This window comes from Hordeum vulgare, chromosome 3H (genome assembly GCF_904849725.1).
Source record: "Hordeum vulgare subsp. vulgare chromosome 3H, MorexV3_pseudomolecules_assembly, whole genome shotgun sequence".
NCBI classification, from domain to species: domain Eukaryota; kingdom Viridiplantae; phylum Streptophyta; class Magnoliopsida; order Poales; family Poaceae; genus Hordeum; species Hordeum vulgare.
Window position 1 is genome coordinate 472,475,315 of NC_058520.1, and position 72,089 is coordinate 472,547,403.

General features: G+C 43.1%; 2 protein-coding genes across 2 annotated transcripts; one reads left to right on the forward strand and one right to left on the reverse strand.

Annotated features, from left to right (window-relative positions):
- Window positions 1-24,401: 24,401 nt before the first annotated feature.
- On the forward strand, window positions 24,402-27,101 carry LOC123444338. Its single transcript, XM_045121025.1, has 9 exons — window positions 24,402-24,983; window positions 25,091-25,219; window positions 25,316-25,442; window positions 25,544-25,664; window positions 25,837-25,918; window positions 26,032-26,082; window positions 26,315-26,353; window positions 26,496-26,589; window positions 26,691-27,101. Exons 1-9 carry the CDS (start codon window positions 24,546-24,548, stop codon window positions 26,816-26,818), a joined length of 1,209 nt encoding a protein of 402 aa, XP_044976960.1. The 5' UTR covers window positions 24,402-24,545; the 3' UTR covers window positions 26,819-27,101.
- A 145-nt stretch (window positions 27,102-27,246) lies between these two features.
- LOC123444339 lies at window positions 27,247-27,861 on the reverse strand. Its single transcript, XM_045121026.1, has one exon. It carries the CDS (start codon window positions 27,711-27,713, stop codon window positions 27,357-27,359), a length of 357 nt encoding a protein of 118 aa, XP_044976961.1. The 5' UTR covers window positions 27,714-27,861; the 3' UTR covers window positions 27,247-27,356.
- Between the last annotated feature and the right edge of the window lie 44,228 nt (window positions 27,862-72,089).

Sequence of the window (72,089 nt, forward strand, 5' to 3'; positions counted from 1 at the left end):
AGGTACCTCAGGTTGAGGAGCAACTCCTCATGCTTCCGTTCGTGGTGAAGATGCCCCGAACAAACTCCTCAAAGGAAGAGTTTCCATAGTGACAAGTGATAATAAATTTCAGCACAGTATATAAATGTTTCCTTACCAATTTCCACTTACCAAAGGCGCTTCACTCCCCGACAACAGCGCCAGAAAAGAGTCTTGATGACCCACAAGTATAGGGGATCAATCGTAGTCCTTTCGATAAGTAAGAGTGTCGAACCCAACGAGGAGCAGAAGGTTGTGATAAACGGATTTCAGCAAGGTAATAAATGCAAGCACTAAAAGTAGCGGTAACAAGTGATTGTGTAGTGAGGTGAAACGTAGCAAGCAAAGAGTAACAAGTAACAAGTAGTAGCAACGTTGCAGAAAATGTCCCAATCCCTTTTGTAGCAAGGGACAATCCTGAACAAAGTCTTATAGGAGGAAAAAACGCTCCCGAGGACACACGGGAATTTCTGTCATGCTAGTTTCATCATGTTCATATGATTCGCGTTTGTTACTTTGATAGGTTGATATGTGGGTGGACCGGCGCTTGGGTACTACCCTTACTTGGACAAGCATCCCACTTATTATTAACCTCTCTCGCAAGCATCCGCAACTAAAAAAGAAGAATTAAGACAAAGTCTAACCATAGCATTAAACTAGTGGATCCAAATCAGCCCCTCACGAAGCAATGCATAGACTGGGGTTTAAGCTTCTGTCACTCCAGCAACCTATCATCTACTTACTACTTCCCAATTCCTTCCTCTAGGCCCAAATATGGTGAAGTGTTATGTAGTCGACGTTCACATAACACCACTAGAGGAAAAACAACATACATCATATCAAAATACCAAACGAATATCAAATTCACATGACTATTATCAGCATGACTTATCCCATGTCCTTAGGAACAAAAGTAACTACTCGCAAGACATAATCATGATCATGACCAGAGGTGTAATGAATAGCATCAAGGATCTGAACATAAACTCTTCCACCAAATAATCCAACTAGCATCAACTACAAAGAGTAATCAACACTACTAGCAACCTTACAAGTACCAATCGGAGTTGCGAGACGAAGATTGGTTACAAGAGATGAACTAGGGATTGGAGAGGAGATGGTGCTGATGAAGATATTGATGAAGATGCCTCCCATCGACGAGAGGAGTGTTGGTGATGACGATGGCGACGATTCCCCCCCCCCCCGGGGGAGGGAAATTTCCCCGACAGGATCGTCCTGCCGGAGCTCTAGATTGGATCTGCTCAAGTTCCGCCTCGTGGCGGTGGCGAAACCATGAAAAAGCTCCCTATTGATTTTTTTTCCAGACCAGGACACTTCATATAGCAAAAGAGGGGGGCTAGTGGGCCTTCAAGCAGCCCACAAGCTTGCCCACCGCCACTAGGGGTGGTGGCGGAGTGGGGGCTTGTGGGGCCCTGGTGGCCCCCCTCCGGTAGATCTTTCGCCCAGTATTTTTAATATATTCCAGAAAAAATCCACGTAAATTTTCAGGGCATTTGGAGATGTGCAGAATAGTGGACTAGGATTTGCTCCTTTTCTAGTCTAGAATTCCAACTGCCTGAATTCTCCCTCTTCAAATAATCCTTGCAAAATAAGAGAGAAAAGGCATAAATATGGTACCACAAGTAATATAACAGCCCAAAAAGCAATAAATATCAACATGAAAGCATGATGCGAAATGGACGTATCATGGATACACTCGGATCTACGGGTTCAGGCCCCACTCGGAAGTGGTAACATCCCTACGTCTGGAGCCCTGAGGCTGATGTTTTATTATAGAGTATGAAAGATTACAAGGTGCTGAACTGTTGAGCTGGAGTCCGGGAGTGTCTTATATAGTTGTTGCCACAACCGACCGAGCTTCATTACAAGGTAATTAATGCTAATAAACAAGGAAGTTACTAGAAACGGTAGCTATAACTCTCGGCGTTACTAGTAACGCGGGCCTTGACTTCACATCATGTGATAGATTAAGTCCTTAGCCGTTGCAGCCTCTTCGGTGCCTTCACCTTGTTGTGGTCCTAGTGCCAGGATGCATCCGACTGACACAAGGTGATCCGAGTGACTCCGGGCGGTCCGAGTGACGGTTGTTGGACCGAGTGAGGTCGAGGCTACAATCGGTGACTTTAAGGACACTGATGTCTATAAGGGGTCCTAGGTGGGCCTAGGGAAGAAGGTCCGTAGGCCCACCCCTCATGTACAACCCCATCACTAGGTCGTTCATTCATAAGAAAAACAAAAGTATCTAATTTAGGCAGCACCATATGTCCATGAACATTAGAAGGATTTCGAAGAACCGAAAGTACCTGGTAATTCAATTGGCGTGCGCGAGCTCTAGTAAGTGGTCGAGTTGGTATATAAGGTGTAAAATGGTATCGATGTCCTCATCACTTATCCTCTTGAATAAAATGTTGCAGATTCTATATTAGTCCATGCCACTCTTGCACTATTATTATTTTCGTATCGTTCGGCCGTGCAAGTGAAAGACAATAATGACGATATTTGATGAAGTGACTATGGCAAACAGAAGCGGGTGTGAACTCAACTTGTTTTTGTTTTCGTAAATATGTTTAGACCAGTATCCATGATTCAGCGTATTATGATCAAACATGTTTGCAATGCTAATTAGAGATTATAGTTGGTCATGCCATGCTTAAATAGCCAGGATTGGATAATGATTTATCTTGGACATCGACATGCATTAAGATGGTTGTGATGTAGTATGATGATATGGTATCCTCCTCTGAATGTTTGAGTGGTTTGACTTGGTACATGTTCACGCAAGTAGTTGAATCAAAACCAACATAGCCTCCACGATATTTATGTTCATGGTGTTTATATCCTACTCATGCTAGTATGCAACGATGATTATTCATAAAGCATGTTCCTGACTGTCTTCGCTCTCTAGCTGGTCGCTTCCCAACCTATTTGCTAGCCTTCACCTGTACTAAGCGGGGATACTGCTTGTGCATCAAAATCCTTGAAACAAAGTTATTACAAATGAGTCCACCATACCTACCTATATGTGGTATTCCCCTGCCGTTCCAAGTAAATTTTCATGTGCCACCTCAAATATTTCTAATGAACTTCTATTTTGTGTGCCTGGACCGCTCATGGAGCGACAGAGGACGGTCTGTATCTTCCATGCTAAGTGGATTATTCTCATGATGAGTGTTTATTCACTCGTCCTTGCACGAGAGGGGCTGGTAAAAAGGGAATCCCAATCCGGAATCATAAATTGCAAATAATTAAACAAAACTCCCCCTAGATTGTTGTTGGAATGGACGACACCCATGGATTCGGTTAGCCGTGGAGTGTTTTCGATTGGTCGAGGGGGAGTAAACCTTTGCTTTTATCACTTGGGAACCACCGCTAATTTGTTTAGCATGGAAGATATCGATAACTCTTGGTCGTGACATTGTTACGAAGGATGCACCTCCCAAATATAATTTATCTCTTACTTTCACTATGACCTCTGGCACCTCTCCAAATCCCTACTTCCCTCTATGAAGGGACTTTCTATTTACTTTCATGTTATTTTATTTTTACTTTGAGTAATCGCCATCTCAAATAAGCACCAGACATGAGAGAACAGTTGTCATCCTCATGCGTTGTGTCTAGTAATCGATGTTTGCAACATGGTTGGATCTCTTTTACCATGAATTACAATGTCTAGTCGCTGCTTGAACTTTGGAGGTGCTTTGCATTTATCTTTTGCGGTCTCAAAAAGGGATAGCGAGATACCATTGTTGTCATAGTATATCATGATTGTTTTGACCAGGTGTTGATGTTTGAGTTATCTTATTATTGCTCGCTAGTTGATTATGACATTGATATAAGCTTATATAGTTTCTAAGGGTTATTGTCGATATGACTAGTTATGATTTATACTGAAAACACGGGTGCTCTCTAAGCATGTATATGTAAACAAGAACGGAAGAGTTTGTAAAAGTTTTTCTTTATCACTTTTAGTTTGACAACTGAATTGCTTGAGGGCAAGCAATGGGTTAAGCTTGGGGAGTTGATACATCTCCATCGTATGTACTTTTACTAACGCTTTTGCTCTTGTTTTGAACTCTAATTTGCATGATTTAAACGAAACCGACCCAGATTGACGTTGTTCTCAGTAGAACTACAATGGTGTTGTCTTTGTGCAGGAATAAAAGTTCTCGAAATGGAACGAAACTTTTTGGAGATTTTTTCTGTAATATATAAAAAATAATGGAACCAAGATACACCGGAGGGGAGGCCGAGCAGCCCACTAGACATCAAGGCGCACCAGGACCCCTTGGCGCGGCCTGGTGTCTAGTGGGCCCCACGTGGCTTCGCTGACCCTAATTCCAGTGCTATAAATTCCTATTTTGAGAGGAAAAAATCACATAGAAAGTTTCATCCCGATTCACGATAGGAGCCGCCGCCACCTCCATTTGGGGCTCCGGAGAGGGGAATCTTCAGTCTTCGTCATCGTCAACCCTCCTCCATCTCCAATTCCATGATTCTCTCCACTAGGAGTGAGTAATCCCTTTGTAGGCTTGCTGGTCGGTGAAGAACTGGATGAGATTCATCATGTAATCGAGTTAGTTTTGTTAGGTCTTGACCCCTAGTATCCACTATGTTCGAAGATTGATGTTGCTATGACTTTACTATGCTTAATGCTTGTCATTACGGCCCGAGTGCCATGATTTCAGATTTGAACCGTTTATGTTTTCACCATTATATATGTGTTCCTGATCCGATCTTGCAAGTTCTATGGACCTCCTACGTGTTAGGATCCGCATGCCCAAGTGATAATAATTGGGATACTTTTAGGTGATTACCGTAGTTTTAGGAGTTCATGTATGCACTATGTGTTAATGCTTTGTTCCAGTTCTCTATTAAAAGGAGGCCTTAATATCCCTGAGTTTCCTTATGGACTCCGCTGCCACGGGAGGGTAGGACAAAAGATGTAATGCAAGTTCTTTTCCATAAGCACGTATGACTATTTACGAAATACATGCCTACATTGTATCAATGAACGCGAGCTAGTTCTGTGTTGCCCTATGTTGTAACTGTTATATGATGAATAGTATCCAGCAATATCACTGATCCTGTGCCTACGAGTTTTCCACATATTGTGCTTGCTAAGTTACTATTGTTGCTAATGTTGTTACAACTGCTACAAAACTGCTGCTACTGTTATCGTTACTTCTTCTACTATGCACAACTATCAAAACTAACATATTACTGATCACCATGCTAAAGATACTAAACCTCAAAGTGTGGCTGAATTGACAAATCAACTTCTAATACCTGCAAATATTCTTTGGCTCCCCTTGTGTCGAATCTATAAATTTGGGTTGAATACTCTACCCTCGAAAACTATGGTGATCCCATATACTTGTGAGTTATCACATGCGACCACCCCCCCTGGATGTGCCATGTTAGCTTGCGAGAGCCTCGGGCATCGTGCGGTGTTGATTCATCATCCAAAATTCACATATATTCCAAAAAAATCTCCGTAAATTTTTATCGCATTTGGACTCCGTTTGATATGGATTTTCTATGAAACAAAACACACACAAAAAGCACGAACTGACAGTGGGCACTAGATAAGTAAGTTAGTCCCAAAAAACAATATAAAATGTTGCTAAAAGTATATGAAAGTTGTAGAATATTGGCATGAATACTTCATAAATTATCGATACGTTGAAGGCGTATCACCATCCTAAAGATTCATTCCTGTTCATCGTCGAGTAGGTAAATGATAAAAGAAATAATTTATGAAGTGTGAATGCTAGCATAGTATATAAGTTTGACCAATGTTACTCCAATCACTTCCCCTAGAATCATAAAACATCAACTGTTTTCACATACAACTTTTCATGATCAAGTAACAAGCTAATCACATGTTAAAGTATAGACAATAAACTTTCTTGAAAACTAGCAAACTATGTTTTCATTCATCAAGCAATTACAATTTGTCTTATTTTTAGGAAGGGTCTATGTAAGAGATTAGATTTAGAAAATTCCACGTACTCAACTATCATTTAGAACAAGAATTACATAGTAAAAGCTTACTTTCCCTTATAATAAAGGGATTATTATTCCTATATCCCTCGTTCCTTAACCTTACTCAGCCATCCCCACGTTCTAAAATTTAGCTCAGTTTTCCCCCACTCGCTTGTTCGAAACCCTCACAAAAGCCTAAATTGGTCGTTTGTCGTGGAGTCAAGCTTTTACCATTAACTCTGACGAGTGGGGCCAGTCGTTGGACCTGACAGGTGCGGTCGCGTTAAAGGGTGCTTCTTTTGACCGTTGGCCGGCCGTTGGAGCTCACATGTGGGGTCACATCGAAGGGTACTTCTTTGACCGTTGTTTTTTTTACGGTTGCTTACTATCTGTGGGCTTGGATCTGCAACTGAAACTAGATCGAGCCGCTCCGCCACTGTCATGCCTCCTCAGCAGCCGTCGTGCCGCCTCCACCACCGTCGTGACGCCTCCGCCGTTGTCGTGCGCTGCACCTACCCTAGTCCATCCCCGCCGCTGTCATGCCCTCCGCGACATTTACCCCCACTCCTCATCTGGATGGATATAGGAGAGGATTGGGTGGAATTGGCGACGGATAATTCATGGATTACCCCTGGGTAAGCATCGTTTCCTCTTTAATCGATGCGTTGATTCGTTTGTTAGGTCGTATTTGGCCGATGGTCGCGTGAATTTTTCCAATTTTGTTGGCCTAACTCGCACCTTTATTTGCTAATCCAATAGGATTGATCCTGCACTTGCTTTCAGGCTGGCAGTTATAATGGAAGTTAGTGAAAAGCGCATTTGATTACTAGATTTATCTATCCGAAGGTGGTAGAAACCAACATTTCTTTCAAAGCTTTGCGGGATGCAATCAGTTCTCCTCCATATGGGTGGACTGAAGCCGATGTTGTTGAACTCAAATATTTCAATAGCGTCGAGCAAAAAATTGTCCCACTAACTTGCGACGAGCATCTAGGATTGCTGTTCACTTTGAATGCTCAAAGATGCTTTGGTAAAATTCTTGTCGATTTGCTTCAACCACGGGGCAATGCCCGGGACAGTGGGAAGGGTGTTGGGAAATCTTGTGTATCTACTAATAACGAGCGCCGCGACACTCCTGGTAGGTCGAAACCAAGCAAAGCTAGTGGTTCTGAAAGTAACAATATGACTGCTGCCTCTTCTTGTGCCAATTCTCCTGTTGTCGCTTATGCGGTCAATGTGGAACAAGATGCAGAGCGAGATGAGGAAGTGCCTCGGCTTGATGATGAGGATGAGAAGATGTACCCTAAACTTGTAGATAAAGTCATCCAACAAGTAATGGAGGATGAATATCAGGAGGAACCTATCACCGGTGCTAGATTTGATGACACCAACGATGAAGAGAGGGAGGAGAACATTGACAGCTTAGTAAATGAATATGATGGTAATGACATGCCAACAATTGAGTGGAACAAGGAAGATCCTCAGCTTGCTATCGGCACAGTATTCCAGTTGATGGTGGACTATCGTAATGCAGTGACAACATTCTGCATTCTGACTGAAAATGATTATGTGGTTATTAGGAGTGAACCAAAAAGGTTTACTGTTAAATTCCCATACACCAGGTGTAGATGGAAGTTGCATATATCAAATATGTTGAGGAGCAAGGTTATTCAGGTTTGTGTGATTCTATTTTTAGATAATTATGTTTGACATCATTTTTCAATTGGGCTCCCTTTTTAATTTGTTTGAGATAAAAAGGAATGAACACCAACACACTTGTCCACCTGGTGGGGGAGAGGGAAAGGCTAAAACAAAGCTAGCAAAGACTAGGTGGGTGGCAGATGCAATCTTGGATTGGTTGAGACAAACACCAACACTTGGTCCAACAACACTCCATGGAAAGCTATTTGAGAAGTACAAGATTGATATTCCTTACATGAGGATTTTTTATGCTAGGGAAATAGCTCTTGACGGGATTAATGGTTCATGGAATGAGATCTTTGAGTTGCTTTATACATATAAAGCTGAAGTGGAAGCTGCTAGTCCAGGGAGTGTTGTAGAGATTGACAAGCATACGGTTAAATATAAAATAAAAGGAAAGTCATTTGAGAAGGAGTGCTTCATAAGGGCTTTTGTTTGTTTCAAGGCTTGTTGGCAGGGGTTTCTGTATGGTTGTAGGCCCTATTTGGCCATTGATGCAACTGCTTTGAATGGAAGATGGAGACGGCAGCTAGTGGCAGCTTCTGCAGTTGATGGACACAACTGGCTATTCCTAGTTGCATTTGGTGTGGTTGAGGCAGAGTCGGAGGAAAGTTGGGTCTGGTTTCTGCAACAGATGCTCAGCATTATAGGTACACCCCAGGTTTAGCTATACACATAGATGCTTGCAAGGGTTTGGAGAGTGCAGTAGAAATCATATTTCCTGGAGTTGAGCATAGGGAATGTATGCGACACCTTGCTCAGAATTTCAAAGGTAAAATTTATGATGAGAATCCATGGTCAGCATCATACACATGTAGTGAGAGGAAGCATCAGCACCATTTGAGAGTTTTGTATGCTTACAATCCTTTGGTGAAGGAGTACATGGATGCACATCATGGAAAGTTGTGGTCTAGAAGCAAATTCAATGAAATCAGCAAAGTAGACTATGTGACCAATAACTTGGCAGAGTGCTTCAATGCAAAGATCAAGTCACTGAAAGGACTTATGTTGTGGAAAGCATTTGATAAGATTAGGCAGATGATCATGATAAAAATGTCTCTTCACAAAAGAATTGCAGAAACACAATATGTTGGCCATTTGATGCTGCCATCTCTTGTTAAGGCATTGCATGCCAAGGCAAGAGGACTCAGAATGAAATGCATTTGATCTTCCACATACGAGGCATATGTAACATATATTGACAGTAAAGATAGGGAATGGAGATATCCAGTGAGCCTAGCAACTAGGGAATGCAGTTGTAGGCAATGAAAGATCCGTGGGAAGCCACACATGCATGCCCTACATATCATGACTATTATCGGGGGTGAAGAAGGTGAAGTAGATCAGTAGATATCTGAATATTTCTCTCTTGCCAAGTTTAGGGCTGCTTATGCTTCCAATGTGCTTGCACGCTTGGGAAAAGACCAATGGAACATAGTAGATCCAGGGTTCAAGCTCAATTCTCCTGTACTGACTAGACCACCAGGAAGACCAAGGAAAACAGGTACAAAGCAGGTGAAGAGGGTCGTGTTCCAAAACAGCGTAAGTGCAAAAAATGTGGAACCCTAGGGCACATTGCTAGGACTTGTACCAATGTAGTGGATGCATCATTTGGAGCAGAGGAGAGATGGGCAGCAGCAAATGCAGAGGAAAATGCAGCAGGAGAGGAGATTGCAACAATTGCAGAGGAGAATGCAGTTAAAACATTATCTGAATTTGAAGCCAGGGCTTATGAAGGTTTTGAAGCCTTACGGGATGAGGAAGAAGCTCTGATTCCTTTCAGGATTGTTGGGCGTGCGGATGACCGACAAATGGTCATCACTTGCTCGGGCAGTGCTCCATCATCATGTCCAACACCACCACCCTGAGTGAAGAGGAACAAGAAGCTAATTCAGCACCCTATCCCATTTAGGGAAACCAGGAGAAAGACGATGAAGCCATCCGGGCATACAAGAAGCAAGTCAAAATTTGGATTTGAATTTGAATTTTGAATGCTAGTCATAAACTTTGAATGTGTAATAATGTTGTGTTGTCAATTTGTACTTGACTGTGTAATATTGCTATTTGTACGATGATGTGTAACAATGCTATTTTGAATGTGTAATAATGCTATTTTGAATGTCTAATAATGATATTTGTATCATGATGTGAAATTTCTCAATTTTGAATGCTAGTCAGGCAAAATTTGTGGTGTGTGGTTGCTATGTTTTATTTATCAAAATTTGAGGTAAAGTTTCTTTTGTGTAGTGAACTCGTAGCAATGACAAATGTGTTAGAAATGAGCTCTAAAGCCAGGGTAAACAACCCCATTTGTAATTAAAAAAAATGAGCTTGTATAAATGAGTCAAATATTTTTTTAGTAAGAGTTATTCAATCTATAGAGTGTTAATTCGAAGTCCCAATATTTACTAAATTAAACTTCATATTTTTAAATTTTTATGTTTAAAAAGATGCTTTAATAGAAAACCATAAGAAAAACAGTTAAAATTTTGGAAAATGAAAAACTAAGTTCATATCCTTCTTATTCGCTCGATGATGAAACTTTGCTGATTTTTTTGATTTTTTTGAATTTTTTGTAAACCTAAACTTCTCTCCCTCTCATCCTCGAACTACATACATCGTCGTACGTGATACCTCATTTTGTGAAGGGTTTTTTACTCAATTGTTCTAAAATAAAGTTTCTTATTTTTTTCTAAGCCATGTCACATAACAAGACATTATGCGCAGGTTTTCCAATTTTTTGAATTTTTTTAATTAGTTCCTCCCTTTTTAAGTTGATTGTTGTGCCTCAATTCAAAAAATGAATTTTCATAAAATTATCCATATACCAAATTTATATATTTTTATAGTTACTACGTCTTATAAAACGACGACCCACGAATGTTTCATAACTTTTCGATTTTTTTGCATTAGTTATCGTTGGTCAAACCTAAGATAACCTAGTTGACCGACTCTAAACCATGCAGCATCTCTCCAAACCCTACCGTCCCACTGCAGCTGTCTGATCATACACTGGCACCAAATTACAGCCGTCTGATGGATTCTTCTAGAAGGAATTCCATTGGCACACTTCATGCCGTTGGATCGCTTGGTGACCCGCGTCACTCGATCAGTTGGCCATTTGTGTCGTTCGACCGGTTGGCGATATGTGAGCGCCCTCCTTCTCCACGCCAGCGATAGAGCAGCCACTATGCCCACCATAGCCTCCCCTTTCTTCTGCTCCTTCTTCTACCTCGACGAGACCACCACTCATTTGTTTCTTCTTCTCCGGCGACGAGAGATGTCCAGCTCCACTTCAGCCTCCCACCCCTCATGGCCCGTGTATGGTCCAGTGCCCATGGAGCCATCTCCTGAATGCCCATGCACCATTCCATTGAGACGGTGGACCTCAAAGGAGACCAAGAATGGCAACTATGGGTGTGACTTCGTGAAATGTGAAAGCAAGCAAGAGGGAAAGGTTAGACCTCATGATTTCGCTCTGACTTCCTTCATTCTGGATGTGAATTCTTTTTGTTTTCCCTTTAATTTCGTCTCAGATCATGGAGAAATATAATCATTTTGAATGGATAGATGATAATGTTACGAGGCTTCAACGTGAGGGCTTGCTTGATTTGAAGCGGGCGCAACACGGGAGCTCAATCTACCGTCAGCCATGGAGAATTCGGTCTCTCGTAGTGTTGCTCCGACAGTGGGGAGGCGAATTTGAAGGGAGAATTAAAGATGATGAACACGAATTTGAAGCAAATGATTGAATTCAAGAAGCACGCCAATTTGATATCTTTAAGCTTTTTTTTATAGTTGCTCTAGGACTTGCTTACTTGATGGTACTAACCTTTCAAAAATTAGGCACTAACATTTATTTGATTGCTCTTTCATGCATTATGGCGACCAACATTACAAAAACTAGGCACCAACATATTTTTTTGACAGATTTGATTTTTTTGCTCTCTTTGTTGGAGATTTTGTATCCTTTTTTAACATATTTCATTATGTTGTTTTTAATAAAATCGACATATAACACAACATTAATAAAAGCTTCATATTTTTTTTCTCTTTTTGCTCTAGCTTTTGTATCCTTTTTTGACAGATTTAATTATGTTGATCCTAATAAAATTCAAATATAACACAGCATGAATAAAAGCTTCATACTTTTTTCCTCATTTTCGGAGGCAGGCTCAACTTCTCATTACAAGGGTTGGAATGGGTAAACAATAGACTATACACTAGAGAATATGCTAAGATGGGCTAGGAACTAATTGTAAATTTTGACACAAGCACATAGCATAATATAACAAAAGCATATAGCATAATATAACACGACATAGACAACAATAAAGATAAGTGCACCTTAAAGATAAGGGATAAAGGGTACGCCAAGTTCACGGTACAACTATAAAATGATACAATAGTAATAGAAATTAAAAGTCCTAACAAACTAGGGCAACACCATATCCATGAAAAACCGGCCTGCCCTCAGCGCCATCTTAAGTAGTCCTCCTCCATGCCGTTCTCGCCGATGTAGTAGGGGAGGTTGTGCATAGCATTGACGATGGGGAAGATGCTCTCGACGTCGGTGAAGATGTTGTAGGTTGTGAATGCGATGAACTTGCAGCCACACCAAAACACCTCCTGAAGAAGATAGAAAGCGTCGAAGCGGTTGGTGAAGTTCGCGAGAAGTGTGGTCGCCGGAGAGGATGCATTCGGACGCATCTCTTCCAGGTGGAACATGACCGGCGAGCCCGCCGAGAGGTCGCCAAAGCCCGCACGGAGGAACGCGTGGGCCAACTCCCTAGAACCCCTCCACCTTGAGATCACCCACACACCCAACATGGTCTCCACGACGACGCCGTCGGGGTACCTCCTCTCCGACACAGTGGGTAGGGAGCAGAAGGTGGGGTCGTTGTAGTTCATCTTCTCTACTCACCTCGCTTCAAAAACTGCTTTGAGGATGAGGAAGAGAAGGAGTGGCGGATATGGAAGTTGTGGAGAAGAGACAGAGAGGTGGGTGGTTTAAATAGAGGGTGGCTCGGCTCGGTACGCCATGAGATTTAATTGGCAACTGACATGATGTGCGCCACTGAATCGACGCCAGCCATTGAATCGACATGAGAAGACCGTGGAGATGTCACACGTGTGCGCCCTAGCGTGGTTGCGTGTGGCCTAGCGAGACATGGCTGCGTGCGGACAGACACGTGCGCCCTAGAGATGTTGCTGCTGTGAAATGACACAGTTCTGAACCGAGGAGTCACGAGACGCGTGTGCATGCCGGTCCATGGCTGCATGTCAGTTCGTGACGAGGAAATTTGAGTTCGTGGTGGCGCCTGCACCCTGTCGTCGCACCCTGGTGTCGTACGCGTGATGAAGTGGTGGCGCATACACCCTGTCGTCGCATGCGTGATCCAGAAATGGTAGGCTACGTCCCTGGAGGCGTGGGAGACACGAGGCAAGGAGATGTGAGCGAGGCGAGGCAAGGCTATGTTTGTGGCGACACGCACATTCATGTAGAAAACACCTACGTCGTGCGCATGCATAATATGCCAACGTTGCATCGGCGGCATAACACGTGTTGCATGCAATTAAGAGCGGCCCACCGGTCCAACCAGTGCAACGAGCCCAGCTGTCAGGTTCAACGATCGAACAAAGTCCATTTCCAACATGGCCCCACTCGACAGAGTTAACGGTCAAAGCTTGACTCGATGAAAAATGACCAGTTTGGGCTTTTGTGAGGGTTTCAGACACGCGAGTGGGGAAAACTGAGCTAAACTTTAGAGTGTGGGGTTCAGTGAGTTAGACTAAGGAACGAGGGGCACAGATGAAAAAAAAACCTATAATAAAAGATCATACATGTTTAGGAGCATTTTTTATCGCCTTGCGCACCAATGACAACTCACTTGAAGGATCTTATTGAATCCCTAGGTAGGTATGGTGGACTCTCATGGAAAGAAAATAGATTTAAGGGTTACGGATGTACAAGTAGTATCTCTACTTAGTGCGAATTTTTGGGCTAGTAAATGATCCTAAGTAAGCACCACATGTTAGAGGATCCATGACAATATAACTACTATATGAATATAAGCAAACATAACCATTATGTTGTCTCCTTGTCCAACGTCAACTACTTGATCAAGTTTGAAAATAATTAATGGGGGCTCACAATCATAGAAGATGTCCAAGATGGTATATTTATATGTGAAATCTCTCTTCCTTCAATATTCCTTCATGAATTGTTCAAGTGGACAATGCTATGTTTTTAACCCCCAATAAATTTTACTGCTTATACCCTTAGTATGTGAAGTCACTACTCCCCATGGGACACGCATATGAAGCATATATAATTTCACGTTTTATGACATTCAACTCATTCAACATTTTCTCTTAGGATATAAGTGAAGCACAAGAGTGATCATCAAACTACTCTCAAAAAGATATAAGTGAAGATCATAGAGCATTCTTCAATGAATATATAGAGATAGAGATCAATACCGAGGCTCAAAATATATAAGTGAAGCACACGAAGCATTCTATAATGCCATACTCAAAAGATTTAAGTGAAGCACATGAAGCATTCTATAAATCAACAAAGGATTATCTCATACTAGCATCATGCATAGAATAATAGCACATGTGAACGAATGAAAACTTAGGATCAACATTGGCTAACCGATAATTGTTGACGAAGAGAGGTGGGATGTGTAGAATATCCAAGATTAGATGCTTAGAACTTATTGTAATATTTACTTGGGGTGCCTTGGGCATCCCCAATCTTGAGATTTTGTATCCCCGTTCAATCCTCTCATATCCCGTTTCACCGAAGTCTAAAAAACTTAATCCACACAAAAATTGAAAAGAACTTGTGAGTTAGGTTAGTACTTATAAGAATAAATCAACACGTGCTTCCAAGACAAGTTGAATATTAATTCTTAAGCATTAGGTATTGTATACTATCATTTACACAATTTATATATCTACCAATATAAACCATGAAAACTCTAGGATAAGTAGATAACAAAACTATGATAGCAATTTGTCCAAATAGAATAGTCTGTAGAAATCTAGTAAAATAGTGTACTTATGTAACTCAAACAATTCTAAAAATTTTGGACATGTTAAAGAATTTGTATGAGAGGAGTATGTAAAAATTTCAAAAACTTTCCACGTTCCAGTAAAATATGATAATTGAAATACAACATCAAAAGTTTCTGTTTTTGTACAGCACACATCACCCATGCAATTCAAGCATTCTAAAGGCAATTCTTGGAACCTTTTATTGAAAAACAAGAATATAAATAACATATAATAGAGACAACAAAATAAAATGATGCTCCGAGCAAAACACGTATCATGTGACGAATAAAAATATAGCTCCAAGTAAGGTATACCGTAATGTTGGAGAAGAAAGAGGGGATGCCTTCCGGGGCATCCCCAAGGTTAGACACTTGAGTCTTCCTTGCATATTACCTTTGGGTGCCTTGGGAATCCCCAAGATTGGGTTCTTGCTTCTCCTTATTCTCCTTATATCGGTAACTCACCCAAAACTTGAAAACTTCAATCACATAAAACATAACGGAACTTCGTGAGATGGGTTAGTGTAATAAAGATAGATCATTCACCAAGGTACTCTCAAGACAAGATTCATAATCGTTCTCACATAATACCTACTATATTCTACCATTCCCATAATTTATATCACTGAACATGAGCTATGGAAACACTAAAACAAGCAAACTATGCATGCAAATTAGAATGGGAAAATTTGTTTTTGACACTCTAGATTTTGTCAATTTTCCTTATGCCACTCTAGATTTTTACATTTCAGTTTTGCCACTCCTAGATTTTGACAATTATCACACTTGCCATTTACTCCCAAAAACAAAATAAATTTATTTCACTTTTACCACTCTTAGCTTTTGATAATTATCATAATTGCCACTCTAAATGTTTTGTTTTTGCCACGAAATGGAAATTCTTATAATTTTCAAAACTAAGAGTGGCAAAATTGAAATTTCAAATCCTAGAGTGGCATAAGGAAAATTGGCAAAATCTAGGGTGGCAAAAAAATCCCAAACAGAATGTGTCAAAAGCAGAACTGTTTGTGAAAATCTGAATGAACACCATACTTCCCTCACTCTAAAAATTTCAAAAAATTAGGAAACACAGAGAATTTACATATGAAAGATGTGTAAAAAATTGAGTTTTTTTATGTTCCAGTAAAATTAGAGAAATTCTGCATTGGACGTAAAAGTTTCTGTACTTGCAAACAATCAAACAAGCTAGTATCCATACTATCCCAAAGGCTTTACTTGGCACCTTATTGAAATAAATGGCACAAAACATGATTACTACACTATCTTAATCATGTGAACATACAGAAAAAGTGAAAGTGTTGGGTTTCTCCCAACAAGTGTTTTTCTTTAATGCCTTTTAGCTAGGCATGATAATTTCAATGATGCTCACATAATGATAGTTGATGAAACATGCAAAAGAGCATCATGAATATTATGAGTAGCACATTATTTTTATGGTACAATGGTATATATACAATGGGATTATTATTTTTATGTGAAACTTCCATGAAAAATTCTATATTGTTTCCATGAGCATGAACACAAGTGTTCAAGGTCGACCCTCACTTCTTCATTGCATGGCTTCCAACCGCTTCTCTTTATAAAAGGCAAGTAATTTTTTTGTGCTTTTAATTTCTCATTTTTAATTTCTTTCACCCACAACTAAAGAAATAAAATAATAAAACGGAAACAAAATAAAAATAAAATCTACTTAATGATAGAAGCAAACAAGCATACACGAAAAATATTAACCCCACGCTATTGCTCCCCGGCAACGCGCCAGAAAAGAGCTGGATAATCCCCAAGTGCAGGTAATCATCGTAGCACTTTCCAAACATTGAAGTGGTAAGTATGGAGTGTCGAACCCACAAGGAGCTAAAGGTAAGATCAATATTCTGTCAAGTCCTATCTGCCACCGATACGACTCTACATACACCGAACGTTTGCTTCTATCTAGTAACGAGAAATAAAATTGTGTTCTGGGTATAAAGAGGATAGCTTCGCATGATATTGGAGAACTAAAATATGAAAATAGTTGTTGCACCAAATAGAGTTAGAATATATTACAATATATTACAAATAGCGAGTGTGGAATAATGATGGTATTGTGTGCGGAATCATCCTAGGCAATTAATAACAAGATCAGTAATCATTCTTGCCATTTTATATGAGGGAGAGGCATGAGCTAACATAATTTCTGTACTTGGATCATATGAACTAATGATAGGATCTCTAGAAAGCATCCACAAATACTAGAAATCATTAAGGTAAACCCAACCATAGCATTAAACATCAAGTCCCCTTTACTCCCTACGTAAACAACCCCCTTACTCGGGTGTATGCTTTTCTCATTCTAGCTGCCCACTATAAGTGAATCATGAATATATTGCAACATCCTCCAGCGTGAATTGTTCACGTGTGCACCTAACGAAAGGCACCTTACGAAAACATCAAAATAAAACATACACTCAAACCAAGCAAGATCATCAATCAATCCAAAGGACAACATAGATCTACTGAAACATCATAGTATGGCAACACATCATTGATTAATAATATGTGGCATGAAATACCATGTTCAAGTCAGGGATTACAGCAGGATGTGGGAGAGTGGAACACTGAAAAGAGATGAGGAAGGTGATGAAGACAGTGATGTTGATGAAGACGATCACCGCGGCGATGGCTCCACCGGCGGCACTCCGGCGCCACGGGGAGAGAGGGAGAGGAAGTATCCCACCTTAGGCTTCCTCCTCCATGGACTCTCCTCATCTAGGGAGAGGTTCTCCATCTGGTCCTTAGCCGTCATGGCTCCCGAAGGGGCGATCACCCTCCGAGATTGGATCTCTCTCTCTCTCTCTGTTTCTCTCCCGTTTCCTCTGCTGTTTTCTGGCCCTTCACCGTTTCTTAAATATCCGGAGATCCGTAACTCCGATCGGGATGAAATTTGGCGGGGATTTTTATTGGGCGAATATCTTTCTTGCGGCAAAAGAAGGGCCACAACCGACTTAATGGGTGGCCAAAAGCCATCAGGGCACGACCAGGGCCCGGGCCACGCCCTGTTTGCTTGTGAGAGCCTCGGGCATCATGCGGCGTTGATTCTTCCTTCCAAAATTCACATATATATTCCAAAAAGCTCTGTAAATTTTTATCGCGTTTGGAGTCCATTTGATATGGATTTTCTGCAAGACAAAAAACACACAAAAAACACGAACTGGCACTGGGCACTGGATAAGTAAGTTAGTCCAAAAACATAATATAAAATATTGCCAAAATTATATGAAAGTTGTAGAATATTGACACGAATACTTCAAAAACTATCGATACGTTGAAAACGTATCAGTAACATACCTAACCCCATAAAGAACCATCACCTAGGCCATTGGTTAGTACAAAAAGCATAATGAACAATGCTTACCATATCATGTGATCACTTGATCCCACTCGATACATCTTCTATACTTTGTGTGTTGATTAATTTGAATGAATCTTTGTACTTACTCTTGATCAACCTCTTGTATCATATCTTCTTTACGACCAATTTTTGGATAACTCCTTGGTCAACACATAATATCCTTCTTATAGCCTTGAGACCAACGAATGGACTTCGAGAAATGTGTATGGACAAATCCTTCAAATATAACTTAAGGAAGCCATTAGTACATAGAGATTGTCATCAATTATCAAAATCAAACATGGGGGCACCATGCTCTTTCACCCTAAATGTATATTGTCATCAACATCAAAATATGATTAAGGGTACGATTGCACTTTCAGTTGTGTGCACTGAATGCATTACATTCGGTGCATGAGGCCCGTCAGGTTGAGTTGTTGCGTGTGCTAGAGCGGGTGTCTGATGGAGGTCAAGGTGAAAGCCGGCTGTGAGCTAACGGCAGGGCATGGGGATATCTATCTTAAGGTGTTTGATAAAATTACACACTGAAGTTCTATGGAGAACATCCCGAAAAATTGTATCCATGAAACTATTTGCAAAAATCCTAACTACTCGGCATGCCATCTCAACACCTAGATCGATATGTGACCAATTTTATCATAAAACAAAGTCTTGTGACCACTTTACAACATTTTAGAAGATATTTGACTAAAGTGCTCATCTCGTAAGAGTTGTATGACTAACGGTGCATTTATCTCAATCTAGAATATGATGGGTGTGAGGTATATGTCAGACACGATTGGTGTTAAACCATTAGAGTATATATACCCCCATTGCAATGCAGGACAATTAGCTAGTTAGTATAAGTGCAAAACTTAGTCAAAATTTTGTACTAAAGAATGTAAAGCCGAACATGTCTTATATTTTTGAAATGAGTGGGGTATAAACAAAAGATTATCTAAGCTACCGTAAGAATTTTGATTTCAAAAAATACATGATCGACTAAGAATCAATATATGATCTATGAGAAATTTATCAATTGTTGTGCTATTGGGTCCCTCACAGCCGTCCTAATTACTATTGCATCTGAATTTATATCTCTACTCCTATAAATGATCCAATTAGTGATGATGATGTTTGTATGATTTGAGATTTCTTGCCATACGATCAGCATCCAATGCATGCGAGGGAAGCTGTGATATTTTTACATAGGATATGACTACTACGATCCACATTTGAAGAAAACACACTAGTCCATGAGACGATCCCATCATCCGGTGCCTCATCCAAACAAATAAATAGAATACATTTTTGACAAATTGATAAGTAATTTGATAATGTGTTTTGTTGTTTTGAACGAAGATAAATTACTATTGTTTTATTAATTCTAACGTTATGCAGAGTGTATGTGTCTAAAATTAACTTGTGTGTCTTGAAGGCACTATGACAAATGAAATGGGTTGTTTCAAAACAAGTCTGGCTGGTTGCATCACCGACAGATTGGGTATTTTTTTCTTCAAAAAAGTCTGCTATTTTTGAATATATTAATGGACGATTCCTCACAATGCAGCTACGGGTCTCATCCCTTAAATCATCTCCAATAGACGCCTAAAAAGACCCCATGTGTTAAATACTGGTGTTTTTGTGCGTCCGAAACAAAAAAACAATGCTCCGACACAGGTTATAAAATAGAGCGCGCACAAAAAAAGGCAACGCCCGCGCTATAAATGTTGGACGCACTGGCTTTGATCTGCATATTTGGGGCGCCGTATTGTGCGCACTAGCCGCTGCAGGTGGAGCCATCTGATTGGATGCCATATTTTGCAGCGTCCCTTGAAGCAAACATTCTTCAACACGTTAAAAAATACTATTTCAACGCTGAATAAAAATTTTAACGCGTGACACTAACGCGTTTGTTGAAGATGCTCTTACACTGCTCTACAAAATTGGAGGCACTCAAGTTGCCAAGTCAGCCTAGCCACACATACACATTGTATTCAATCTCCACATCATTTTTTTATTTTGACAAATCCTATCCCTATCACGACTACCACCACCACCAGTTCGTTATAAGTTCTCAACCAGGAGCCTAGGACCCACACCTTTTTTGTTGAAATCTGAAGCATGAAATATATAGCCCCTAGGTTATCCAACCTTCTCAAATTTAGCAAGGAGATGGAAACTCACTACTCTTAAACTGAGATATTTTGCAATTCGCACTACACGTCTTGTACTAGGGAAGACAGCGTCAATGTATCATTCTATTACAAAGTTACACTCGATAGATAGGTACGTTCGTTTGAGCACGAGCGTCAATTAATTTTGGACAAAAATATACATAATAGAGGACGCAATTACATAAGAGCATCTCCAACAACCGCGTTATATAAGCGCCACGTTGGAAAAAACGCATTTATTGCGTGCGCGCAACCACTCCTGACGCTCTAGTGGAGGCCCAAAAAACACGCGCGCGGCATAAACGGTTCAGCGAGCGCGGCGAAACAACATCGCGCGCCCCATATTTCGTGCGCCCGCTACCGTGTGCTGTACAGTCGAGCGCCCGTGTTGCCACTCCGCTCCCGTCCCGTGCCGCCACCATCGAAACCGCCCGATGGACAGCCGACATCCCCCTCACCCCCTCCTATGCTCGCGATCCCTCAGCCGCCAGTGCAAACCCTGGCCCGGCGAGCTTTGGGCTCGTCTGCGCCGGAGCTCCTCCGAGCACCGGTCTCGCACGCAACCTTTTCATGGCGCCACAGACGACCTCGACGGGTGGCGGTGCGCCGGCGCCCACCGTGACACGTGCCCTCCCCTTGAAGCTTCCAAATGCGCCGTCGGTGAAGAAGGCCATCAAAAAGGTGTCGGGAAAGAAAAAAAAAGGCGGTGGATGGCTCCACTAGGCCACCGAAGAAGAAACTTGCACGTCGTGCAACGGATGTGGCGGCGACCAAAGCACCGGTGAGCTCGTTTGTACCGCCGGTGTCCAATGCGCACAACGTGTTCGATGGAATGCCCACAAGGTATCTTTTCACCCACTTTTTTCATTGTTGTTTTTTACATGAATAGATACATATGGATAGCTTATATTTGTTTGTTGTATATACTTTGTAGTTTTAATGATGAGACATACATGACTACTATGGGTGTTGGCTCCAACAATTTCCATTGGTCTCAAACCAATGATATGCATTTAGATAATCATGAGTTTGAGGTGGACGGGGATGGTGAGGGTATCGTCCATGTACCGAAAGGAAGAGCGGGCAACTACACCATGGATGAAGACGTCTTGCTATGCAATACATGGTTGAAAGTGTGTAGGGATTCCACTGTTGGAGGGGACCAAAGTAGAGATGCATATTGGATCCGGATGAAGGAGCACTTTGATTTATACAACAAAAGTGGAATTGACCGCATGGAAAGATCTCTTCGCTACCGGTGGTCGACAATCAACAAAGATTGTCAAAAGTGGGCGGCCGCACTTAAGGCAGTTGACACGCTTAACCCAAGTGGCACTAATGACCGAGATACGATAAGTGCCATTTCTTTCATGATTCTTCCATGTGCATGCTTCTTCTTTGGTGTTTGAAGTGCTAACTTGTTATTTTGTTTGCAGCTCACTATTGCACAAAACTTATTTCAAAGAGAGGACAAGAAGAGCAAGAAAGGAAAGATCAAGAAAGGGAGACCATTTACCTTGCCCAATTGCTATGATGTGTTGAAGGATGATGAGAAATGGAGGCCCTGTGAAGGTGTCGATGAGGAGAGCAACAAACGCAAGCGAACTATTAATTTGGATGATGATGATGGGGAAGATTCATCAAGTGATGGCGGCAAGAGAAGCCCTACACCAAACTCGGTTGCCTACTCCAAGCCAAATAGACCAAGTGGAGGCAAGAAAGATAGAAAAGAAAAGAAGAAGAGGAAAGGAGATGATGAGCTAAAAAATGATATGAAAGCTATTGTGAACGCAAGAAAGGAAGCGAATGAGGTGAGAAAGATGGCAAGGAACCAAGATGCGGCGACCGAGGAGGGGAGGGTGGCGACCGAGGAGAGAAGGGTGGCGGCCAAGGAGAGGAAGGTGGCATTGGAGGAGAAGAAATTGGGCATGGAGGAGCGCACTAGATTGTTGAAGGGAAAGTACTTGTTCTTCATCATGGACACATCTACCCTCGGCGAGCAACAAAAGGAGTACGTCAAGCTTGCCCGAGAAAAGTCTTGATCCAAAAACGAGGCATGGCCATTGGAGGCATGGGAGCTGCTATGGGAGGCATGGGTGGCATGGGAGGCATGGGTGGCTTCGGAGCTACCATGGGCGGCATGGGAGGCATGGTTGGCTTTAGAGTTATCATGGAGGGCACGGGACGCATGACTTTTACGTCTCTCGTGGGAGGCATGGGAGCACCTCCGGGTGGACAAAAGTCTTCCGGTGTGCCTCCTCACATATCTTCGCATGATGTCGTTGAAGATCTTGCCAACATGTACCGAGGTCCACATGATGATGCGGCGCGCGTCAATGATGAAGAGGAGGAGGAGAAAGAATCGTCTTCGGATGAGGATGAAGAAATGGAGGAATAGGAGGACGAAGATGAGGCATGATTGTCGACGTGTCATTTCTTTGTTAGAAACTTTTTTATGTCATGAACTTGGTTGGTTGATTTGGAACTTGGTTGTTGATGTGGCATGATTGTTGATGTGTCGTGAAATTAAACTATGATATATCTTTTTCTTATGTTTGAAATATCCATATAGTCTTCGCACAATGAACAAGTTGCAAGCGCCGGCTGCTCGCGCGTGCTGAATATTACCACGTCCGCTGGAGCGGCTCTCGCGCGCAACATTTTGCTGCCGTCGTAGGACTCAGCACACTAAAATTTCTAATTTCGACGCTGCAAAATCATTTTTGCGCGCGCGGCGATAGCGCGGTTGTTGGTGATGCTCTAAGAACATAGCGAACCAACATGTGGTTAGAAGATTAAGGGGACAGTGATATCCCTAACCCATAAGGATTGTCATGATGCTCGCTTTATTCTTGAATTTATTTTAGAATTTCCGTCGATGCACGTTTTTTTTAAGTGTTGAAACATTTAATAACTTTAGAATGTTTTCGGCATACAAATTACATCTGGTCTATCCGGCAGCCACAAATGGTGCCCAAAATCTAAGCTAGTAGCTGCTTTTGCCAAACTATTAGCCTCTACATTTGAACTTCTACTTTGCCATCGTGCATTTGAAGAAAATCCACTAGTCCTTGAGACGATCCCATCCTCCGGTGCCTCACCCAAACAAATAAATAGAATAAATTTTGGGCAAATTGATAAACGATTTTTTTTTTGCGTAGAAAATTGATAAACGATTTGATAATGTGTTTGGTGGTTTTGAACGAAATTAAATTACTACTCTGTATTATTTTATTACTCTCTTTGTACCACAATACTTGTTGTTGGGGAAAACTAATCTAGTTCCCCAACAACAAGTATTTAGAAACAGAGGGAGTAGTTCTAACAGCATGTGGAGCGTATTTCCCGCAAAAAAAAGCATGCAGAGTGTATGTATCTAAAATGGAATTGTGTGTCTTGAAGGCACGATGACAAATGAAATGGGTGATTCCAAGACTTTTGTTTAGTTTGATTTCATTCTTTTCTGGCTGCTTGTATCGCTCAGAGATTGGGGATTTTTATTTTCTTTTGAAAAGAAGTCCGCTATTTTTGAATATATTTGTGAACGATTCCTCACGATGCGGCTATGGGTCCCATTCCTTACACTGTTCTCAAAAGTGGAGGCAGTGAAGATGCCAAGTCAGCCTAGCCAGACATAATCATTGTTCTCAAACTCCACATCAATTTTTTATTTTGACAAATCCCATCCCTATCACGACTACCACCACCACCAGTTTGTTCTAGGTTCTCAACCAGGAGCCTAGGACACACAACTTTCTTTGTTGAAATCTGAAGCATGAATGTATAGCCCCTACATTATCCAATCTTCTCAAATTTAGCAAGGAGATGAAATCGCACTACTCTTAAAATGAGATGTTTTGTAGTCCCTTCATAAACTAATATAAAAACATTTAAATTATTAAAATAATAATTTAAATGTTTTTATATTTTAGTTTATATAAAGAAGTACTTCGTACTTCACATCTGATACTAGGGAAGACACCGTGAATGTATCATTCTATTTACAAAGTTATCCTCTATAGGTAGAATCATTCGTTTGAACATCAACTAATTTCGGACGGAGGAAATACATAATTAGAGGACGTAATTACACAAGATCATCACGACCTGCCACGGAAGTAAGTCTATTAAGTTCACGAAACGTAGAAGTCGAGAGTATCCACGCAAATACGAATATCAGCAAGGTCGATGCTGCAAATAAGAAGAGTGGCGAAAAATCGCGGGAGAAGTGTGGCGGAGGAAAACCGTAATAACGCAGCCTGCCAGGAAAACGCAGAAAAACAGAGCAAGCAAATCCCCACCGCCACCGGATCCGGCCGACCTTCTCCTCTCTCCCTCCCTCGCACCGAAGCGCGATCGAGCATTCTCCACCCGATGGCTCCTCTCCTCTCACCGCCGCTGCTCGCCGACTTGGTGGCCAAGTCCCATTCCTCTTCCACGGCCGTCCGCTGCTCCGGCAGTGTCCGGCGATGGGCAGTCGCGGGGCCTGCCGGCGCCGGGAGGAGAGACCGCCACCGGAGACGGAGGACGTGGGGGAGGAGGGGCTTCAGGGTGTCCGCGGTGGCCACGGAGCCCCGCAGCCCGGAGGGGGGCGCCGCCGAAGATTACTACGCCGTTCTTGGCGTCGTAAGTGCTTCAGCTTCTTCTGAAGCACTCGTTCGCACCCTTGTGGAAAAACAGTACTCTTTCTTTCCCCTTCTACCGAGCTGCTAATGATTCTTCCATGTTTTCAGATGCCGGATGCAACGCCTCAGCAGATCAAGAAAGCGTACTACAATTGCATGAAAGCTTGCCATCCAGATCTCAGCGGGAACGACCCCGATGTGACTAACTTCTGCATGTTCATCAACGAGGTTTACACGGTAAAATCCTGAGAAATGAAAATCGGATGCTCTTTTTTCAGGGAGATTTGCGTTGCAATCTAATCTATGAAGTTAACATGAGCAAGGGATGAACAGGTACTTACGGACCCCATCCAGCGAGCGGTGTATGATGAGATCAATGGATATACTGCAACAGCAACCAACCCCTTCTTGGATGATGCACCCAGGGATCATGTGTTTGTCGATGAATTTAGCTGCATAGGTACTACTACTACTGATGGCTATAACCTGATCAGGAGTTACTGCTAGATTATCTAAACTGGGTTCTTATTTAAGTTCTGCTGTCTGCTCACATCTATGCAGGATGTAAAAACTGTGCTAACGTGTGTTCCAAGGTTTTCGAAATTGAGGAGGACTATGGGCGTGCAAGAGTTTACAATCAATCAGGAAATGAAGAGCTAATTCAAGAAGCCATTGACAGTTGGTGAGGCCCTTGTCTGGATTATTTGATTTGTATCTGTCCACTGCCGTAACAAACCTACTGAATGTGTATGCTGCCATTTGTGCCAAACAGTATGAGTGTTTTTTTATTTTCATTTAGGAGTTTGTGGCTGCCAATACTAATGCTCATAAACCTCTAAACTTTGTGTATCCAGTCCGGTTGACTGCATCCACTGGACTTCAGCTGCACAAGTTACACTCCTCGAGGATGAAATGCGCAGAGTTGAGAGAGTGAATGTAAGGAATTTCTGCAGTTGGTTAATATGATATCACTCTGCTGTTTTCTAACATACTCCGTAGTAGATTACCCTACCTTGTAATATCATATGATTTGTTTCTCATTTGAGCAGGTTGCATTGATGCTTTCTGGGATGGGGAGTTCATTTGATGTGTTCCGGATGGTAATATCTTTACTCATGTATTACATTTATCTCTGCTTACTTTCTCGTGTGATGATGGATGGGCTGTATGCAATTCATCATAAAAATTAATGTACATATTTCTAAATACGTCCACCTTCTAAAGTTTATTACAGTACTCTATGCAGTTTAAACCACAGTCTATGTAGATCTTTTTTTTCGTGATGAAGTTTATGTAGCTCTTAACATGTTCTGTTATCTTTCCTGCTGTCAGGCAAGTACGCGCTGGGAGAAAAGACAAGCAAAAGTCTTGGTATAATTCTCTGTTCTATACATTATTTCTTTATATCTACATACGAAATCCAGTTTGGGAATGTTAGAATCATAAGCTTTTTATTTTCTTCACACATGAACTGCATGTGTGTTGTCCTGAACATCTGCGCAATGTCCTGCAGAATAAGGTCAGAATGCGGATGAGCCAAGATGATTCTAACAAGGGAAGTTCATGGAGTGATATATGGGGGTCACCGACAAGATACCAAAAGAACGGTAAAGCTAGCATATTTTGCCATTTGCCAGTTGCTCAGATCATTTGGGCTCCCATCCTTTGCCTATCTGTGTTCTAATAATCCTGTTTACATGTTAAACAGATGAGGACACAAAGGAAAGAGTGAAGCGAGCGGCTGCGGCCGCAAGGAGGTGGCGAGAATACTCGAGGAAAGGTGCAGACAGGCCTCCTACATTCAAACTTCCGGAGGCAGCGTCCAACCAGGAGTGAGAACACGGTCGTTACACATCAAATGCGTGGTTCTATGAAGCTTTAGTTAACCCTCCATGTATATATAGTCTAATTATTTGAGGAGAGCTGCATAGCATTTGCTCTCCCGCCCTCGATTCGACGTGTTAGCAGTATCTCTAAATCATGTTCTAGAGTTGGTTGATGATGATCTGTAAATCACCCATAGGATGCAGATCCCAGGTGTAAAACAAGTGTACAAAAGACAGCAGCCCCTGGCTACTCCCACAACGTGTAAAAGTAAAGAAACTTCTTCAAATTTCGATGTGGAATTGTGCATTTTCCATTTTCTGCACAGATTCACAGTTGGCAGATCGAGATTTTTTTTCGAAAAGGAGGCATCGCCCCGGCCTCTGCATCGAGTAATGCATGCAGCCATTGGCAGATCGAGATGTGCAGGAGATTAGATATAATGTGAAACTTAGAAGCTAGGCGAGGTGTATTTATTCAGGTATATGTGGAGGCAAAACAGTGGGAACATCGTACCAAATTCCAAGACTCTGAACTGGTCGAGCGCCTTTTATCTGACGGAGCAAGCAACGGCATGGGCCCACGACCTGAGATGGGCCTTCATGGCGACACCCTCGCCGGGGGCGGGAGGGGGTACCGGCGAGCACCGTGTCGGCGCCGCGATGACGAGCGTCTCCCGCCACTGCTCCTCCTGCCATGCCTCGATGCGCTCCTCGAGCGCCCTGCTTCTCGGATCTGCTCTTCTCGCTCCCAGCGTCACCTCGCCGTCGACGCAATTGGGGTGTTGGTCTTGCCTCCTGGGCGGCTTCAGCTCCTCCGAGCACTGCTTGAAGCGCGGCCGCCGGTGGAGGACGCTGGAGTGGAACCAGAGCGAGTCTAGGCTTGCAAAGATCTCGTCGCCCTCCATTTCTTCTACGGAGTAGCTTCTTGTTTGCTATTGCTACAGGCGGCCGGGGTGGAGTGGAATTTGGAGGCGACGGGATTTTGGGGCTTGGTGTTCGGCCATGTCTGAAGTTTGGAGTGGGGCTGGGGTGGGGGAGAGCTTTTAGTTCGTCCGGCCGGGTGTAACGGCTCGGTGCTTCTCGTCACTGAATGACCGAAAAGTCTACGTTTTGCACAGGTCAGCTTGCTTTCCGCTGGAAATGATGGATGGGCTTGGACGAGCCAATGGACACTGGACCCCTTCCCAGCTGCCGACCACACATGCCTTTTGTCTTTTTGGCGAATGACTACACCTTTTTTTAGGAACACTAGACCTATTATTTTAGTATAGGAGAAAAGTGCACTTTAGAACATCTCCAAAAGCGAAAAATGGAATTTTATCGCGCGAGCGACCGAATCGGCAACTCCAGCACACGCGTAAAAATCGCGTGCCCGTTAAAAACCAACCCACGCCGAATAGAACGTCATCGTGCTTTGTTTTTTCGGACGTGTGCTATCGCACGCGCGACAGAAAGAAATCGCGCGCGAAGCGAGCAACCGCCGCTGAACTCTCCGCTCGCGCCTGCTTTTGCCTCGCCCCGCATCGTCGTCGGCGACTTCCAGCCATGGACGGGTGCTCCGACATTCCCCTAACCCCCTACACGCGCGACCTCGTCGTCGCCACCGCCGCAAACCCTAGCACGGGCTTCACCTCCCTCGCCACCGCCGACGTCGTTGCGACTCCGAAATCCGGCCTCGCGTGCGGGCTCATCGTGCCGCCCCACACGAGGGCGCAGGGTGGCGTCGCGTCGCCGGCGGCTGCGCCACGGAGCTTCGCCTCCAAACGAACCACAGCGGCCACCGCGACCGCAATGGCGATGATGTCCCAAAAGAAGAGGAAAGCGGTGAAGAAGAAGAAGGCGGGAGTGAGGCTGGCCACGCCTCCATCGCCCGAAGCGCCGGAAACCTCACAAATTGTTGCGCCGACGGCCCATGCACACATAGTGCTCGATGAAATGCTCACAAGGTATAATTTTTGTTTTTGATTTGTTGTTGTTGACAGATGTGCACATATGTAGATTGATTTAGTTTTCCTATGTCATATTACTTTGTAGTTTTCATGATGACGCATATATGTCGACTATGGGTGTTGACTCCAACAATTGGTCTCAAACCAATGAAGTAGATGTCGGGACCCCGATCCTAAGCCATAGGAATCCAGACTGTAACACATCGCATCCCTTTGCGGTCTCACGCACGGTTAACCCCACGGCTGCCACCTTACCTTAGCCGGGACCGTTTGCGCCTTTTGACTTACGTATGCAATTGTGTCGCTAGCATTCCAATGTCAAAGAACCCGGGTCGACATAACTAGTCATAAACTCAAGTGGCTCAACTGTAAAGAGACATGCATACATAACCCAACAAAGCAGGTGTCGGTCATCAGCGAGCGTAGACGAGTCGTAGCAAGCTACAAGGACTCCATTACACCGCGTGACTTTTCCCCGTAGGGACAGACACATCAGCTAAGAAGGATACATGCCGGTCAACCAATGTGTCTGGAGCAGTAGCGAACTACCAAGGCTCGATGGAAACACTAAGGGGAATTTCTCTGTATAGAGAGCTACTAAGGGCATACGACTAGGTGTCGAATCCCATACATATCACAGTGCATCACACGTACGCATGACATACTTGATATACATAGATACAACAATGACATCACAACATAAGCACACAACATCACACCATTTATTTAGAAGACTCGGAAGAGTCTTACATAATAAGTTCATACACGTAGGGGTCACACGACCCGACACTCAAGTCATACAAGCAAAGTCATACAAACCAAGTGGAAGCATTAAAGTTGTCTCAGTACAGACAGTTGAAAGGAAAAGGCATAAAACCTGACTATCTAAATATCCCTTCTGAAAGGGGTCAGGTCGTAGCTGGGACACCAGCTACTCGTCATCATCGAGGTCTAGATAGAACCCACCTGTTGGCTCGTGGGTATCTTCTGCAACATTTATTAAACAAACATTAGTACAAAGGTACTCATCAAGACTTTAGAACAGACCTATCTACTCATGCACATGTATCAACAAAGGGGGTTGTGGGGTTTCATGCAGCAAGCCAGCTTTGACTCTTGGCTAGACTAAACTACAAATTTTAAATAGTTTTAAACAACTTTGATAAGTCGTACACGAGTCCACTACCACCACAACAATACACTATCATGGACTCCTTTCCGTCTCCCTACGGAAATGACATACATGATACTCACACTTATCTTGATACTTTTATGAACAACATATGTCTATGAACAACATATGCCATTAAAGTAATCTATGAACAACATATGTCTTCAAGTAGTCCATATCCGCGGACGCGGCTATTCAAATAGATCATAACACTGTAGGGGTGTACTTCTTCACACATGCTCTCGCCACTTATCGCCATGTGCACGTCATGCACCTCGACAACCTTCAAGCCAAAGCCCAGCGAGGGAGTCGGCCACGACCGTTAACCTCGCTAATACCTAGTCCAGGTTTATCGCCTATTTGAGAGTGAACCCGCACGGAAGTCTGGCTGAGGTTTCCACTGCGGCCCCAAACGATGTGCGCAGGGTTCCCAAGCCCACCATCCGGGTGCCACTTGGTACACCGTGCCACTGCCTACCGCATCACAGCCCACCTCTAAGGTCAGCACCATGCACGACCTCCAGCATGACTATAAACACCAACAACTACTTGCAACTCCTGGACCGAGTAATAGGCGATTAATAAGTCGAGCGGGGTCATATTTCAGGGCCCGACATGTGGTAGTATCTAGTCTTGGAATACATACACGGAACTCAGTTCCTAAGGACGGTTCCAATGAAACAACCCGCCATGTACTCCTACATAGCCTTTCATCGGTACCTTTACCAAATCAGGTTCCACACTTATTCTTTGTCACTAGAACACATTCATCCATTCCTATTCATCACCCAGATGAAACAGACCTGACACAACTCTAGGCATAGCAAGCATAGCAGGATAAGACACATCATGGCACAAGCAACTATGAGGTATGCTAGGTTGCAAGGTTTGGCTATTTACTGTGACAATGACATGTCATGCAAAGGAATAGGTTCAGCTACCGAAGTAAAGCATTTGAAATATTTTGTCCTAATGCAATAAGTGGGAGCAAGAGCAGAACATGGGATTATATCGGGATGATCAAAAGGGTGCTTGCCTTCTTGCTCAGTAGAAGGATTAAATCCGTTAGTCGGATATTCGGACGTATCCGGAAGGGCAGAGCCTACCGAAATAATAACGACAATCAATATCATTCAAATGCAACAATATGATGCATGATCATGGCATAAAATGAAATGTAGCATGGTTTGAGGTGACTAACAGAACCTTAGTATGAATCTGATTTGAATTCAAAATTCAAATATTATTTGAAATAATATATTTATCAAATTCATTTAATTGATTTGACCTGATGATGTTCCATAGCTTTGTTTTTCATGCATGAAAATAGCATCATTATGTTCATTGAATTTTTCTCATCATTTTACATATATTATTTGTCAAATTTGGAGTTATATTTAATTTTCTATGAATTTCCAAAGTTTTGGACTTATTCTGGAATTATTTTAAAACAGAAATAGTATTACTGCATCAGCATGACATTAGCAGGTCAATCTGGCCGCTGAAAGTCAAACCTGACCAGTGGGACCCACTGGTAAGTGACTCTGGTTAGTTTTTAGTTAAACTTTGAGTTAAATAGCTAATTAACAGTGGCTGGCCCACATGTGAGTGACTGATTAGAAATTAATATTTTCTTTAATTCTGTTTAGTTTAGTTTTATTTAACCAGGGGCTGGCCCCACCTGTCATTGGCTCAGGGGGGTTGAACCCACCGGCGACGAGGTCAATCTCGCCGGCGATGAGCCTCCGGCAGCACTAGGGACGGCGGAGAGTGTCGGAAATGCGTCTCCGATGACCAATCGAGCGGCGGAAGGCACTGGGAGAACGGCCACTCGATGGCGCGCACGATGGAGCAAACCCCAGGGGCTGGGGTGGCCGGAATCGACGCCGGCGACGAGCTTGGTGACGGCCGAAGCTCGGGCCTCGTCGAGGTCACTACTACGGGGCTCAACACGCACGGTACTGGGCACCTACGGCACCTACTCGACGAGCTGGAGCCGATGGTGGTCTCGGAATGACCAACCGATCACCGGAGCGTCACCGGCGACGAGCTCCCGCGGCGGATCTCGTCGGGCTCCGGTGGAATCGGGGATTAGAGCTCGGGAACAAGGGGGAAAAGCACGGGAATGGATTCCTCAGCTCACAGAGAGGGCAGAGGCGACAAGAGCTGGCTCGGGGACGACCTGGAGACGACGAATCACCGACGGCGAGCTTGGTGGCCGAAGGTTGAACATGAAGGCGATATGGCGTCTCGGGAGCTCACGGTGTTGTGTGGCTAGCTGGGATGCTTCGGGACGTCTCGGCGGAGCTTCTGCGCGGCTCAAAGGCAGGGACGGGCGGCCTGAGCGACGGCTAGCTCGAGCTCGAGCTCGGCTGTAATGGCGACCGAGAGAGAGGGGAGCAAGAGGGCGAATGGGGAGAGGGAGAGGAATGGAATGGGCTCGAGAGGCTTATCCCTTTGCGGCTTGCGCGACGGAGAGGCCAGGCGGCACCCAGGTGTGTGGCCACGCTGGAGGAAGCGGCGGCCACCTCCTGCTGCCGACTGGCGAATAGGAAAATGACAGGGAGATGATGGGCTCGGCCAACGTGAGCGACACGTAACTTTTTCCTATTTTTTTTCATTTCTGCTTTCTATTTAAACCTTTCTGACATCTGTTTCATTTTATTTTTGGCTCCAAACTATTCCTAAAATAGTGAAAATAATTTTGGGGTGTTACTTGGAATATTTCCAAGTCAATGAAAATAGTTCAACATTTTATAATAACCACAGATATTTAAAACCCCTTAATTGGATATTATCAGTGGCTTTTGTGATTTAAATAAAATGCCAAATGTATTTTAAAAATAAGTTCTACCCCTGGAATATTGTTTCCAATATTTATCAAAAAGGGGGGCTTTTATGAAGGCCATTTTGGGTTCATTGATTTATCACAAGATTTGAATTGAGTTGAATATAGAAGTGCTAGGGTTTTTCTTTGATTTCTATTTTCATTTTTAATGCAAGAATAAAACATGAGCACATTCTTGCTAAACATCAAATGGGAGCTAGGGATGTGATAGTTGATGAAGACGCATATGAAGTGAATGATGGGGGTGAGGGTTTGGTCGGTGCACCGAAAGGAAGGGCTTTCAACTACACCCTCGACGAAGACAAATTGCTTTGCAACACATGGTTGAATATGTCTATGGATCCCATCATTGGAACTGATCAAACTAGAGATACATATTCGCTTCGGATGAAGGAGTTCTTTGACACATCCAACAAGAGTGGAATTGAGCGCACTGAAAGATCTCGTCGGTCCCGGTGGTCAATGATCAACAAAGATTGTCACAAGTGGGCGGCGGCAATGACGTCGGTTGACAAGATAAACCCAAGTGACAGTAATGATAGAGATAGGGTGAGTGTCATTTCCAATGCGTCCCATGCATCTTGTGTTCACCCTTCATCCTTTGCGTCTCTAGTGATAATTTGTTGTTTACTTTGTAACTCAACATTGCACAAAACTTGTTTTGAGGAGAAGAGAAGAAGACTAAGAAAGGGAGGACATTTGTGTTTCCCCATTGCTACGAGGTGTTGAAGGATGAAGAGAAATGGAAAAATCGTGAAGGCAAGAACAATGCAACTATTGATTTGGATGAGGATGAAAATGATGCATTAAGTGAAGGCGGCAAGAGGATCCCTACACCAAACTCGGTTGCCTACTCAAATCCAAAAGGACCATTAGGAGAGAAACTGTCAAAAGATAAGAAGCAGAAGAAGAAGAAGAAGAAGAAGAGGAAGAAGAAGAAGAAGAAGAAGAAGAAGAAGGGATGAGATGAAGAGATAAAGAGTGTTGTAGAGGCTATTGTGAAGTCAAGCAAGGAAGCATTGATGGAGAGGAAGGTGGCAAGGAGCCACGAGTCGGCGGCCGAGGAGAGGAGGATGGCAGCCGAGGAGAGGAGAGTGGCGGCCGAGGAGAGGAAAGTGGCATTGGAGGAGAAAAAATTGTACATGAAGGAGAAAGCAAGATTATTGGAATGGGAGAAGTACTTGTTCTGCATGGACACATCAAACTTCCATGGGAGGCAAAAGGAGTACATCAACCTTTGCCGTGATCAAATCTTGATGCAGAAAAGAATGATGTGCATGGGGGCATGGGAGCACCCATGGGTGGCATGGGAGGCGTGGGAGCACCGGTGGGTGGCATGGGAGCTTTCATGGGAGTGATTGGAGCTTCCATGGGAGGCTTTGTAGCTACCACGGGTGGTATCAGAGACATGAGAGCTTCCATGGGTGCTCCCATGAGAGAAATGAGTTTTGCGTCTCTCATGGGAGGCATGGGAGCACCTATTGGAGGCATGGCTGGCATAGAAGCTTTCGGTGTGCCTCACATGCCTTCACAAGATGCCTTTGTTGATAGGGCAAACACCATCCGACTTTCCAATGAAGGAGAGGACAAACAAGAGGATCAAGGATCGGAACAAGAAATGGACAAATCATAGGAGGAAGAAGATGAGGAATGATTGTTCATGTTTAATTCGTTTGTGTGAACTTATATGTCATGAACTTTCTTTTGGTTGTTTGTGCAAACTTTGCATATTTTGGATGTTTGAGATCATCTTGTATGTGTTGTTTCTGCGCCGGCTTGGCGCACACGCTCGATTTTACAACGCCCGCTGAAGCAGCATGCTGGCACGCTAAAATTTTACAGCACGTGCTGAAGCAACTGACTAGTCGCGCGCAAAAACGGCAGCTACTCGTGCTGTAAAAAAACTGTGCACCGCGCCTACACGCGTATATTGGGGATGCTCTTACAACTTTGAACTTGTAGATTCTTGTGGTGAAAACCTACATGTGCCTTGTCACTTTCTAATGGGGTAGCCTTGACAACCTTACTTTGTTTTTGGAGAGAATATCTATTAGAGCATATTTGTCCATATGTGGTTTTGGTAATTGATGAGAATCCCTATGGACTAATGGTTGCCTTGAGTTACATTCGAAGGATTTGTTCATATGCACTTATTGAAGTCCATATGTTGGTTTCAAGGAGTTTATATGATGACCAAGGTGGTATTCAAGTTTGTATCCAAAGATTGGCCATAAAGACACAAGGTTGATCAAGACTAAGTCAAAGAGTGAATCAAGTTGATCAACACACAAAGCGTCCAAGATGTACCGAGAGGGATCAAGTGATCCCATGGTATGGTAAGCATTGTCCATTATGCTTGGTGTACTAACCCATGGTTTTCGTGAGAGTTCTATGTGGGGTTAGGTGTGTTTCCATGGGCTTGTGTCAAGAGGAAGATCGCATACAACCCATGGAGGATGACATGAAGTGGTGATCGTCATCAAGATTGCAGTATGCAAGTTCAAGTGGAGCATCACGAAGATATCATCCTTGAAGCTTGCCATCCATTTTGGTGGCAATGGACTTGTGAAGATGTGCTGAAGAGTGGCTCACCCAAAATGAGTATGGGGGAGCAATCAACTAGTGTCCATCGAGCCAACACAATCAAGAGAGGTGGTACATCTTGAGGAAGTCAAGATCGTCATCATCTAGCTCAAGTGGACAATGTGCAAGGTATAGGTTTGCCCTTGGTAGTTTTTCTATTTTACCAGTCTCACGGTGGTAGTTGGGAGACTGGGTTATAGGATAGGTTGTCGTACTATCAAGGGGGGGCTCTCAAGTGAGTAGCTTGATCGTACCCTTCGTTGAGAGCTCAAACCAATTGCATCCTTGCATCACCTTTCTTGGTTATTGTTTGGTGTTTCTCTTTGTGAGTTTTAGAGCTTATGGTCATCCTTATGATAAGCTCGAGTTCATTGGAGTCCATATGCATTTTCTATGATATTTTCGATATTGGAGTTTTTGCCGGTTCTTCACTCATAGAGGTTTCCACATCTCTATATCATTGACATTTTTATATCCCCTCTTCTTAAGATGTTCCTTTCTCTGTTGGATATCTCTCGTCGTCCTGAATCCAACAATCTTGAGTTTGCCCAATTTGGAGCTTGTATGCAAAAGTTAAGGCAGTTCTCATACTCATGCTTTTCATCGTGAAAATGTCCAAGCAGCACTACCTCTTATCCGAGGTAGTACCGCCCAGGTCAGCGGTAGTACCGCTCTCGGGCAGTAGTACCCTCAGAAGTGCGGCTGCCTCGGCGTCTTGACCCTTTTCGTGTCGGACTGAGCGGTTTCTGGAGCGGTAGTTTTGAGCGGTAGTACCTCTCAAGCGGTACTACCTATCCCATGAGAGTTACTACCTGAGATAAGAGGTACTACCCCTCCCCCGAGCGGTACTACCTCTCAAGCGGTACTACCTCTCCCCCGAGTGGTACTACCTCTGATAAAAGGTAATACCCCTCCCCCGAGCAGTACTAGCTCTCAAGCGGTACTACCTCTCCCATGAGCGGTACTACCTCTCCCCCGAGCGGTTCTACCTCTCCTACAAGCGGTACTACCTCTAATAAGAGGTACTACCTCTCCCCCGAGCGGCACTACCTCTGAAGAAGCACAACCCCTCCCTCGAGTGGTACTACCTCTCTCACAGAACTACACTCGTGTTTTTCTGTCTTGTTGGGCTGTTTTGACCATGCTAAATGGTAGTACCGCTCCCCTGAGCGATATTATCGCTTGAGCACGACGTGTTGGCATAATGGTTGGATTCAGAGGAGCATATTTAAGTGGGGCTTCTTCCCCAATGTCCCCCATTCGTTGATCTCGTATTTGCGCCCCATTGTTGACCTTCTTCGAGCTTTCTATCTCTCAATTCCTCCAATGATTCTTGCTAGTTCTTGAGGTAAAAGGGAGAGGAGATCTAGATCCACATTTCCACCAATCACTTTCTCCTCTATGTGAGAGGAACCCCTTGGATCTAGATTTTGGAGTTCTTCGGGTTCTTCTCTTCCTCTCATTTTCTTCCATAACATTAGTTGTTGTGGAGGGATTTGGAAGCGGATGATTTGGGTACTCTGTGTGCCCTTGCCATTGCATTTGGTGTATAGGATTGAGTTCTCCATGGTAATACATGGAAGTGAAGTTTGAGAATCTTCTTACTCTTGGGTGCTTGGTACCCTAGAGCTTGTTCTTCTTGGGTGCTTTGGCATCGTAGAAGCTTGGTGGTGCCTTGGAGCTCAATCATTGTGGTGTAAAAACTGTGGGAAAGCGTCGAGGTCTCCAATTAGGTTGTGGAGATTTCCCCGAGCATTTGAGGTCATCCCGGATCCACAATCCATTGTGGTGAAGCTTCATGGTGTTGTTGGGAGACTCCAATTAAGTTGTGGAGATGGCCCCAACCTTGTTTGTACGGGTTCGGTGGCCACCCTCGAGGGTCCCTTGGTGGAATCATGACATCTTGCATTGTGCGAGGGCGTGAGGAGATTACGGTGGCCTTAGTAGCTTCTTGGGGAGCATTGTGCCTCGACACAGCTCCAAACGGAGATTAGCATCCAGAAGGGTGTGAATTTCGGGATACATCATCATCTCCGCGTGCCTCAATTATTCTTACCCGAGCCCTTTACTTATGCACTTTACTTTGTGATAGCCATATTATTTCTTGTTACATATCTTGCTATCACTTAGTTGTTTATCTTGCTTAGCAAAAGTTGTTGGTGCACATAGCTGAGTCTAGTTGTTTTAGGTTTTGTTCCTGATTAATTAAACATTAGTTTTATTTCACATTTGTTCAAGCCTAAACCATAATTATTTTAAAACCTCTATTCACCCCCTAGGTGACATCCACATCATTTCAGTTGGTATCAGAGCTAGGTCTCTCATTATTTGTTTTCACCACCTAGAGAGTAAGGATGTCGACTAGGGGATTAGGATTTTGCGCAACTCTTAGTTTCAATGGCATAAATTTTGAAGTTTGGGTAATTCACATGCTTAATCTCTTTAGGGTCATGGACCCAAATTTAGAGCAAATTGTAGATATGGTTTTTCTCCTCAAAAGGATTCTCAAAATATATCTTTAGTGGATGAGAAAAACTCTTATCTCAATGGTCAAGCTTATAATGTGCTTTTTGATGCTTTGAGCAATGTATTTATATTTCGAGCCATTCCGGGATGCTCATGAGTTGTGGACAAAGCTTCAAGATAAATATGATGTGTCCAAGATTTGTAGGGATGATTGTTCTCCCTCCACCTCCGGTCATGTTGTCTTCTCAACTTCATCTACTTCACCTACATGTGGATTGCCACAAGGTAATGATATGGTGGGTAGTGGTGATCATTGCAAAGATGATAGTGGGCTTATTGTTCATGATCCTTCATCACTGTCTTATTGCAATGCTTCATCTTTGGACATTAACACTTTGAGCACTTTAGATGTTTTACATGCTTGTGTTGATAGTCCTTGCATATCATGTAGAAACTACTTGACTAAATCTCATAATGTTATGCTTGCTATATGTTGTTGCCATGTTAAAAATATATCTATTTCCTCGAGTTTTTGTGATAACAATGTAGAGGAAATCAATCAGTCCATGGAACAAGATGTGGCCTTGAATGATGCTTCACGGTATCCTACACCATCATCTATTGTTTCTCACTTTTGCCTTTTGGCTAAGACTTCAAAGGTATCTCCTACTTTGAATCCCAATATATCTCATGATGATGATGTTGATGATAATAAGTTTGATGATAATGATGAGGAGAGTGATAATATTGCTTCCTTAAAAATTAAGGGGAAAATGATTTTTAAGATCTTCATAAGAATAAAATTGCTCGTTCCTATGTCATGGAAATCATGTCTGTTTCCATTGAGGGCAATAAATATATTGAGGAGTTGGAATCTTATCTCGAGGAGCATGAGGCCACCATTGAGTAAATGGAAGGTCATGAGCGTGATTAAGCTAATGAGATTGCACAACTATCTCAAGCTCTTGAAAATGAACAAACCACCAAGGAATCTCTTGAGGAGACCTTTGCTTTAGAATTATCTAGATTAAAGGAATCCCATGATAGAGCTCTCGAGGTGGCTAATGATTTTAGAAATAAAAATGATAAGCTTGAAGTTACACATGCTAAACTCCTTGAGAACTTTGAGCACCTCGAAAATGGCTCAAGGGCCATTAAGAGTTTGCTCATCGAACTCACCGAGTCTCATGCTCAACTTGAAGCTTCAAATGGAAAAGAGCTTGCGAAGTTGCCTTCTCCTCTTGTTGTTAATGATGATTCTTGTGCTACTAACTCTATTTCTTGTAAAGCATCCATATTAAAGGAGAATGTTGAGGTAAGGGCTCAACTTGAGTTGCTATCTAGCAATTATGGGAAATTGGAAGAAAGTGATGTAATGCTCACAAGATCTCGTGATGACCTTCTAGTATCCCATAATGTGCTAAAGTTAGCACATGGTGCTATTACTACGAAGGTAACATCAAGTGAGCCTCATGTGGACATTAACACTACTTCTAGTCAATGCTATATTGACATGTGCTAGTCCTTGTAATTCATCTACTCATAATGTTACTACATCTTGTCATGAATTACTTTCCTTGCCTTGTTGCTCTAACAATGATGCTTATACTTCCTCTAGTACTTGTGTTGATACTAACCATGTAGAATAAATCAAAGAGCTCAAGGCCCAAGTCACTTCTTTGAAGAAAGACCTAGAAAAGAGTCATGAAGGGATGTCCACACTCAACAATATCTTGTGTGGGCAAAAATCCCCAAAGGTGGACTTGGATTCAACCCCAATAAGAATAAGAAGTCCAAGAGCAACAATAAGGGGCATGAACAATCAAGAACTCAACCAAGATTGTTTGCTTCAAGTGCAAGATTGAAGGGCATCATGTTAGATCTTGCTCATTTAAGAAGAAGCCCCATAGTCACAAGCAACAAGGGAAGCGGTCACAAGTTCAATATCAAGCTCAACCACAAGTTGAAGAAAGGCCTATTCCCAATAAGACCCAATTCACCACTCCTCAAGTGGAGAGATCATTTGAGAATAAAGTAAAGGGTAAATGTTGCTACTTATGTCATGAGAAGGGTCACTTCACTTCTTGCACGAATTGTAAGTTATCCAACCCACTCATTGTTGATGATATCAATTCTCTTGGGAAGGATAAGGTTGACAATGTGTTTGTCAAGTTTGTTGGTACTCAAAGTGGTGTCAACAAAAGTACCATTTGGGTAGCCAAGCCTATTGTGACTGATCTCTTAGGACCCCACTTGGTTGGGGACCAGCAAGCACAAACTTGATCAATAGGTGATGATGGACGGCATTGGAGACTTGGCTACATTATGAAGAATTAAGGGGTCTTCATCATTCATATTGTCTCAAGCCAAGTCATTTGGATCAACAAGTTTCTATCTTATAACCAATGTTCCTCCTTGTGGTAACTTGTACTTAAATTGAATACATTGTTAGTTACTTGCCCCTTTGCCTGTTGTGGTTTTGTACCTTGTATGTGTTTATATACGTTGTGCTTCCAACCTGCTTATCTTGAGTAATCAAGTATGTGTATTTTGGTTTGCACATCATGTACATGTGAGTCTTGTGTTGAGCCTCTTTGCATCATGTTTGTATATTTGTTGGCTCTTTTGAGAGATTAATGGATTATCCCATTTTGGGGGAGTGATGTGCTTTGTACACTTCACAATCCTACAAATGTGTATACATGAGGAATACCACTTAGTATTGATATTACAAGAATATCTAGTCTCTATGTGGTATGTCTACTCATGGGAAATTAAAATTCTGAATGGTCCATTAACTATCTCTTGTTGGTTTCCATTTACCACTTGCTAATAATGTTGGGTTATCACATTTTGGGGGAGTAATATGCTATGTCCATACTACAAGCCTTGAAAATGTGTATATTTGAGGTATTGCCACTTAGTGTTGATATTGTAAATTATCTTGTTCCTAGGTGGCATGTTATCTCTATAAGTGTCATTTGCTTATGCTTTAGGACTAAATATGATGTTGGATATATTTGTAATCTACCAATGGAATTATTTCCAAATACTTCTTGTCTTTTGACAATTAGTATTCCCTTCATGTGGTAGAAACTGCTAATCATCTTTACATTGGATTGTGTGTATCGTTTGTCTTCCTTGACTCTTTCGGATCTTTTTTAACATGTCTATTGTTTCTATAGATATAGAGAAAGGCTGATTGATGTATACTATGCAACCTTCTCCTTGTAGATGTTGTTGGGCCTCCAAGTGCAGAGGTTTGTAGGACAGTAGCAATTTTCCCTCAAGTGGGTGACCTAAGGTTTATCAATCCGCGGGAGGCGTAGGATGAAGATGGTCTCTCTCAAGCAACCATGCAACCAAATAACAAAGAGTCTCTTGTGTCCCCAACACGCCCAATACAATGGTAAGTTGTATTGGTGCACTAGTTTGGCGAAGAGATGGTGAAACAAGTGCAATATGGATGGTAGGTATAGGTTTTTGTAATCTTAATTTACAAAAACAACAAGGTAACAAATGGTAACAGTGAGCACGAACAGTATTGCAAAGCGTGGAAACAAGGCCTAGGGTTCATACTTTCAGTAGTGAAGTTCTCTCAACAAAGATAACATAATTGGATCATATAACTAGCCCTCAACATGCAACAAAGAGTCACTCCAAAGTCACTAATAGCAGAGAACAAACGAAGAGATTATTGTCAGGTACGAAACAACCATAAAGTTATTCTTTCTGAACGATCTATTCAAGAGTTCGTACTAGAATAACACCTTAAGATACATATCAACCAAGACCCTAATGTCACCTAGATACTCCATTGTCACCTCAAGTATCCGTGAGCATGATTATACGATATGCATCACACAATCTCATAATCATCTATTCAACCAACACATAGAAATTCAAAGAGTGCCCCAAAGTTTCTACCGGAGAGTCAAAATGTGTGCCAACCCCTATGCATAGGTTCCCAACGTCACGAACCCTCAAGTTGATCACCAAAAAATACATCGAGTACTCACATGAATCCACGTGTGCCAACACATATGCATAGGTTCCCAATTGTCACAAACCCGCAAATTGATCAGAGTAGATAGACACGTGCAAGACATACATCAAGTTTACTCAAAGACTCAATCCGATAAGATAACTTCAAAATGGGAAACTCAATTCATTACAAGAAGGGAGAGGGGGAAGAACATCATAAGATCCAACTATAGTAGCAAAGCCCACGGTGCATCGAGATCAAGACATCTCAAGAACACGAGAGAGAGAGAGATCAAACACATAGCTACTGGTACATACCCTCAGCCCCGAGGGAGAACTACTCCCTCCTCGTCATGGAGATCGCCGGGATGATGAAGATGGCCACCGGAGATGGATTCCCCCTCCGACAAGGTGCCGGAACGGGCTCCCGGTTGGTTTTTGGTGGCTACAGAGCCTTGCGGTGGCGGAACTCCCGATCTAGGTTTCTTTCTAGAGGTTTCCGTATTTATAAGACCAGATGGCGTCAAGAACAAGTCAGGGGGACCCACGAGGAGGTCACAAGCCCTTGGGGCGCGGCCAGGGGGGTGGGGGCGCCCCCCAGACTTGTGGTTTCCTCGGGACTCTTCTCCGGTATCTTTTTCTTCCGGTATTTTTGATATTGTCCAAAAAAAATCTTTTCAGGGATTTTCTTCCGTTTGGACTCCGTTTCAAAATCTCCTCTGAAAGGGGTCAAAAAACATTGAAAAAACAGGAACTGGCACTTGGTACTGAGTTAATAAGTTAGTCCCAAAAAATATATGAAAGGCATACAAAACATCCAAAGTTTGACAAGATAATAGCATGAAACCATAAAAAATTATAGATACGTTGGAGACGTATCAAGCATCCCCAAGCTTAACTCGTGCTCGTCCTCGAGTAGGGAAGTGATAAAGAATGAATTTTTGATGTGGAATGCTACCTAGCATAGTTATCCTTTGTAACTTCTCTCACGTGACATGAATGTTCATATCCGTAAGATTCAAAATAATAGTTTGCTATTGACATGAAAACAATAATACTTCAAGCAAACTAGCAAGGTAATCATAAACTTTCAAAATAACAAGGCCAAAGAAAGGTATCCCTACAAAATCATATAGTCTGGCTATGCTCCATCATCCTCACACAACTAATGTAAATCATTCACAACCCCGGTATTGGCCAAGTAATTGTTTTCGCACTCTTACTTTCTCAAACTTTTTATAACTATCACTCAATACATGAGCGCGAGCCATGGATATAACACTATAGGTGGAATAGAGTATGGTGGTGGTTGTGAGACAAAAAGGAGGAGATGGTCACATTGACTCGGCGTATCAAAAGTCTATGGAGATTCCCATTAATAGATATCAATGTGAATGAGTAGGGATTGCCATACAAGAGATGCACTAGAGCTATAAGTATGTTAAAGCTCAAAAGTAGAACTAGTGGGTGTGCATCCAACTTGCTTGCTCATGAAGACCTAGGGCAATTTTGAGGAAGCCCATCATTGGAATATACAAGCCAAGTTATATAACGAAGATTCCCACTAGCATATGGTAGTGACAAAGCAAGAAGCTCTCAATCATGAAGAACATGGTGCTATCATGAAGTACAAGTGTGGAAAAAGATAGTAGCATTGTCCCTTCTCTCTTTTTCTCTCTTTTCTCTTTTTTTTATTTGGGCTCTTAGGCCTCTTTTTTTTACTTTTCTCCCATTTTTTTGGGCTCTTTGGCCTCCTTTTTCTTAATTTTTTTATTTCCTCACATGGGACAATGCTCTAATAATGATGATCATCACACTTTTATTTACTCACAGCTCAAAGCTTAGAACGATGATGACTCTAGGAAATGCCTCCGGCAGTGTACCGGGACGTGCAACGATCTAGCATGGCGTATGACGTTGAAACATCTCGCTAGCTATGTTGCGATCATGCAATGGAAATATGAGAGTGACGGCACAAGTCATGAGACGGAACGGTGGGAGTTGCATGGCAATATATCTCGGAATGGCTATGAAAATGCCATAGTAGGTAGGTATGGTGGATGTTTTGAAGAAGGGATTTGGTGGGTTTGTGCACCGGCGAGAATTGCGCGGCACTAGAGAGGCTAGCAATGGTGAGAGGTGAAAGTGCATCTATACCATGGACTCACATTAGTCATGAAGAACTCACATACTTGTTGCGAAAGTTTTTATTAGTAATCGAAACAAAGTGCTAAACGCATACTCCTAGGGGAAGGGTTGGTAGGTGTAAACCATCGCGCGATCCCGACCGCAACACAAAGGATGACAATCAATAGATCAATTATGCTCCAACTTCCTAACATAGCGGTTCACCATACGTGCATGCTACGGGAATCACTAACTTCAACACAAGTATTTCTAGATTCACAACACCCTACTAACATAGCTCTTAATATTACCGAATCCACGTCTCAAAACTAATTGAGAGGAATCAAAACTTCCCTTTCTATTCAATGCACATGAATATGGAGGTTTTTGTATCCTCTTTGGGTACCTATCACATTTGGGACTACTTTCATAGCATAAGCCAACTACCAAATCACGCACCGCCGTGCTCTAAAGATATAAGTGAAGCACAAGAGCAAAAGTGTCTAGCTCAAAAGATATAAGTGAAGCACTATGAGCATTCTAGCAAAATCACGATGAGTGCATGTCTCTCTATCTCAAAAAGGTGTGCAGCAAGGACGATTGTGACGCAACAAAAAGAAAAAACTCCTACGATACAAGACGCTCCAAGCAAAACACATATCATGTGGTGAATAAAAATATAGCTCCAAGTAATGTTACAGATGGATTGAAGACGAAAGAGGTGATGCCTTCCCGGGGCATCCCCAAGCTTAGGCTTTTTGGTGTCCTTGAATTTGGCTTGGGATGCCTTGGGAATCCCCAAGATTGAGCTCTTGCCACTCCTTATCTCATTGTCCATGAGAACATCACCCAAAACTTGAAAACTTCACAACACAAAACTTAAACAGAAACTCGTGATAACATTAGCACAAGAAAACAAACTACCACTTCTTTTGGTAGTGTAGCAAACTTGAATTCTACCTATATTGATGTTGGGATACTGTATTCTCACTTTTTCCATGGCTAGTACCACCCAATACTAACCATAGTTTCATCAAAACAAGCAACCAACTCAACAAAAACAGAATCTATCAAAAATAGACCAATATGTAGCAATCTGTATACTTCGTGTACTTCTGGTACCTCAAAAAAATCTGAAAGATTACGACGGCCTGGGAAAAAAGCATATCAATCAGCAGCGAAAAGAATCACCTCAAAATCTCTTTCTGAATAAAAATGAAAAATCATCTCGTGAGCGAAAAGTTTCTGTCTTTTTCCAGCATGATCAAACAACTATCACCCAAGCTATCATAAAGGCTTTACTTGGCACAAACGCTAAAAGAAGCACAAAAAACACAATCACAACAGAATTATGAAAGTGTGGACGCAACAGAACAGAAATAAAAAGATAAATTCATTGGGTTGCCTCCCAACAAGCGCTATCGTTTAACGCCCTTAGCTAGGCATTGATTTCAATGATGCTCACATAAAAGGTAAGGATTGAAACACAACGAGAGCATCATGGAGCATACGGGTAGCACATTTAAGTATAACCCACTTCCTATGCATAGGGATTTTGTGATCAAACAATTTATTGGAGCAAGAATCAACTAGCATAGCTTCAAAAATTTCAACACATGGAGAGGAAGCTTGATACTATTGCAATAAGTAGAAGCATATGATCCTCTCTCATAGTAATTTTCAGTAGCATCATGAATGAATTCAACAATATAACCAGCACCTAAAGCATTCTTTTCATGATCTACAATCATAGAAATTTTACTACTCTCCACATAAGGAAATCTATTCTCAAGAATAGTAGTGGGAGTATCGTAAAAGACTTGAGCACTACAAATTGGGTCCACAATGAAAAAGCAAGGTTTAGCAAAGGGGTTCTCGAGAGTATGACAAGTTTTATCATCCCTCTTCTTTAAAGCATAAGTATCCTCACAATAATCATCATATATAGGGGGCATGCTTTCATCAAAATGATTTTGATCATTCAAAGTGGAAGAACTAAAAAGATCATCTTTATCAAATATAGCATCCCCAAGCTTGTGGCTTTGCATATCATTAGCATCATGGATATTCAAAGAATTCATGCTAAGAACATTGCAATCATGATCATCATTCACATATTCTATGCCAAGCATTTTATGTAATTCTTCTTTTAGCACTTGAGCACAATTTTCCTTCCCATCATGCTCATGAAAGACATTCAAAAGATGGAGCATATGAGGCATCCTCAATTCCATTTTTTGTAGTTTTCTAGCGAAATAACAAGAAACAAAAAGATTCGATTGCAAGATCTAAAGATATACCTTCACGCACTAACCTCCTCGGCAACGGCGCCAGAAAAATGCTTGATGTCTACTACGCAACCTTCTCCTTGTAGACGTTGTTGGGCCTCCAAGTGCACAGGTTTGTAGGACAGTAGCAATTTTCCCTCAAGTGGGTGACCTAAGGTTTATCAATCCACAGGAGGCGTAGGATGAAGATTGTCTCTCTCAAGAAACCCTGCAACCAAATAACAAAGAGTCTCTTGTGTCCCCAACACACCCAATATAATGGTAAGTTGTATAGGTGCACTAGTTCGGTGAAGAGATGGTGAAACAAGTGCAATATGGATGGTAGGTATAGGTTTTTGTAATCTTAAATTACAAAAACAGCAAGGTAACAAATGGTAAAAGTGAGCACAAACGGTATTGCAAAGCGTGGAAACAAGGCCTAGGGTTCATACTTTTACTAGTGAAGTTCTCTCAAGAAAGATAACATAATTGGATCATATAACTAGCCCTCAACATGCAACAAAGAGTCACTCCAAAGTCACCAATAGCAGAGAACAAACGAAGAGATTATTGTCGGGTACGAAACCACCATGAAGTTATTCTTTCTCATCGATCTATTCAAGAGTTCGTACTAGAATAACACCTTAAGATACATATCAACCAAGACCCTAATGTCACCTAGATACTCCATTGTCACCTCAAGTATCCGTGGGCATGATTATACGATATGCATCACACAATCTCAGAATCATCTATTCAACCAACACATAAAACTTCAAAGAGTGCCCCAAAGTCTCTACCGGAGAGTCAAAACGTATGCCAACCCCTATGCATAGGTTCCCAATGTCACGAACCCGCAAGTTGATCACCAAAACATACATCGAGTACTCACATGAATCCACGTGTGCCAACCCATATGCATAGGTTCCCAATTGTCACAAACCCGCAAGTTGATCACACCAGATAGACACGTGCAAGACATACATCAAGTGTTCTCAAAGACTCAATCCGATAAGATAACTTCAAAAGGGGAAACTCAATTCATTACAAGAAGGGAGAGGGGGAAGAACACCATAAGATCCAACTATAGTAGCAAAGCCCACGGTGCATCAGGATCAAGACATCTCAAGAACACGAGAGAGAGAGAGATCAAACACATAGCTACTGGTACATACCCTTAGCCCCGAGGGAGAACTACTCCCTCCTCGTCATGGAGATCGCTGGGATGATGAAGATGGCCACCGAAGATGGATTCCCCCTCCGACAGGGTGCCGGAACGGGCTCCCAATTGGTTTTTGGTGGCTACACAGGCTTGCGGCGGCGGAACTCCCGATCTAGTTTTCTTTCTGGAGCTTTCCGTATTTATAAGACCAGATGGCGTTGATAACAAGTCAGGGGGACCCACGAGGAGGTCACAATCCCTTGGGGCGCGACCAGGGGGGTGGGGGCGCCCCCAGGCTTGTGGCTTCCTCGGGACTCTTCCCCGGTATCTTTTTCTTCTGATATTTTTGATATTTTCGAGAAAAAATCTTTTCGGGGATTTTCTTCTGTTTGGACCCCGTTTCAAAATCTCCTCTGAAAGGGGTCAAAAACATGGAAAAAACAGGAACTGGCACTTGGCACTGAGTTAATAAGTTAGTCCCAAAAAATATATAAAAGGCATACAAAACATCCAAAGTTTGACAAGATAATAGCATGAAACCATCAAAAATTAGATAGTTGGAGACGTATCAATGATCCCATCTTGTGCATTTTGTATTCAAATGAAAATTCTATATAATGCACATCTCTTGGGGGAGCTATCCTATTTTCTTTAGAACACTCTTTTTATGTGTTTATCATAAAATCGTTTGATCCCCATCAAGTGTGTGTTGGTGGGAGGCAAGTCTTTCTCTTTATAGTGCTTTGTGCCATCATGAAAATTCGTCGAGGGTTTGATTTGTTTGGAACCTAGCTCTCTTTCGGGAACTTAATACCTCTTGTTTGTTTTCCTTCAATTGGTATCTTATTTCCTTTTATTTGGAATGTGTCAATGGATATCACATTCATTGATGTATCTTTTAATTGGTATCCTTCAAGTGATAATTTTTTGTTTGGTATTTTATTCTCACCTGACACCTTATCTTTTGGTGTATTATCAACTATGTATTGATTTGATTCTTGAAAGCCTTGAGCATTGCATATTTACTACATGTACCTTCTTTGGCATGTTCTCTTTCTTTGACCCAATATATAGGGGAAACTCCACCATGTCATAAATTGGCTAAAGTGTGCATGAAATTCAATTTCATATCCATATACACATATTTATGTGGAGTTTGTCTTATGTATTGTTGGTTCTCTAACTCTTTGGTCCCAATGAGTTTGGGCACCATTTTGTTGATGTTGTTGTTCTAGGAACAATTGGAGATGTATTGGACGCTCGGATCATTTACAAGCAAGGTGTTGACACCATGTGCTTATTGGAGCCAAGTTAGGATGATCGACAAACAATTCTCTACTACATCAATCCAATGCTATCTCGGTAATAGTATCTACTTCATGCATACATTTCTTGCATTCAACCTTATGTAGGTTGCCTCATGGCATGAATTCTTGATTCGTTCTTGTGGTACTTGTTTCCTTTCTCAAAGCATCCCAACGATGATGTCTTATTGCTAGTTGTGATGTCTTTGATGTTCGTGAGTTGGAAGTTCATTCATGTACAATAAGAAAATATTAGGCCATGTGTTATGATTTCAAGCAAAGATCTTATTGGTATATTTAGGTCTTCCTTTTGGATATCTTGTTCATTCCTTCTTTTAACTTTTTTATGTGTACATCCTTCTTTGTGGATATATATCATCATGATTGTCTTCTACCTAGAATATTTTACACATGATAGAAGTTACATCTCTAGTAATATCCTCTTCTCTTGTGAAATAATCTTGTCTTGAGTGCGGATCTCATATATTTGCATCTTGATGCATTCATTGTTGGTGAACATTATTTTTCCTCATTCTTGTGTTGATGATGGTTTTCCATTTCGATTGGTATCCCTTCTCTTGACAAGGATATTATTTCCTATCTTCACCATGGGTTGTCACAAGTGTTGGTTCTTAATTTGTTTATTAGTAAGCTTCCGAACCCATTTACTAGTAGTGTGTGTGGGGGAAGGAGATGTCTTGCACTTTGTGTCCCATTTCATCAAGACTATGTGGATGAGTAAAGCTCATCCTTATCTTAGTCTTCCCAAGTTCTTTTCCATGACACACACACATCATTTTGGTTGAGCCTATTCTTAAGTTGCCCCTTTTACATGTTGCTCAACCATATGTTTTGTGCAAGTGATATGCTTGTTGTCTTATCTACTTGTGAAAGGACGTGGATGTCGCCTAGGGGGGGGGGTGAATAGGCGCTTTAAAATAATTAAGGTTCAGGCTTGAACAAATGCGGAACAAAACTAACGTTTAATATGACAAGCACAAAACCTCAAACAACTAGGCTCACCTATGTGCACCAACAACTTATGCTAAGCAAGATAAACAACTAAGTGATAGCAAGATATATGACAAGAGACAATATGGCTATCACAAAGTAAAGTGCATAAGTAAAGGGTTCGGGTAAGAGATAACCGAGGTATGCGGAGACGATGATGTATCCCGAAGTTCACACCCTTGCAGATGCTAATCTCCCTTGGAGCGGTGTGGAGGCACAATGCTCCCCAAGATGCCACTAAGGCCACCGTAATCTCCTCACGCCCTCGCACAATGCAAGATGCCGTGATTCCACTAAGGGACCCTTGAGGGCGGTCACCGAACCCGTACAAATGGCAAACCTTGGGGGCGGTCACCGAACCCGTACATGTGGCAACCCTTGGGGGCGGTTATCGGTACCCGTACAAATTGCTCGGGGCAATCTCCACAACCTAATTGGAGACCCCGACGCTTGCCCGGAGCTTCACACCACAATGATTGAGCTCCGAGACACCACCAAGCTTCTAGGACGCCAAAGCATCCACGAAGAACAATATCTAGGGTACTAAGTACCAAAGGTAATAGGCTTCTCAAACTTCACTTCCACGTATCACCGTGGAGAACTCAAACCGATGCAACGAATGCAATGGCAAGAACACACGAAGTGGTCAAGTCCCTCACACTCAAACCCCTCCACAACAACGAAAGCGATGGAGAAATACGAGAGGAAGAACAAGGAGCTCACAAAGAACTCCAAGATCTAGATCCAAGGAGTTCCCCTCACATAGAGGAGAAAGTGATTGGTGGAGATGTGGATCTAGATCTCCTCTCTCTTTTCCCTCAAGAACAAGGAAGAACCATTGGAGGGATTGAGAGTAAGCAAGCTCTAAGAATGTCAACAATGGAGGTAGAACAAGAGCTCAACGGATAGATAAGGCCAAGGGGGAAGAAGACCCCCTTTATATAGTGGGGGAAGGAATCAGACCGTTACCCCCACTTACAGCCCGAGCCCAGCGGTACTACCGCTGGCTGCAGCGGTACTACCGCTGACCCTCCGGCGGTACTACCGCTGGCTGCAGCGGTACTACCGCTGAGCCCATGGTAGCGCAAAGATACTACTGGGCCAACCACCGCCAAGAAAGTCTTCGCAAAAATGTCCGACGCGCTCCAGCGGTACTACCGCTGGCTGCAGCGGTACTACCGCTGAGCCCATGGTAGCGCAAAGATACTACCGGGCCAACCACCGCCAAGAAAGTCTTCGCAAAAATGTCCGACGCGGTACAACCGCAAAGAGGACGGTACTAAAAACTTGGAGCGGTACTACCGCTGGCCAGGGGCGGTACTACCGCTGGGATAGCGGTACTACCGCCTGCTCTAGCGGTACTACCGCTAGGGCCAGCGGTACTACCGCTAGGGCCAGCGGTACTACCGACAACTCTAGCGGTACTACCGCTAGGTCCAGTGGTACTACCGCTCGCCACTGAAACAGACATAACTTTCGCATACAAGCTCCGAATCGAGCAAACCCAAGCTTGTTGGATTCAGGACGACAAGAGCTATCCAAACAACGACCATGCAGATATGGAAATGCTAATGATATAGAGATGTGAGTCCTCTATGAATGAAGAACCAGCAAAAACTCCAACATCGAAAACATCATAGTAGATGCATATGGACTCCATTTTCGATGAACTCGAGCTTGTCACGAAGATGACCATAAGGTCTAAAACTCACAAAGAGAAACAGCAAACAAGAACCAAGAAGTATGATGCAAGGATGCAAATTGTTTGAGCTCTCAACGAACGATACGATCAAGCTACTCACTTGATTGCCCCCCTTGATAGTACAGCAATCTATCCTAAACAGAAAACCTATCAAGGGCAAACCTATACCTTGCACCTCGTCCTCTTGAGCTAGATGATGATGATCTTGGCTTCCTCAAGATGGACCACCTTTCTTGATTGCATTGTCTTGATGAAGACTAGTCGATTGCTCCCCCATACTCACTATGGGCGAGCCACTCTTCAGCATATCTTCACAAGTCCATTGCCACCACAATGGACGGCAAGCTTCAAGCATGATATCTTCGTGTTGATCCACTTGAACTTGCACATCGCAATCTTGATGACGATCAGAACTTGACGTCATACTTCATGGGTTGTATGAGATCTTCCCTTTGACGCAAGCCCATGGAAACACACCTAACCCCCACACAGAACTCTCACGAAGACCATGGGTTAGTACACAAACACGTAATGGACAATGCTTACCATACCATGGGATCACTTGATCCCTCTCGGCACATCTTGTACGCTTTGTGTGTTGATCATCTTGGTTTACTCTTTGTCTGAGAACTTGATCAACCATGTGTCTCTATGACCAATCTTTGGATAATACCTTGAATACCATCTTGGTCATCATATAAACTCCTTGAACCCAACAGATGGACTTCAAGAAGTGCCTATGGACAAATCCTATAAATGTAACTTAAGGCAACCATTAGTCCATAGGAATTGTCATAGATTACCAAAACCACATATGGAGATATATGCTCTAACAACTTGCTTGCACTTGTTGTGTATTTTTATTGATTTTGGGGGAGTAATGATCCTATTTTGTGCACGTGTATACAAATACAAAAATTATTAATAGTGCACAAATCATGGGGAGCTTTTCTAGTTTCGATAAAACACTCCTTTGCGCACATCATAATATCTTCTATTCAAGTGGTTCAAAGGACCATGTGATTGCTTGTCCCAATTGGTATCTTTTGATTGCTTGCTTCTCTCTTTTGTATATATTTGTGCCATATGATCCTTTTTGCAATCTTCGGGTCCTCGAGCTCGTTTTCCTCCAACTACTTATCATTTTATATGTGTATTTCTTTCCACTCATTTGGTTGAGAAGTACACACGTTTTTGAGAACCTCCTATTATATTGGCGTTCTAAGATTGTCGTCCATTTTGGCAATCGATGCCAATGGGCGAGAAGTTTAGAGAGTTTAGTTTGTAGAAGTTAAGAGAGTTTTCTCTTTTTATGCTTAAGCATTTGCATCTCATACCCATGCATCGCATTGCATGTGTGTGCTTGGTTGTGCTTATTTCCTTATATAAACTCCCTTGAAAGTGATTGTCATCCATTACAAAAATGGGGGAGATTGTTAGAGCATATTTCTCCATATGTGGTTTTGGTAATTGATGACAAATCCTATGGACTAATGGTTGCCTTGATTTACATTCAAAGGATTTGTCCATAGGCACTTCTTGAAGTCCATATGTTGGTTTCAAGGAGTTTATATGATGACAAAGCTGGTATTCAAGGTTTATCCAAAGATTGGTCATAAAGACACAAGGTTGATCAAGACTAAGTTAAATTGTGAATCAAGTTGATCAACATACAAAGTGTGCAAGATGTAGTGAGAGGGATCAAGTGATCCCATGGTATGGTAAACATTGTCAATTATGCTTTGTGTACTAATCCATGGTCTTCGTCAGAGTTCTATGTGGGTTAGGTGTGTTTCCATGGCTTGAGTCAAGAGGAAGATATTATACAACCCATGGAGGATGACATCAAGTGGTGATCTCCATCAAGATTACGGTGTGCAAGTTCAAGTGGAGCATCACGAAGATGTCATTCTTAGAGCTTGTCATCCATTTTGGTGGCAATGTACTTGTGAAGATGTGATGAACAGTGGCTGACCCACAGTGAGTATGGGGGAGCAATCAACTAGGCCTCATCGAGCCAACGCAATCAAGAAACGTGGTCCATCTTGAGGAAGTCAAGATCGTCATCATATAGCTCAAGTGGACTATGTGCAAGGTATAGGTTTTCCCCTTGATAGTCTTTCTATTTTACCGGTATCAGTGCGGTACTTGGGAGACTGGGTTATAGGATAGATTGCCGTACTGTCAAGGGGGGGGGGGCTCTCAAGTGAGTAGCTTGATCGTGTCGTTCGTTGAGAGCTCAAACCATTTGCATCCTTGCATCATCTTTCTTGGTTCTTGTTTGGTGTTTCTCTTTGTGAATTTTAGAGCTTATGGTCATCCTTATGACAAGCTTGAGTTCATCGAAAACGGAGTCCATATGCATCTTCTATGATATTTTCGCTGTTGGTGTTTTTGCTGGTTCTTCACTCATAGAGGTTTCACATCTCTATATCATTGGCATTTTTATACTTCCTCTTCTTAAGATGTTTATTTCTCTCTTGGATAGCTCTTATCGTCCTCAATCCAAGAAGCTTGAGTTTGCTTAATTCGGACCTCGTATGCAAAAGTTATGGCAGTTCTGGTATTCAGGCTTTTCATCGTGAAAAGGTCCAAGCGGTAGTACCGCTCCGAGGAGCGATACTACCTCTTATCGAAGGTAGGACCACCCAGGTCAGCGATAGTACCGCTTTGGGCGGTAGTACCCTCACCAGTGCCGCTGCCTCGGGGTCTCGACCCTTTTCGTGTTGGACGGAGCGGTTTCTGGAGCGATAGTTCTGAGCGATAGTACCTCCCAAGCGGTACTACCTCTCCCACGAGCGGTACTCCCTGTGATAAGAGGTACTACCTCTCCCCCGAGCGGTACGAACTCTCAAGCGGCATTGTCTCTCCCACGAGCGGTAGTACCTCTCCCCTGAGTGGTACTATCTCTGAAGCGGTACTACCTCTCCCCCGAGCGATACTACCTCTCTAGCAGAACTACACTCGTGTTTTTCTATCTCGTTGTGCTGTTTTGACCGTGCTAAGCGGTAGTACCGCTCCCCTGAGCGGTAGTACCGCTTGAGAACGACTTGTGGGCATGACGGTTGGATTGGGGTGGCCTATTGAAGGGGGCCTTCTTCCCCAATGGTCTACATCCATTGATCTCGTGTTTGCCCCCATTGTTGAGCTTCCTCGAGCTTGCTATCTCTCAATTCCTCCAATGATTATTGCTAGTTCTTGAGGGAAAGAGATAGGAGATCTATATCCACATTTCCACCTATCACTTTCTCTTCTATGTGAGGGGAACCCCTTGGATCTAGATTTTTTAGTTCTTCCTGTTCTTCTTCGTTCTTCCTCTCATTTTCTTCCATAGCATTAGCTGTTGTGGAGGGATTTGGGAGAGAATGACTTGGGCACTCTCTGTAACATTGCCATTGCATTTGGTGCACAGGTTTCAGTTCTCCACAGTGATACGTGGAAGTGAAGTTTGAGAAGCTTATTATTCTTGGGTGCTTGGTACCCTAGAGCTTGTTCTTCTTGGGTGTTTTGGCATCCTAGAAGGTTGGTGGTGCCTTGGAGCTCAATCATTATGGTGTAAAGCTCCGGTGAAGCATCGAGTTCTCCAACTAGGTTGTGGAGATTGCCTTGAGCATCTGAGGTCATCCCGGAGCCACAATCCATTGTGGTGAAGCTTCGTGGTGTTGCTGGGAGCCTCCAATTAAGTTGTGGAGATTGCCCCAACCTTGTTTGTATGGCTTCGATGACCACCCTCAAGGGTGCCTTAGTGGAATCACGACATCTTGCATTGTGCAACGGCGTGAGGAGATTATGGTGGCCTTAGTGGCTTCTTGTGGAGCATTGTGCCTCCACACCGCTCCAAATGGAGATTAGCATCCACAAGGGTGTGAACTTCGTTATACGTCTTTGTCTTCGTGTGCCTCGGTTATCTCTTACCCGAGACCTTTAATTATGCACTTTACTTTGTGATAGACATATTGTTTCTTGTTACATATCTCGCTATCACTTAGTTGTTTGTCTTGCTTACCATAAGTTGTTGGTGCACATAGGTGAGCCTAATTTTTTTAGGTTTTGTGCCTCACTTATTAAATGTTAATTCTATTCCGCATTTGGTCAAGCCTAAACCGTAATTATTTTAAAGCGCCTATTCACCCCTCTCTAGGCGAGATCCACATCTTTTCAACATCCTTACTTTTTTGGATGCATTGCTTTGGAGAGGTTCCTGATCGGCACACCCGGTTGGTGGTCGTGTGAATGATTCAGCTATGCTTGTGCGGAGTATGTGTTGCCGCACCCTTTCATGGCTAGCCATTGCACGGTGGCGGTGGGCAGCACAAGCATGATTACTGACGAGGAGCGTCCAACATATCGTGTTTGTCCTCCTCTCGGGGTCAGAGCGGCCCATCTCTGCCTCTCTTCGGAAATGTCTTCTCTCCCCAATGTCAATGATGTTGACGAACACACCTATGACGGAAATGCTTTATGAAGATGCACTACTGTTTTTGTTGCACCGATGTCAAAGTCGTCGGGTCGTGTGTGCGATGGGTGATGTACGATGTGTTGGATAACGTAGCATAAATTCAAAATTTTCCTACGCATATTCAGATCTTCCTATGGAGAGACCAGCAACGAGAGAGGGGTGAGACCATCTTCATACCTTTGAAGATCGCTAAGCAGAAGCGTTGCTAGAACGCGGTTGATGGAGTCGTACTCGTGGCGATTCAGATCGCGGTGTGATTCCGATCTAGTGCCGAACCATGGCACCTCCGCGTTCAACACACGTGCAGCCCGGTGACTTCTCCCGCACCTTGATCCAGCAAGGAGGAGGGAGATGTTGGGGAAGATCTCTGGCATCATGACGGCATGGTGTCGATGGAGAGACGAGGTGTCCCGGCAGGGCTTCGCCAAGCACCGGCAGAGAGGAGGAGAAAGAAGAGCAGGGTTGCGCCGAGGGAGATGAAGATTCGTGTCTCCAACAACCCAAAGTGCCCACTATATATAGGGGGGGGGGGAGGGGCTGCGCCCCCTTGAGGGTTTCCCTCTCCTGGGAGGGGCGGCATCCCTAGATGGGGAGGAGGTGCGGCGGCCAAGAGGGGAGGAGGGGTGGCGCACCCTTCTGGCGGGCCTTAGGCCCACCTGCGCTAGGGTTTCCCCCCTCTCCCCTCTTCTTGCGCCACGGGCTGAGTGTGGGGGGCGCACCAGCCCACCTAGGGGCTGGTTCCCTCCCGCACTTGGCCCATCTAGCCTCCCGGGGTCGTGGCCCCCTTCCGATGGACCCTCGGGGGCACTTCCGGTGGTCCCGGTGGTCCCGGTACATTACCGGCGATGCCCGAAACACTTCCGGTGTCCAAAACCATCCGTCCTATATATCAATCTTTACCTCCGGACCATTCCGGAGCTCCTAGTGACGTCCGGGATCTCATCCGGGACTCCGAACAACTTTCGATAACCTCGTATAACAATTCCCTATAACCCTAGCGTCATCGAACCTTAAGTGTCTAGACCCTACGGGTTCGGGAGACAGGCAGACATGACCGAGACACCTCTCCGGCCAATAACCATCAGCAGGGTCTGGATACCCATGGTGGCTCCCACTTTCTCCACGATGATCTCATCGGATGGACCACGATGTCAAGGATTCAATCAATCCCGTATACAATTCTCTTTGTGTGTCGGTACGGAACTTGCCCGAGATTCGATCATCGGTATACCTATACCTTGTTCAATCTCATTACTCGTTCTGTAGCATGTCATCGTGTGACTAACTCCTTAGTCAAACTGAGCTCATGATGATGTTATACCGAGTGGGCCCAGAGATACCTCTCCGTCACACGGAGTGACAAATCCCGATCTCGATTCGTACCAACCGAACAGACACTTTCGGAGATGCTCGTAGTGCACCTTTATAGTCACCCAGTTACGTTGTGACGTTTGATACACCCAAAGCACTCCTACGGTATCCGGGAGTGGCACAATCTCACGGTCGAAGGAAAAGATACTTGACATTAGAAAAGATTTAGCATACAAACAATACGATCTAGTGTTGTGCTTAGGATTGGGTCTTGTCCATCACATCATTCTCCCAATGATGTGTTCCCGTTATCAATGACATCTAATGCCCATGATCAGGAAACCATGATCATTTATTGACTAACGATCTAGCCAACTAGAGGCTCGCTAGGGACACATTGTGATATATTTATTCACACATGTATTACTGTTTCCTGTTAATACAATTATAGCATGAACAATAGACGATTATCATGAACAAGGAAATATGATAATAACCATTTTATTATTGCCTCTAGGGCATATTTCCAACAGTCTCCCACTTGCACTAGAGTCAATAATCTAGTTACATTGTGATGTGTCGAACACCCATAGCATTATGGTGTTGATCATGTTTTGCTCGTGAAAGAGGTTTAGTCAACGGGTCTGCAACATTCAGATCCGTATGTACTTTACAAATCTCAATTACTCCACTCTGGACATGGTCCTGGATGGAGTTGTAGCAGCGTTTGATGTGCTTCGTCTTCCGGTGAAACCTGGGATCCTTGGCTATGGCAATGGCCCGAGTGTTATCACAGAAGAGTGTCATAGGACCCGACACGCTTGGAACCACTCCAAGGTCGGTGATGAGCTCCTTCATCCAAATTCCTTCATGAGCTGCTTCTGAAGCGGCTATGTACTCCGCTTCACATGTAGATGGTGCCGCAACTTCTTGCTTGCCGCTGCACCAGCTCACTGCCTCACCATTCAAAACATATACGTATCCTGTCTGTGACTTAGAGTCATCCGGATCTGTGTCGAAGCTAGCGTCGACGTAACCCTTTACGACAAGCTCTTCGTCACCTCCATAAACGAGAAACATTTCCTTAGTCCTCTTCAGGTACTTACGGATGTTCTTGACCGCTGTCGAGTGTTCCATACGGGGATCACTTTGGTACCTCCCTACCAAACTTATGGCAAGGTTTATATCAGGTCTGGTACACAGCATGGCATACATAAGAGAGCCTACGGCTGAAGCGTAGGGGACGGTACTCATCTTCTCTCTATCAGTTGCCGTGGTCGGCGACTGAGTCTTACTCAATCTCATACCTTGCAAAACTCGCAAGAACCCTTTCTTTGAGTTTTCCATATTGAACTTCTTCAATATCTTGTCAAGGTATGTACTTTGAGAAAGACCTATGAGGCGTCTCGATCTATCTCTATAGATCTTGATGCCTAATATGTATGCAGCTTCTCCAAGGTCCTTCATTGAAAAACTCTTGTTCAAATAGGCCTTTATGCTCTCCAACATCTCTATATTATTCCCCATCAATAATATGTCATCCACATACAGTATGAGGAAAGCTACAGAGCTCCCACTCACTTTCTTGTACAGACAGGCTTCTCCGTAAACCTGTATGAACCCAAATGCTTTAATCACCTCATTAAAGCGAATGTTCAAAATCCGAGATGCTTGCACCAGCCCATAGATGGAGCGCTGGAGCTTGCACACTTTGTTAGCACCCTTAGGGTCGACAAAACCTTCTGGTTGCATCATATACAACTCTTCCTTCAGGTTCCCATTAAGGAACGCTGTAGTGACGTCCATTTGCCAAATTTCATAATCATAAAAGGCGGCAATTGCTAACATGATTCAGACTGATTTCAGCTTCGCTACGGGAGAGAAAGTCTCTTCGTAGTCAATTCCTTGAATTTGTCGAACACCCTTTGCGACAACTCGAGCTTTATAAACGGTTACATTACCGTTTGCATCAGTCTTCTTCTTGAAGATCCATTTATTTCCTATGGCTCGCCGGTCATCGGGCAAGTCCACCAAAGTCCATACTTTGTTCTCATACATGGATCCTATCTCGGATTTCATAGCTTCCAGCCATTTGTTGGAATCCGGGCCCGTCACCGCTTCTTCATAGTTCGAAGGTTCACCGTTGTCTAACAACATGATTTCAATTATAGGGTTGCCGTACCACTCTGGTGCGGAGCGTACCCTTGTGGACCTTCGCGGCTCAGTAGTAACTTGATCCGAAGCTTCATGATCATTATCATTAACTTCCTCTTCAGTTGGTGTAGGCACCACAGGAACAACTTCCCGCGCTGCACTACTATCCTGTTCGAGAGGGGGTGTAATTACCTCATCAAGTTCTACCTTCCTCCCAGTTACTTCTTTCGAGAGAAACTCTTTCTCTAGAAAGGATCCGTTCTTGGCAACAAAGGTTTTACCTTCGGATCTAAGATAGAAGGTATACCCAATAGTTTCCTTAGGGTATCCTATGAATACGCATTTCTCCGCTTTGGGTTCGAGCTTTTCTGGTTGAAGTTTCTTCACATAAGCATCGTAGCCCCAAACTTTAAGAAACGACAACTTAGGTTTCTTGCCAAACCATAGTTCATACGGTGTCGTCTCAACGGATTTAGACGGTGCCCTATTTAAAGTGAATGCTGCAGTTTCTAATGCGTATCCCCAAAATGATAGCGGTAAGTCGGTAAGAGACATCATAGATCGTACCATATCTAATAAAGTGCGATTACAACATTCAGACACTCCGTTGCGTCGCGTGTGCCAGGCGGCGTCAGTTGTGAAACGATTCCACACTTCCTTAGGTGTGTGCCAAACTCGTGACTCAAATATTCTCCTCCACGATCAGATCGTAGACGCTTAATTTTTCTGTCACATTGATTCTCAACCTCACTCTGAAACTCCTTGAACTTTTCAAATGTCTCAAATTTGTGCTTCATCAAGTAGATATACCCATACCTACTCAAATTATCGGTGAGAGTGAGAACATAACGATAGCCACCGCGAGATTCAACGTTCATTGGACCGCACACATCAGTATGTATTATTACCAATAAGTCGGTTGCTCTCTCCATTATTCCTGAGAATGGAGTCTTAGTCATCTTGCCCATGAGGCACGGTTCTCATGTGTCAAATGATTCAAAGTCAAGAGACTCTAATAGTCCATCAGTATGGAGCTTCTTCATGCGCTTAACGCCGATATGACCAAGGCGGCAGTGCCACAAGTATGTGGGACTATCATTATCAACTTTACATCTTTTGGTACTCACACTATAAATATGCGTAACATCACGATCGAGATTCATCAAGAATAAACCATTCACCAGCGGAGCATGACCATAAAACATATCACTCATATAAATAGAACAACCATTATTCTCTGACTTAAATGAGTAGCCATCTCACATTAAGCAAGACCTTGATACAATATTCATGCTCAAAGCTGGTACTAAATAACAATTATTAAGGTTTAAAACTAATCCCGACGGTAGATGTAGAGGTAGCGTGCGAACGGCGATCACATCGACCTTGGAGCCATTCCCGACGCGCATCGTGACCTCGTCCTTGGCCAGTCTCCGCTTATTCCGCAGTTCCTGCTTTGAGTTGCAAATGTGAGCAACAACAGCGGTATCAAATACCCAGGAGCTACTACGAGCGCTGGTAAGGTACACATCAATAACATGTATATCACATATACCTTTAACGTTGCCAGCCTTCTTGTCCGCTAAGTATTTGCGGCAGTTCCGCTTCGAGTGACCCTTTCCCTTGCAATAGAAGCACTCAGTCTCAGGCTTGGGTCCATTCTTTTTCTTCTTCCTGGCATCTGGCTTACTGGGCGCGGCAACGGCTTTGCCGTCTTTCTTGAAGTTCTTCTTACCCTTGCCCTTCTTGAAACTAGTGGTCTTGTTGACCATCAACACTTGATGCTCTTTCTTGATTTCTACTTCTGCAGACTTGAGCATCGAGTACAACTCGGGAATGGTCTTATCCATCCCTTGCATGTTGTAGTTCAGCACAAAACCTTTGTAGCTTGGTGGGAGAGACCGGAGGATTCTGTCAATTATAGCATCATCCGGAAGTTCGACTCCAAGTGAAGTCAGACGACCGTGTAACCCAGACATTTTGAGTATGTGCTCACTGACAGAACTGTTCTCCTCCATCTTACAACTAAAGAACTTGTCGGAGACTTCATATCTCTCGACACGGGCTTGAGCTTGAAAAACTAGCTTAAGCTCTTGGAACATCTCATATGCACCGTGTTGCTCAAAACGCCTTTGGAGCCCCGTTTCTAAACTGTATAACATGCCACACCTAACCAGAGAGTAGTCATCACTCCGCGTTTGCCAGACGTTCAGAATGTCCTGAGTTGCTGCGGGAGCAGGAGGGTCACCTAGCGGCGCATCAAGGACATAAGCCTTTTTAGCTGCTTCAAGGATGAGCTTCAAGTTGCGAACCCAGTCCGCATAGTTGCTACCATCATCTTTCGGCTTGTTTTTCTCTAGGAATGCGTTAAAATTGAGGTTCACGTTGGCCATCTACAATATTTATAAAGACAACTTTTAGACTAAGTTCATGACAATTAAGTTCATTTAATCAAATTAATCAAATTAATTATGAACTCCTACTTAAATCGACATCCCTCTAGTCATCTAAGTGGTACATGATCCATGTTGACTAACCCGTGTCCGATCATCACGTGAGACGGACTAGTCACCATGGTGAGCAACTTCATCTGATCGTATTCAACCATACGACTCATGTTCGACCTTTTGGTCTCTTGTATTCGATGTCATGTCTGTACATGCTAAGCTCGTCGAGTCAACCTAGGTGTTTCACGTGTGTAAATCTGGCTTATACCCGTTGTATGCGAACGTTAGAATCTATCACACCCGATCATCACGTGGTGCTTCGAGACAACGATCCTTCGCAACGGTGCACACTTAGGGGAATACGTTCTCAAAATTTTAAGAGGGATCATCTTATTATGCTACCGTCGTTCTAAGCAATAAGATGAAAAACATGATAAACATCACAATGCAATCATATAGTGACATGATATGGCCATTATCATCTTTGCTCTTTCGATCTCCATCTTCAGGCATCGCACGATCATCATTGTCACCGGCGTGACACCATGATCTGCATCATCATGATCTCCATCATCGTGTCTCCGTGAAGTCATCACGCCAACTACTACTATAGCTAACCGTTAGCAATGAAGTAAAAGTAGTAAGCACATGGCGTTGCATCTCATACAATAAATTAAGACAACTCCTATGGCTCCTGCCGGTTGTCATACTCATCGACATGCAAGTCGTGAAACCTATTACAATAACATGATCATCTCATACATCATACATGCAACATCACAACTTTGGCCATATCACATCACATGTCAAACCCTGCAAAAACAAGTTAGACGTCCTCTAATTGTTGTTGCAAGTTTTACGTGGCTGATTTGGGTTTCTAGCAAGAACGCTTTCTTACCTACGTGACAGCCACAACGATGATATGACAAAGCTATTTACCCTTCTTAAGGACCCTTTTCATCAAATCCAATCCGACTAGAGTGGGAGAGACACACACCCGCTAGCCACCTTTATGCACGGTGTGCATGTCTGTCGGTGGAACCAGTCTCACGTAAGCGTACGTGTAATGTCGGTCCGGGCCGCTTCATCCCACAATACCGCCGGAAAAGAATAAGACTAGTAGCGGCAAGCAATTGACAAATCATCTCCCACAACCTTTTGTGTTCTACCTGTGCATAGAATCTACGCATAGGAAACCTGGCTCAGATGCCACTGTTGGATAACGTAGCATAAATTCAAAATTTTCCTACGCATATTCAGATCTTCCTATGGAGAGACCAGCAACGAGAGAGGGGTGAGAGCATCTTCATACCTTTGAAGATCGCTAAGCGGAAGCGTTGCTAGAACGCGGTTGATGGAGTCGTACTCGCTGCGATTCAGATCGCGGTGTGATTCCGATCTAGTGCCGAACCACGACACGTCCGCGTTCAACACACGTGCAGCCCGGTGACGTCTCCCGCACCTTGATCCAGCAAGGAGGAGGGAGAGGTTGGGGAAGATATCTGGCAACACGACAGCGTGGTGTCGATGGAGAGACGAGGTCTCCCGGCAGGGCTTCACCAAGCACCGGCAGAGAGGAGGAGAAAGAAGAGCAGGGCTGCGCCGAGGGAGAGGAAGATTCGTGTCTCCAACAGCCCAAAGTGCCCACTATATATAGGGGGAGGGAGGGGTTGCGCCCCCTTGAGGGTTTCCCTCTCCTGGGAGGGGCGGCACCCCTAGATGGGAGGGGAGGTGCGGCGGCCAGGAGGGGAGGAGGGGTGGCGCACCCTTCTGGTGGGCCTTAGGCCCACCTGCGCTAGGGTTTCCCCCCTCTCCCCTCTTCTTGCGCCATGGGCTGAGTGTGGGGGGCGCACCAGCCCACCTAGGGGCTGGTTCCCTCCCGCACTTGGCCCATATAGCCTCCCGGGGTCATGGCCCCCTTCCGGTGGACCCCCGGGGCCACTTCCGGTGGTCCTGGTACATTACCGGCGATGCCCGAAACACTTCCGGTGTCCAAAACTATCCGTCCTATATATCAATCTTTACCTCCGGACCATTCCGGAGCTCCTCGTGACGTCGGGGATCTCATCCGGGACTCCGAACAACTTTCGGTAACCTCGTATAACAATTCCCTATAACCCTAGCGTCATTGAACCTTAAGTGTGTAGACCCTACGGGTTCGGGAGATAGGCAGACATGACCGAGACACCTCTTCGGCCAATAACCATCAGCGGTGTCTGGATACCCATGGTGGCTCCCACTTGCTCCATGATGATCTCATCAGATGAACCACGATGTCAAGGATTCAATCAATCCCGTATACAATTCCCTTTGTCTGTCGGTATGGTACTTGCCCGAGATTCGATCGTCGGTATACCTATACCTTGTTCAATCTCGTTACCGGAAAGTCTCTTTACTCGTTCCGTAGCACGTCATCGTGTGACTAACTCCTTAGTCACATTGAGCTCATGATGATGTTCTACTGAGTGGGCCCAGAGATACCTCTCCGTCACACAGAGTGACAAATCCGGATCTCGATTCGTACCAACCCAACAGACACTTCCGGAGATACCCGTAGTGCACCTTTATAGTCACCCAGTTACGTTGTGACGTTTGATACACCCAAAGCACTCCTATGGTATCCGGAAGTTGCACAATCTCACGGTCGAAGGAAAAGATACTTGACATTAGAAAAGCTTTAGCATACGAACAATACGATCTAGTGTTGTGCTTAGGATTGGGTCTTGTCCATCACATCATTCTTCCAATGATGTGATCCCGTTATCAATGACATCTAATGCCCATGATGAGGAAACCATTATCATCTATTGACTAATGAGCTAGCCAACTAGAGGCTCGCTAGGGACACATTGTGATCTATTTATTCACACATGTATTACTGTTTCCTGTTAATACAATTATAGCATGAACAATAGACGATTATCATGAACAAAGAAATATGATAATAAGCATTTTATTATTGCCTCTATTGCATACTTCCAACACGATGACACTGTGATGGGGCTGAGGTGAGATCTACTCTGTCATGTTTAGTTTTCCGAGCATCTTCGTATGTCTTGTGATGCTGTTACCTAGTATAGCTAGGGGTGTGATTGCCTTTTGTATAGGTTTTAGCCCGGTTTTCCTTCAATAAACCGATCAGTTCTCACCTTTGGCATACTTCTTCTTAATGGAATCTTAGCGGCTCTCGTGCTAACTTTCAAAACAACTTTGAACTTGTAACTCCATTTAAGATTCAACTCCCAAGTCCAAAATCGGCCATTTCACACCTCAAGCTCAACCCTCTTTTCCGGAATTTTGTCGTGGCATTGCAAGCGTGGGGTCAACAAAAGGTGGGAAATGTCAATTTGCTTACGGTTGTGGCGCACTGGATTATCCTCAGATTTCACCAAGCTCGGGAGATGAGACAACTGACGGTGAAGGAGTTGTGGTTGTGTCGCACACTGCCCTTCCTTGTCTTGACATCGTTGGAAAGAACCATCCAACGACAATGTTCACGAATTTGATGGCTCCAAGCATGAGATGCAAACTCCAAGTTATTTCACGCTGTGGAAAATAGAAGGAGGATTAAGAATTTTGTACCCCACACCAAGCTCCAAGACGAGTTTATCACTAATCAAGGGGTAAGCAAGAAGTATTTACCATGATGTATGAGTGGTTGTTGGGGAACGAGTAGGCACGAGACTACACGGTGAACCTTGAGTACTTGGGCATGGACTCGGTGGACCTGCATGATTTGGAGATCATGTTTTGTCATGAGGTGGTTTGGGAATTCATAAAGTAAATGTCGACAGGCCGAGCACGAGGCCCTCATGGGTTCATATGGGCTTTATACAAATAGGCTTGGCCCATGATCAAACATGACATTATGAAAGCTTTGCACAAACTATATGTGGGGATGGCAGAGGTTTCAGGAAGCTGAGTTAGGCCTAAATTGTGCTCATACCTAAGAAGCATGGTGCTAAAGAGATTGGAGACTTCTGGCCCATTAGCTTGCCGCATAGTTTTGCCAAGTTCCGTGCCAAGATGCTGTCAAAAAGATCTCACAAACAGATGAGACAAATTGTCATTGCAAATCAATCCACTTTCATTGTGGGTAGGAATTTGCATGACAACTTTATTCTGGTGAGGTAGATGATGATGAAGATTTATTGTTGGATGGAAAAAGATGTATCCCTCAAGTTTGATATTAGATGAGCCTTTGACCCTCTTTACTGACCTTTCCTCTTTGAGGTTCTTCGACTGAAATTGTTTGAAGCTACTTGTCTCAAGTGGATTGCGATCTTGCTCCAATCGGCAACTACAAAAGTGACTGTTAACAGTGTCCCGGGGCATAGTTTTGCCCATGCCCGAGGATTAAGGCAGGGGAACACATTTTCCCCATACTATTTGTGATCACCATGGAGGCTTTATCGGCCCTTTTCACTAAGGCTATGGAGGTGGGCACGACGAGTTCGTTCTCTAGAGTTTCTGCAGTGCAATGTATCTCGATTTACGCTTATGATGTGGCTCTGTTCACCAAACCTACCACCACGGATTTGATTGTTCGATTTTCTCTTGAAATTTTTGGAGAGGCCTCAGGATTACGTGTTAACTACAGGAAGTCTTCTATGATCTTTATTCACGGCTTTGAGATCGATCGCAATCGGGTGGCTGGAATTCTGCAATGTATAATTGGATTGTTCCCATGCAAATACCTTGATATTCGGCTTGATATCTCGTAGCTCAACATAACAAAACGGGAACCTCTACTCGACCAGCTCTAACAGTTTTTCCTAGCATGACACCACATGCTTATTCAGAATCTGAGTCGGCTCATTCTCGTTAACTTCCTCACTACGACAAGGACGATTCACCAACTCATGTTCTTGGATGTGCCGCAATGGTTGTTCGAAGACATTAACACTTGGTTGTGCTCTTTCATCTGGGAGGAAAAATCCCATGATGGGTAGTGCTTGGACACATGGAATTCCATATGCCGCCCGTACTGCAGTGGAGGATCGGGTGTGAAAAAACCTCAAGTTACAAGCGATCGCTCTTCGGGTTCACCGGGAGTGGCTTAAGAGAACCGATGAGGCACGGTATGAAGCTCATGATCGACAACAAGGTGAGGGAGGTGTTCAATAGCCGCATCTCCTTTTTAGTGTGGGGTAGGAAAAAGATCCTATTATGGCGTGATCGTTGGATAAACGGGTGCACTACGGGATATACCACTCCTACCATATTTTGCGATGTACCCACCCACACACAAAACATATGCACTATACACCAGGTGTTGGGGAGTAGAAGATGTGAACTCGACATCTCGGACGGGCTAAGCTTGACGATGTTAATGCAAGTATATAGGTTTCAGGATGTCATTTCTCTTGTGAAGAGAGGTGATGGAAGGCACATTATCTTCATCTATCCAAGTGACAGATCGGGATCTTACACGACCAAGTCTACATACAAGAGGTTATGCATGGGACTTACTACTTTTGGGTCGACCACTTACATCTGGAAGACCTGGGCACCATTGAAATGTAAGATCTTCATATGGCTGGCTGTGCAATATAGAGTGTGGACTTCTGATCCTCGAGCACGTCATGGATTGCACGCCTAAACCTCTCCTTGCTACAATTGTCTCCAAGAGGAAGATAGAGTGGACCATATATTAATGCAGTGTCCATATGCCAGGGTGATGTGGCATCTGATCCTTAGCCACTTCAGGTTTGCCATTGCGAATCCCTCTTCCCATAGTACACTCCTACAATGGTGGACTTTAGCTGGGAGCAATGTAAATAAGAGGGAGAGGAAAGGTTTTGACTCCCTCTTCATGGTTACGTCTTGGTCACTTTGGAAGCATCATAATACTAAGACATTTGTTAGAACCGTGCAACAACTAAACCAATGCAATTGACCGGTTGGATCATCAATGAAATTGAGGATAGGAGGAAGGTTGGAGAAAAGATATCCCAATTATTCCTTGAAAAATCATGATGTCATTTTCCATAAATCTATTGCTTTTCACAAAATGAAGCATAATGACCCAAACTTTGATAATTACTTATTTTAGCTTCGTGACCTCATGCGTGCTAATGTAGATGTAATTACCATCAATAACATCATTGTTGAAGCAATTCACATTCAAAAACTTGAACATTGTTATGGTCAAAATTCAAATGAATCTCTTGATTCTTGTGATGAGGATATTCCATTTGATGATGACAATGTGGAGCATGGCTACTACAATGAAGACTAGAGGTTTGACATCGAATGTGAGAATACCATGAGGAGCCTAAATCTTATGGCGAACCTTAGAGACTACATGGCCGGAGGAAAAGAGTGGATTCTCGATAGTGGATGCATCGGTCACATGACCGGATATAGAGATATGTTTCAAGAGATCACACCAAACCATGGACCACGAAGGTATGTGACTTTTGGAGACAACTCCAAGGGTAAGGTACTAGGTCTTGGTAATGTGGCCATATCCCATGATAGTTCCATTCAAAATGTTAGGCTTGTTTAATCCCTTGGCTACAATCTTCTTTCCATATCTAGACTAACGTACTTTGGTTTCAACGTGCTATTTACAAAAGTTGATTGCCAAGTGTTTCGTCAAGATAGTCATAACATGGTCTTTAACGGTTTTCGTAGAGGTGATCTACAAATTGTCGATTTCACCAAAAAATCCAAACCTCGTACATGTCTTATTGCATAATCATCTAAAGGTTGGCTATGACATAGAAGGCTAGGACATGTTGGTATGTGTAATATAGACAAGCTCATCAAAGTTGATCATATACTTGGTGTTAAAGATGTTATCTTTGACAAAGATAGACTTGTAGTGCTTGTCAAGCAGGGAAACAAGTAGGTGGAAGTCATCCCGTGAAGAACGTCATGACTACTAGGAGGCCACTCGAGCTGCTTCACATGGTTCTATTTGGTCCCAATGATAACAAGAGCCTCGGTGGAAATTCGCTTGGTCTAGTTATAATCGATGACTTTTTGATATTTATGTGGGTATTCTTTCTTGATGACAAGTCTCAGGTATAAAAGATCTTCAAGAACTTCGCTCAGAAAGCCCAAAATCAGTTTGAAGCGAAGATCAAGAAAGGTTGGAGTGACAAAGGATCGGAGTTCAAGAACACTAATGTGGATACTTTTCTTGATGAAGAAGTTATCTCATATGAGTTCTCGGCTACGTATACACCTCAATAAAATGTAGTGGTTGAGAGGAAGAATCGGACTCTCATAGAGATGGCTTGAATAATGCTCGACGAATACAAGACGCCAAGACACTTTTGGGTAGAAGCCGTGGAAACAACTTGGCATACCACAAACCGATTCTACCTATAGAAGATTCTCGGTAAAACGGCATACGAGCTACTCACCGGTAACAAACCCCAAGTTGGATTCTTTCGGGTATTCGACTGAAAGTGCTACATTCATGATAAACATCATTGTATTAAATCTGCTCCTAAATCTCACAAAGGTTACGTACTTGGTTACGCATCATACTCTCACACTTATCGTGTATACAACAACTTCACTCGAAAAGTTGAAGATATGGTAGATGTGAAGTTTGATGAATCTAACGGTTTGCAGGTCGAACAATTGCCAAATCATGTAGGAGATAAGGAACCTTCGAAAGCCATTCAATACTTTTCTATCGGCAAGATTCGTCCCAAGGAGCTGAAGGAAATTACTTCATCAACACAAGTGGAAGCTCTTACTTCATGCAAAGGCAAATCACAAAATGACATGGAGGTGTCCACAAGCAGTACTCAACAAGATGAAGAGGAGGAAGAAGTACATCATGATGATCCACCTCAACCTCCTTCACCACCACCTCAATGACACCTTCAATGACAACGAAGAAGATGATGATGATGAGGAATTTCCACCATCCAACAAGCAAAAGATGCCATGAGTTCGAGCAAGAGTGAACAAGAATCATCCCATCGAACAAATACTCAGCGACATACAAACCGGGAGAATCACTCGCTCTAAAACTCGTTTAGATAACTTTTGTGAGCATTACTCATTTACATGTAGAATTGAGCCTATGAAGTTTGAAGAAGCACTTGAAGACCCGGATTGGGTGAATGCGATGCACGAAGAGCTACACAACTTTGAGAGAAATGAAGTGTGGATACTAGTGGAGAATCCCAAGGACGAGCACAACATTATTGGTAGAAAATGAGTGCTTCGGAACAAGTAAGATGAATATGTCCAAGTGGTACACAACAAGACGTGTGTGGTAGCACAAGGTTACATAAAAGTCAAAGGTATGGTCTACGGTGAGACCCATGCCCCCGTTGCTAGACTTGAAGCCATTATATTTTTCTTGCTTATGCCAATCACCATGATATTACTCTTTACCGAATGAATATCAAAGGCACTTTTCTAAATGGTGAAATTGAGGAGGAAGTTTATATCAAACAACATCCCGGCTTTGTGAACCCTAAGAAACCCAATCATGTTTATATACTTCGTAAAGCTCTATATGGTCTTAAACAAGCCCCTCAGGCTTGGTACAAATGCCTAACGAAGTTTCTCTTTGAAAATGGTTTTGAGATTGGTAAAAATTGTTGCGACCTAGTTCACTAGAAGAGTTAATGGAAAATTATTCATGTGCCAAATTTATGTGGATGATATTGTATTTGGTTCTACTAACCCACATTTTAGTGAAAGATTGGAAGGTTGATGTCCGAGAAATATGAGATGTCCGTGATGTGTGAGAACAGATTCTTTCTTGGTTTGTAAATCAAGCAAATGAGAGAAGGTACGTTTATTTCTCAAACCAAGTACACCAAGGAATTGATCAAGAAGTTCAACATGCAAGAGTGCAAAGGTTTGAAAACTCGCATGCCTATGAGTGGACATGTTGACCTCACCATGGAGGACAAACCCATTGATCAAAAGGTTTATCGATCAATGATCGATTCATTGCTATATCTATGTGCCTCCCGTCCCGATATCATGCTAAGTGTGTGCATTTGTGCCCTATATCAAGCGATACCCAAGGAGTGTCATCTAAATGTCATGAAAAGAATTGTGAGATACTTGATACATACACCAAACTTTGGCATTTGGTATCCCAAGGGATATTCTTTTAATCTTGTTGGCTATTCCAACTCGGATTATGCCAGAGACAAGGTTGATCGAACATCCACCTCGGGTACATGTCGATTTCTTGAGAAATCTCTTATGTCTTGGTCATCTAAGAAACAAAACTTGGTAGCTCTATCTACCGTCGAAGTAGAATACATTCCTGCCGGATCATGTAGTGCGCAATTGCTATGGATGACGCAGACTCTTAAGGATTATGGCATACATGTGGAACATGTTCCATTGCTGTGTGACAATGAAAGTGATATTAACATTTGTTATAATCCTCTGCTAAATTCTTGAAATAAACATATTCAAATTCGACATCATTTCATTCATGATCATGTTGGCAAAGGAGATATTAAAATCTCAAGCATGTTCGTAGTGACAAACAATTGGCCGATATATTTACCAAGCCACTAGATGAGGAAGTGTTTTGTCACTTGAGGAGTGAGTTGAACATCATTGATGCTTCAAACTTGAGCTAGACTCACTCGGATGTGTGCAAGGGCATGAGCTTACTTGACTATTCCATGAGGCAAATGATACACCATTATCTTATACCTTGGAAAAATATGCTCCCTTGTATTGCATCTAACATTCTGTAGGTACTTGCAGGAACTATACTTCACACGTTTTCCATCAACTCACATCAAAAGAAATCTTATCATGGCCAAGTATCAACAATGTTTCTTTGAGTATGAAAGAAGAAGACAACTTAAAATCATATCCTTGACAACTATTTATTAAATAAATCCACTCTTGTCATTTGGATATATTATGTTCTTCCTTGCATGACTAACCTATGTAGGTGAAAAGTGAACCAAAACAACAAGGATTGCTCCCAATTCAAGATGAGCTTCATGAAGATTGAAAATCCACAACAAGTTCACCTACATGCCATGTCATCAACATCAGTCAAAGGTATGTACTCATATCCTTGATAAAGGTTTACTCCAAGTCATGAGGTAAAATAACTAGAGTGATATGAAGATATTAAAATGCATAATGAAAAATGGTAACCCCATTTTGATCTCAATGATGAGTATGACCTATGATCAAGCATTCTTGCTTGGATCCTGAAGTCAATATACTCAAATATAGGTGACCTAGTTGTCGATCATCATCTAGAAGAAGTCTCCTGTATAGTTTGTCTTTCACTTGCATGATTTCTTGGAACCATTCAATCTTCATCTTCTTCGAAATTCCTTGAAAATATTTTGAACATTTTCTGAGAACA

Bases quoted from the DNA above. Each gene is read 5' to 3' on its own strand.
- LOC123444338 (XM_045121025.1), top strand. From the start codon at position 24,546: ATGCTGCAAATAAGAAGAGTGGCGAAAAATCGCGGGAGAAGTGTGGCG. The intron at 25,443-25,543 runs GTACTACTACTA...ACATCTATGCAG, and splicing joins CGATGAATTTAGCTGCATAG to GATGTAAAAACTGTGCTAAC. The intron at 25,919-26,031 runs GTAAGGAATTTC...TCATTTGAGCAG, and splicing joins GCAGAGTTGAGAGAGTGAAT to GTTGCATTGATGCTTTCTGG.
- LOC123444339 (XM_045121026.1), bottom strand. From the start codon at position 27,713: ATGGAGGGCGACGAGATCTTTGCAAGCCTAGACTCGCTCTGGTTCCAC.